This window comes from Cyclospora cayetanensis, unplaced genomic scaffold (genome assembly GCF_002999335.1).
Source record: "Cyclospora cayetanensis isolate NF1_C8 unplaced genomic scaffold, CcayRef3 CcayRef3_contig_128, whole genome shotgun sequence".
Lineage (NCBI taxonomy): Eukaryota > Apicomplexa > Conoidasida > Eucoccidiorida > Eimeriidae > Cyclospora > Cyclospora cayetanensis.
In genome coordinates this window covers 1-67,616 of record NW_020312068.1, presented here as the reverse complement: position 1 = coordinate 67,616, position 67,616 = coordinate 1, and the positions used below count along the sequence as shown (strand labels likewise).

The following is a 67,616-nucleotide window of genomic DNA, read 5'->3' as shown; positions in this document are numbered from 1 at the left end:
CGCCGCAGCAGCAGCAGGGGCAGAAGGGGTAGCAGCGGTTGTTCCGGCGCAACTACGTTAATGTGCTCTACTTAAGTCTTCTGTCGGTAGCCTGCTGCTGCAGGTACTGTACTAGGCCACTGCTGCAACAAACGGTTCCTTCTACCACTGCGCAGCACTGATTAAAGGGCCCTAGCCTCGAGGCGGGCTGCCGCTGCTGCTGCTGCTGCTGCTGCTGCTGCTACCGGTAGTTTTTGCCTATTATATTTGTTTTGTTTTCCATAATTAAAAGGTAATCGCTTATGTATTGTTTTTTGGCTGCACAGTTTGCGACAGCATTAGCCACAAGGTGGCAGGACAGCAGCTGCCCAAACCTTAGAGAACGGTGCTGCTGCTGGTGCATCCATGCACTCTACTCATAAATGCACCTGAACTTCTCCATGCAGCTGCAAGAACTCCACCAGAATCTGCAGTGTAAGGAGGAACACCTTTGGTACATCAGGACGAGCAGCAGTAGCAGCAGCAGCTCTAGTAGGAACAGAAGCAACGGCTAGAAAGACAGCAAAACATCGAGCATAGGGGGGCCCAGACGCAGTGGCACATAAACCACTAGAGGCGACTACAGAGAGCAGCAGTTTCAGGGGCGGGTGGCGGTGATTGGATAGTACCATCATAACCGACGCCAACAACCATAGAGCACTAGCAACAACACAATAAACTGCAGCAACGCTACTCGTGCAAATCCAGCAACGCTACCCACAGATACTGCAGCAACAATGGTGCGCCGAATGTTCTTGCCCTTTTTCTCCAAGGACCGGGGACCCCCACGGATCCGAATGCAGGTAGCTTTCTGCTGGAAGTGCTGTTGTTTTATTCGTTTTGTTGCTCCTGGTGCTGCTGCGATATCCATGACACGAATAATTTGTTCTCACCAGTGACATTCAGCGCAAACAATGCTTTGCCAGTAGAAGGCTCCAGTACGTGTGTTGCAATGAAATGCCTGCCTTCAAAAGAGCAACGTTGTTCTGATTGGTACAAAGGTGCTGCTGTGTTTGCTATTCCAGGTTATGGGTACAAAGGGCCGACGTTTCTACAAGATCGTTGCGGCGAATCAGAGAGATCCCCGAGATGGGAAACACATGGAAGTGTGTTACGGTCACCAGTTTGCTGTCTGCCGATGTGTCGGCTAGTCTTTCTCTTGGCCTTGGATTTTGTGCGGAACTGTTGTAGAATGCTTGTTGCTGGCTTCCTTCGTTTATGCTTGTGTAGAGCTTGCGAACGCCCATGTCTTAACTTTTCCCCCTACTTCGGCTTTCCTGCTTCGATAGTTCCATTGCCGCATGGGTCCGCTCCACGTTTCTCTCTGTCTGCCTGTCTCAGCGTTAGCTGCGTTTATGTATGTGATTTTTCTGCTACTACGTATCAGTTGAAGTGTTTCATAGCCATCCATCTGTTGCCCTTGCACCACAGCCAAGGTCCAAATGTAGCGTTTCTGCCCCTCGAATGGGCCCTGCTAGCCTGCTTTCTGTTGTCTGCCGCGCTGTGTGAGATGGCACTGCTGTTTGGTTTATTTGATTCCCTATGTGTCAATGCAATGACCATGCGACTGCTTAAAGCGTATGAAAGCGCACCTGAACTTCTGTGCATGCATTTGACATATCTCTGCAGACGTCGCATTGAACTTCAATAGCGGACGTGCATACTATGGGTCCGCATGTACCACCCACATTAGTACCAAGCTCTTATCTTTTGTTGAAGGGCCCGCTTTATCGTTCTTCCACTACTATGTCGTCGAAAACTAGGTGCTTGAGGGCTTTTTTTACGCTATTTCTCGCTTGTTTTCATAGGTGCTGGGGAGTTATGTACCCATTCCTGCCTCTTCCACCTCCGTGTCGGAGCTCCGGCTGCGTTTCTCAAGGGTCAAATTCTGGCTAGGTGTAGGTTCTTCCTTCTCCCTCTCTGTTGGCCGTCTCCTCGGTGCCGCTGGCCTTGTGCCTTTGCCCCCCCCTATTTTTGGATGGAGATGCCGGGGCAGGTACCAGGAGTTGCTGCAGCAGCAGCAACAGCACCAGCAACTAGTCAAGGTCAGCCTTATGACTACTTAACTTCCGCGGACAAACAAGGTTGCTGTTGCTTAAGCTGTATCGGGATCAGAGCCAATGCCATGTCGCCTGCTTGCGAAATCATCTCGATCGGTGAAGCTACACAAATCGCTAGTGCCTCCGTTGTTGCGGCTGCCCGTGCAGGAATCTGAGCTACGCAGTTTCTTCAAATTGCCTTCTCCGGTGCGCACTCGGCGCGCGGAAGAAGGCCAAAAGCCCAAGAAAGAAATTATCCGACAGATTGTTAGATAAAACGAGCGGCAACAATTGTGGGTGAAAGCGTTGCTGTTGCTGCAGTGGTTGATCAATCTTTTTGCTGCAAAAGCAACGATAGGAACTCGATACCCCACTATGCCTGTCGTTCACAGCTGCAGACCTGCCTTTTCACTCGCGCATGCGTCAGCGTGTCGAAGGGTTACTGTTCTGCTGCTAGTTTCTTCCCGCCAAAATATCCCGCAAGTCCACAGGCTTGTGGGGGTTCCATCAGCATGTGGCTTGTGCACCCACGTGTAAGTTACAGTAAATTCAGCAAGCTATGGATCTAAGGGAGGTACACCAGCGGGCACTCCATGCAAGAGCTAGCTGCTGCTGCTTTTTGCTTCTGGCCCTGTCGCTCTTGGGAATTGCGGTACTGCTCCTGTTGCTGAATCGAGCTCTAGTCCCTGTATTATGGTACATGGTCGAGGAAAGTGCTTGGGGAGGACTGCAAACCCATGAAGTTCTCCGATGCAGTTCCTCTCTGCTACTGCTGCTGCTGCTGCTTATGGCGGGGCCATTTCCTCTCCCCCAACTAGATCAGAAACATCTATTTCAAACATTATTCTTTTAGTACTTCGGGTGACCTGCACAGAGCCCTGGCTCTGTTCCCACTCCCGCGCATCCGTGGCGGCTTGTTGCTGCCCAGAAGCCGAGACTCGTCAGTGTTGTCGCGAGCGGCCTCAGATGAGGTGTATCTCTCTGCAGCTGCCAGAGGTCGCCCGGTGGTCCCGACTTAACTCTATTATCTTCCTCTCATGTTTGTCTCCCTTCACGCTGATCATACAGCGTCTTTCCTCTCGTAATCCCTGCCGCATTTCCTCTCGTAGATCCGAATGCAGTGAGCTTGAAACATCTCATAGTCTCTTTAGCCCCTTGGCTAATCACTCTGTTGCTTCCTCGGAAAGTTCATCACCCCTTAAAAGCAATGCTGCAAGCCCAGGAGAGGAACGCACCGATGCGCTGCAGGGCGACGAGCCTTGAGTTACCTCTGCTTTAAAAAGCCATCGCTTTGCTACATTTACTGCGGCTGCGTGGCCATCCCCTTCAGCGTCATCCGTAGTGCCCCACTGGGGCTTCATGCGAGCGGCACACCTGCACAGACACCGCAGCAGCAAGCCAGCAGTACGGCCGCTGAGCAACAGCACTCTCGCAGTTGCAGGGTAAAAGCAGCATCACAAAAACGGCAAATGAGTAATATCAGCTTTCCTGGTACCATTCCACCCACCTGTACTGCAGCAACAGCAATAGTGGGAGAAGATTTAAACTGCGGGACTACTCACACGGGCTGGAAGCATGAAGAACTGAAGGGGGACAGATCACCCCTACTACTCTCCTCTACTGGTGCTGTAGCATGCTCTTGGTGGGCTGTTGCTGTGTTGCTTTCAGGCCTGCGCTTCCCGTGGTGCACACGAGTACCTTTGCGGCCGCTGCCGGCAGTATCACCGAAGAGGTGGAGCTTGCCAGGTTGCTCTGCTAACTCTTGTGGCTTCAAGTCCCCGATCTGCAGAGTAGAGGGCAGTTTAGAGAATCGATTAACAGGGTTTCCGCCCAATCAGGATTTAGCGTTGCAGCATATTTTGTTCTTGTGTTTGCTTACGTGCCTTTTCCTTAACTTTCGACTACTGAGAAAGGACTCCAGAACTCGTAGCAGATGCTCAGTTGAGCTTCTCTTATTGTTCCCGCTGTTGCTGTTGCTATGTTGATGGCCGCTATCGCGGAATTGCTGACTCGTGTTGCTTAAAAGATCATCTTCAAAACTGATGGACTTTTCAGCGTTCGCGGAGGGCCTCTTGGGTTTTGGGTGCACCTTCAGCTTCTCAGCGGTAGCTCCCTTAAACCCCTCGAAGACTTTAGGTGGCCTCTGACGACCTTCTAGAGGGGGCCGCTCTGATGCCGCATGCAGTGGTTCCCCACCAAACCCACAAACAACACCCCTCATGGATAGAGAACAAGAATCAGCTGAGGAGGTTCGAGGAGCACAGGAGATTTCCTGAGAGGTACTGAAACATTTGTTCACTGGGGCGGCGGCGACAGAAGCCCTCACAGGGTCTAAGGCTATATAGGGAGTCTCACTAAGGGGACGTTTACCTGTGCAGGCCTCATACACCCAATCTAGAGCCCGGCATACTCCAGAAACAGGTCCCTACGCGCAATGGAAACAGCAAGGAAGGGCAGAGTGCAAACAGCGAAATGAACACAGCAGCAGCACCATCCATGGATCTCAACAACAGTGGCAGTACTATTACTCACAACAGATGCACTCTGCTGTCGGTAAGAGCAACGTTAGCACTAACAGTGCTTACACAACGCGGTGACAGCGTTGAAGGGAGCTAATTTGTATAGCATCAGCAGTCCTCGACCTACGGTGATGTCGTTAGTGCCACTGAATGTTCCTTTCAGGAGCGAATCATCTTCTGGCATGTCGGCCTGCGCACCGCGCTTGCCACCTGTTGGCTGCGGCTGCTGAGATGGATGTGTCTCAATGGCGAGCCACCGCATTTCTGTGCTACAGTCTTCTTTGAGCAGCGGCCCAAAGATGTTCTGGATGTAAATATCAAAGAGCTGCTCGATGGAGGCGGTGAGCAGGAGCGTGAAGTGAAATCTGCATGCAACAGTGTAAAAATGCAGAATAGTAGTATTAGTTGTAGTAGTAGTAGTAATGGTATTAGTGGATACATTAGACTCCGAACATCAAGAAGCCACAGTAGCTCTTACGGCAACAGCATTAGTTGTAAAGTTTTGGAGCTAAGGAAACACACTGGAAGGCTTCGGGGCTACTGTAGTTCTTCCATCGAGGGTTGAGGCAGCCTGTGAGGAGCAGCAGCCGCAGGCATTGCAGCTGCTTATGCATAACTCTGTCCAAAGTGTTCAGTTGCTCATGTTGCAGCGTCTTCTGATGGTGTAGTTGCGACAGCGATTTTGCTACACGAAAAGGTATGCTGAAGCCGCTGTGAGAGAAGGCCTTTGCTGCAGCAAGCGCGGCAGCAGCAGTTGTCGCAGTAGCAGCAGCTGGGTGATTGCCACTGTTGCCACGCTCAGATTTGATGTCCTGTGGGGCCTTGTCTCTGTAGGTTTGTGCGACGAACTCTGCCACTGCTGCCGTTCCTGCTTCAGCAGTGAGAACCTTGATCTCCCCGTCAAGGGTTCGTTTTTCTTCTGCGGGCGCTAGTGCTTCTGGAGTTTCGATTTCACTTGGAGGCCGCTCAAGCTCCAGAGCCAAGTCCACAGCAGCCGCAACAGCCTCCATGATGGCTGGGTTCAGGTTCTTGATGCTGCGATTACCGCCCTTGTTGCTTACAATACACTTACGTCTCAGGGTACTGTGAGCAAAGGTAAAACCAGCTGCCCACTAAAAATGCGGGTAGGGGGCCCTGCTGCAATGGGCACATGTATCAATATCTCTAACGGTTCTTTTAGCGAGGCTGTAATTGGAAGAAGCTCAGATCGGACCTACTGCTGTGTCGCTGCAAATAGTTTTGTCGCCGGTATCTTTTGAGAGATCCACATAAGATTGCTGGCGTTGTTCGTTCTCCAGTATTCTAGTGAAAACATCAGCTGATGCTGGGCAGCAGCATCCACAACAGATCCAACAGCTTTAAAAGGAGCATCAGAACCGATATCGTCTCCTGGCTTCGCCTTCACACACTCTCTGTCGGATATGCCTGGAACGTTCTTTACAGTTTGTTGTTGACGGGCCATGCTCGTGAGCGACTCACTGAAGCCGCATCCAATATTGCAGCTGCTGCAGCATACGATACTAGTTTAGTTGTTCAAGCTATGCCTGCTGCGAAAACTCCAGTATTTGTTCAAGCATCAGGCGCCTCTGAATGCAGCGATAACTACCGGTATTGCAATACCAGCTCCCTGCCTCCACCGCAGCCGGATACCATATGGAGAACCGTCAACTGAATCTCGTGCTACTTGCCTCATGCTTGGGTCTCTCCAACGGTTGCACAGGCGAAATCCAGTGGCCCCCGTGGAGCCCCCTTTAACCGAAGGGTCAGAGCCGACAGTGTGCAGATTGCAGGCCACAGCGATGAAAGTGTACTTGGAGCCAGACATAAATGACTTGGAGGCAAGCAAACGCCAGCAGGAATAAGTGAGAAAATGACGGGATGGGATGTAAAAATGTGCAGCAAGGAGACGGATGCTGCGGTTGTAGAGTGGGAGAGTATCTAGGGCAACAAGGGGATACCTAGGCTATACGGAAGGGGTAATCAACGCATTGTACGTCCTCGCTCATCTGCCAGAGGTAAAAGACCATGATGCGAGTTTCGAAAGGTGTTTGGAATCAGAGAGAATGGGAAACGGGGGAGGGAGGAAAGGAAGACAAAGAAAGGAAAGGAGAAGGGCGAAGCACCGGAGTCTAGGGGGCGTAAGCAGTCAAAAAGGTAAATATTCGAACTAGCCCTTATGGCTTGCTGGATTTTGGCCTTTCACATTGAGTATTACCATAGCTTTTTAGTTCCCCTGACTGCGGCTTGCAACAGTCCCAGAAATTTCATACGTCAGCGGGCCGATGAATGCGAGACGGAGGGCATGCCTTCGGTGCAGTTCAGGGCAGCTTTCATAGTTTTCTCAGCATATTTATACGGTCTTTGGAGCATACACAGGATTTTGCGAATGAAATAATTGAAAAATGGAAGAGTGAAAGCACAGGTTTCTTGCTTGGTCATGGGGGAGGGAAAGGGGGCCTGTCGGTGACACAGTGCGGTTAGGGGACTGGTGGCAGAATTGGAGAGTGGGGAGGCACTCCTATGCATGCTATGGAAAAGAAAAATATAGGAAGAGGAATGGAATGCAGCATCTTTGAGAAAATGAATTGCCTATGGGCATATTCATGAGAAGACTCGAGTTGCTATGAACGTGCGAACGCGTATGCCTTTAAAATATCTCTATCACTTGCTAATATATCTCATTCCTTGCAAATGTATAAAGAAACTGATTCCGTAAAATGAAGTAGTCAATAATAGCAAAATTAAACTAGTTTCCCTTTATTAGGCGTGGGCGCAATATAGGCTTCAGTGTGATCGGTGTCTCGTTTGTCTGGGTGACCCTCCAACATCGGAAGGTCATTCCCATTATATAGCTCTTCTAAACTCCTTCTGGTATGCTAAATTAAGCGAATGCGCAAAGATGAATGGTTCGACTTAATGATATTGAATATCTATGACATGTATCGAGAAGAGGAAGGGCGAAAATAACAGTACTTATCTATTTCACCTGCGAAGGCAGTGTACACGGCAGAAAAGCATGAACTTGTACCAATACCTATCCTTCTGGATAGGGGAACAATAAGTATCCTTCCATATACTTAAGACGTGCTGAGAGTGCTTGCGCCCAGCCTTTTGGATTAACTAAGATTATTGAGACCGTTTCATGCATGCTCCTTTAAGAGCAGGAGCCCTTCACAGGAGGGTAACACTACGCGCATTATGCAGTCAACGCGGTTTAACCAGTGGCTGAGCCGTAAGCGATTCCCATAAAATACAAAAGCATATGAAGGCACTATTATACGCTCTGCGTGCCCGGGACTTAGTTCAACCGTAGCGTCATACACTAGCGCAAGAACTGTGCTTGCTGTGGCTTGGCAAGTACCCTCCTGATTGTTTATTTGGGGACCCCTAGCCTCCAGTCAAAAACGATCTTCAGTGGATGTTGTAGCCTTTCATTAAGAAGTGGCTCTCCATCTTAGTGCCGCCCGTGCCACCCCCCACTGTGGGGTACACGCTGGTGCACCGGCACACCACACCATGCATTCGCACACATCTGCACACAGTAACGCGCACACCAGCACAAAACAATTGTTCGTTATGGTATAGATCTCAGTTTCTAGGCTCGCGTAAGAACAAAGGAGCAGCCACATTCTTCACTCGAGTCCCAAGCACTTTATACTACGCCAGGTACATTTAAGAAGTTAGATGTAGCTTGACTCTCTACGCCCCTTCTCACCCAAAGTAAGAGGCCAATGACGTTGTGCTCAATGCCTGGGGTTCAAGAACAATCACTATAGTGGACCAAGCTATGCGTAGGCTGTAGCTTGTCATATTTTGTAGGGCACCAACCATGGTTTCCCACGAAAGACTCTCAGCCCATCATCCAAAATAAAAGCGTCGTAGAAGGTTGTTAAGTATTTAGTCAAGAGAAATCCCAGCTCTCCTTTTTCGGCACTTGGGGTTCCGGCATATGGAGAGGGACAGGTGATATCTCTTTACCGCAGGCCCTGAACAGTTCATGCATTCGCCGGGATTGTCTGCGTGGGGAAACATTTAACTTGACTTTTAAGACAGATATGAGGAGAAATTTATCAAGTGCTCCCCGCAACAGCTACCCTCAATTCCTGCGCTCTATGGCGGGCTAAGCTCACAATAACGCTCTCTACTACGCTGGTCATTTTCAAGAACGAATCGATTGAAATTTGTCCATTTGCATTTTCGCTTCGTAAGCCTGATTTGTCGCAGAAAGCTGCTAGATGGAAACAAAGAGACGCGCTGTTGTGCGCATGTAGACTACATGCTATGTGCACTTCCTTATGAACGCTCAAAGCACTGGAGAGCGTGCAGCTACGCGCATCCGAGCTGTCCCTCCTCCCCGCGTTGGGTTATTTGAGGGGCACGGACAAAGCAAGGCACGAATTCCTGGAAACCATACAACAGCTGTTTATTAGGTTTATATTGAGTGTGGACTAAAGTATCTCTTAGCCAAGAGCTTAGATGCAGGTTCACAGTTGGTAGAGATGCATGGTTCGATAAAATTGTTTTACCGTCATCCACTGGTTGTGCACGCCTTTCAACGTCAGGTTTCCCTGAAACATTTGTCTGGCTTTGATCAATCTACATAATAATCTACTATTGTTCTTCGCAACAGGCTGGGAGCGAAATCCCATCTAGCGGTGAAAGTTGAGGGTTGTGCAACGCCCATAGGTTCGGGTGAGGCCGTCCTGGTACCTGACGTAAACTCATAGTTCCATACCTGGTAAAGTGGCATGCTTTTCAGCCGATAGAGTGCTCATAAGTGCGTCAAAGAGTTGGGCAAATCAGAAACGCCATGCAGCAATACGGACCTGCAGGTTCACGACGAGTGCATCAACCCACTGGAGATGTAGCTCACAGTGCGCCGCTCAGATGAAGACACATAAGTGTTCCTCACCACATCCTCATTTGAGTGGAAACAACGCCAGCAATACCTCTATTCTGGCAGAGGAATGTGTGTGCATAAAGGGATTACTACAAATCAAGCCTTTATACAAGCTCTTACTCGTCTGTTTGTGCGGAGATTCGCTCAATAGCAAACTTTGGAGGGAATTAGAATGTAGAAGCACAAGAGCTTTTAGTAGATCAGTGTATCAAGGCAAATGAAGCTAGTTTGCGAAAGCTACAACGTACGCGAGCAGCTGTTTTATCAGTAACTCATCTCAGGCCACGTAAAGTGTCACGTCAGATGATCGCAGAATGGGCAGCAATTCAACGGTTCAACAACAACCAGCGAGACTTTTGCAAGCGATAGACTCGGTGAGCTATCAGAAGCAAATGAGCACAACGCCTGCGCTTTGGTACAAATGTGAGTGCCATGTCGGGATTTAGATACCATAGATTTAGCGGCTGTCTTAGCCGGCTCGAATTTACAGTCGAAGGTGTACGAGAATAAATACTGAAGGGAGATTTCTCACTCCTGAACAGCCCCAAACAGCTTCATAGAAACGTCCTGCCTCTATTGTGGGAAATCGGGTCATATAATCTGGAACTGTAGGCGCAAGCCAAACGGCGGTGAAATAATCCATCGGTACTGGGTGCAGCGTAAACAGGGTGCTTGGCAAGCAAAGAAAGATTATTAGGGAAACGGCAGGCCCCCAGCAGGCTGCAATGGCTTGACTGTGGGTAGAAAGGCTAGAGCCACAGTTGAGGACCCACCACGGCTCTATCCTGCGCTGATACAAGCTCCTATTGAGAGTCAAGAATGCTACCTTTAGCTGGCACTTGATGTGAATTGAGCCTACTCTTCGAGGAGACGACACCGACGTGCAACCTGCCTGTTTACTCCTTGGCACAGCCCCCACTCTGAAGTTTTGTAACGGGAAAAAGAGTGCGACGATTAGCAAGGCTACAGCAGATAAGCGCCTCTTCAAGTTGGAATTGACTTGTATCAGCTTGGTTTGCGGCTTCAATGTTGAACCGGAGCACGCTGATCTACTAGCAGGGACGCCATAAGGGACCTGGTCTACGGTTCACTTCCGGCCACAGGCGCGCGTTGTGGAGGTTATTGTACCAGGCAACGTTAGAATGGAGCAACTTCTGATCACACCAATGCGCATTTAATTAGGATAAGCGGGTATTGACGGTCCTGAACAAGGTGAGGCATACTCTTCACGGAAGTGGGTCAGCAGCGCAGCTAGAAAAGACGGTTCCGATCATGCATTTCTTCATCGTGGCTCGGCAACTGGGTACGGTCAAGACTTCGATAGAACATTTAGGTTGGAGAGAGCAGGCATGGGTAAAAGTCAACAGGTAAGAGGTCACAGTTGTGGTAATAATGACGAGCTAGCCGCAGGCTGGCCGATCGCCGTTCTTCCTTACCTAATTCATAGAATATTTCTGTCGGCATCAAGCCATGGTTTACACTTCCAGAGATCCAACAGGACGAAGCGAAGATTGAGTGGCAGGCTGATGAAGCGTTGTAAAAGGGCAAGTGCACGAATTGACCCGCGCCTTTGGGCATATCCCGGTGTTGGTGCTGAAAAAGTATGGAACCTGTTGCATGTGACCTAATGTGGAGCCCCTTATCAAGGTTACCGCCAAAGAAATTCTTGGAGCTTTATACAGGCAGAGTGCTTGACACATTGCGCGTTTCACCGGTCTATCTGGTATTTGTCTCTACAGGGGCCTTCGCGCATACCCCCAATTAATTCCCTGACGGGCACGAAACCGCATTCCACACTCGCATTCAATGGACTCGATTATACATGTACGCTGTTTTAAAATGTAATTGCTTTTGCTGAATGACAACTTCAAGTCAGTAAAGATTATAAAGAGCCGTTCAAGGAAGCGTTACGTGGGCAGCGCCTTCCCTTTCAGCTAGTGTTTTGAAAAACCTGCAGTTCCTACGGCATGAGCTTCAGCTGTCGTGTGACAAGCAGTGGCATGTGAACGCTCCGAGAATTTTCTTCTCCACGCAAAATCGCCTTCCTTCGGCTCCTTGTTTTGGCTAAGGTTCTTACAAAGTGGAAACTTTGTCGTTTGTACATTATTGTTTCTATCCAATTTGCTTTGTTAAGAGCAGCCGATAAGCATGTTCGTTCGGACATGTGTACGATTCACCATGAGTCGGCTTGGCAGTCAAAGCGGACCTACCGCACTCCTCTGTAGTATATGCAAGTCCATGCTCACAGCAATCGAAACGCTTGGCTGTACTTTTTTCATGTGATGAGTGAGCTATAGTACAACAGTACACTCGTCTAGCCGTTGCTCTTCCGCATTCCTGGTCTAGTCAAAAGAAGTGGAGACCGCCAGTCTAGGTGGTTAGCCGGGAAGTAAGAGCGACTTTCTTGCCTGATGAAGCATTGTTTGGCGCATAGCGCAAGTCACCGTGAATGCACTCCTCTCAGCCTTTAGAAATTCTCATTCCTCTGCTAACGACCTGCCGGAAGTAGTCACCCTTTTCTATCAGTACTATTTTAAGCGTTGTTGGTCATTACGGTCAGGTTTCTGCACACACATTTGTGCACAAGCACGCTCAGCTATGTGCATCTTTCGAGGCTTGGAAAGGTACTGTGCAGTATTCATCCTATTTGCACTCATACATTGCTCTATGAGGCGTGATGACAATACAGGAGTAATGTGGATAGTCTTACACATTACTTGTCCCCTGTTTCCCGCAGTGGGAAGCCCCCCGACAATAGACAGCAATCGCGACACCCCAGTCGTGTTGGTTACGTTTCTCGTTAGGTGTTCGCTAATGCTTGTTAATTCCAGCTTACTTCATTCAATCTGCTAATAAATTTGTTTTCTTTCCTCGCCTTCACTGTATTTGCGTTATGCCGCCTGGGGAGTGGCGAAAGGATAAGGACTTTTCAACTTTTCTGCAAGCACAGGTGGTCGACGGCCAGGCACAGAACACGAGGGCGAGTGTTCTAGAAAGAAGGGAGCAGAGCAGCGGTGGCATGCTAGCCTACACTTAGTACTTCCTATCGTTATATTTACATCCTTCCGAGGTAGCAGAGCCCCGCTAGCTACAGCCAGGAAGACACCGTGTTGTGTGCGTGCGGAGTGCTAGACGCTTTGCGCAGCTAGCTCTAAATGCTTGAAGTGCTTAGATATTGCGGCCACGCCTACCCTAGGTGTCCCACGTCCGTCATGTCTGGGGCTCTGGGAGGCGCGGGTAGCGAAAGGCGACATTTCTTCTGAAACACTCAATAGCCTGTCATCAAGATTGTATCAAGTCTAAAGTTGAGTGTCTCCCCGCGGAGACATTGAAAAACGACCTCCAGTGTGCGGCAAAAGAACCGCAGAGCAACCAAGGTGAGGGGGAGACCTTTCAAATGTCAGTAATACTCTAGATCTGTGTGGCTCAGTATGATGACAACGGTCCAAATATCTATAGAGGATGATTACCTTATCCCATGAAGGTGAGAATAGAATAAAGTCTAGTCTAAGAAGTCAGCCCTCTAAAATTTTAAAGAGCAAATGAGTCTACTAGTAATCGGTTTTTGATTCGCAGCATTGGGCTGAGCTGCTGTAAAGGGACAGTCTTTTGCGTTGCACATCTTCTGCATACGAGCATTTGACAGCAGATCGACAGATGTGCTTTCGGCATCTTACCTTTGAAAAGCCAGAAACTAGAAGTCTGTGCAACGGGGAAGGCTAGTAGAATCAGTCATCTCCTTTGAAAAAAGGGGAGTATGTCGAGGTGGCTGCCTTCAGCAAGAGGCACAGGAAAAATTGAGCCGGCACTATTGGGAAAGCGACAGAAATAGCGGCCCTTTTGACAACGGAGCAGAGGCATACAGACTTTCTCCCATGCAGTGGTGTGCAATGTCATTTCATCCCCGTCCCAATCACACTCTGCATCCATATGAATTCGCGTGCGTTTGAAGAGATCGCAGAACCACGATAGCAATAGCAAGCTACCATCCGATTGTGGTAAACCAGACTTGGGAGTTCTGCCCTCAGGCTTATTTTTGATCGAGGTAAGCCTTCTTAAACTTTGATCTCTAGAGTAGTTTGAATGTAACTAGAAGCCTTTTGAATATAGCCTCTATGTTGAGGACGTTAACCATATACAATATTCAATGCGGTTCAGGCCAAGCTCCATTTGAATTTTTCGCGACGGGGTTATCGACAATTGTGTATACACTTAATGAAAGACTGCGGGCTCATCGACAATGAAGCCGACGACTTTGTATTAGAGTACAATTAAGCGAATGCGCACGAACAGAGATATTCCAATGTAGACGGTCGTTGAATTTGTTCACCGTCTAGGTAAGCTGATATCACAGGCATAGGCACCGCCAAAGGAGGGCTAGTGTACTTTTTCTATAGTTGCTATTGCAATTACTAATGGATGCACACCTGTTTATAGCTTATGCTTTATTTTGGCTCTCAGATCCTATGGTGATAGGCTCGCCCCTATTCACATAGTTACCCTGACTGCCAACTGCCTGTTCTTTTGCGAGCTCACTGGTTTCAGGTTTGCTCAAAGTATCTTCTTTAGAGCGTGTTTGAACGCACACATTTGAGTCTTCCATGCCCTGCAAAAATAATTCTAGCGCATAAGGTTTCTTGGTTTACTTCTTGGATGGCGCTAGAGTAAGTGAGCTTGGTTCTTGGACTCGCCAAGTACGGGCGCTTGTGGCACGTTTGAGAGCAAACTTACTCTCCACCAAGCCTTGAATTATTATCGCGTGTATTTATGCATTGTTAGGTAGTAGTTCGTAGTAATTCCGCGCGGATATATTTGGAAATTTAGCTTGTAACGCTCCACCGAGGGGCTCCTTATGGATTCTCAACCCCGAAGAAGCACTAAAACACTTCAGAAAAGCCTATTAAGTGCATTCAGAAGAGATCCCATCTCATCCTGCTTAAGCCTCTCGGACTTCCAGACGCGGGACGAGACGGACAGCTACAGTCAGCGTAGCTGCCCAAGCACTTCAAGCGTTCACAGGTAGGTTGCACACAGAATCAAACGCAAACACACACACCATCCATTGCATGATATTTAGCCAACGGAACTTGAACTAAAAAGCTCATACGGGCAGACGAACGACGTGTCAATTCTGCTCTAGGTCAAAAGTGGTAGAGGTAATTTGGTAGTCTAGCCCGCTGCACCTTCGCCACCCACTTACACACTCGCCCGAATGTTCCGTTCGTGTCCATCTACACCCACTGCACGTGGAGAATTTCGCGCCGCAAATTTGCACCCAGCCGGCAAAGAGGCGGACACAGTGCAAATAACAAGCTCAGATGCGTTCCTTAACCGCTAAAGTGAAATCAGTGGGAAAAAGGAACAAGCATTGGCTAATAAGAACGAAGGGACGCACTTACCCAATGTGATTGCTCGCTGTCTTTGGAAGGCTGAAAAGTGCCCTAGCGACAAGCGCAAACAAGTAAAAGGTATACAGGGAAACAAAGTGCACACTGTTTGGGTAGTGCCTCATCGAGTTAGCTATGAGTGGAAATGTAGCTGGTGCATGTTGCAATGTCGCTTTCAAAGCTTCAGAGGAGGCAAAAGGAGCGAATTAGAGACAAAATGTTTGACACACCCGCGTATAAATCTGAGTGTAGACACCCCCTTATCCCATAAAAGCTCGCAACTTTCAAGCAGTATTGATCGAAGAAGGTACGTCTTTCGGGCAGAGAGCATGCACGAGGGAGGAAAAGTTTTTGAAAAGCCTGAGGAACACCGTTCAGCGCGACTGGTGCTGATGGCCAGACAGAGCCGCAAATGCTCCCGTAGACAAACAAAACCCGCTGCTGCTTCTCGAGCGACCACTTACGCTGGTGTTCCTCACCCCATTTTACCAGCATCTCCCATCTTGTGTTTTCCCGGTGCTCGATAGTACTAGAATAAAGCAGCCCTAAGGAGCTATGTTGATCCACAGACTTCACCTGGCTCTTTGGTATGCGTAGCATGGTGAAACCAATACAAGGAGTTCTGAGCCTTCAGGAGCCAATATTGGTAGTCCAGTGGCATCAACTTCTGAACAGCCGAAAGAGCAAGAAAGAGCATCGGTTTGTGGGAGAGCTAGAAAAGGCCCTAGCCATTTGGATGCAAGCATTGTCGTCTGAACACTTTTTGATGCACCTCGCAAAGGTGGCCGATCCACTAAACCAACTCTCCAGCCCCGGAGCATTCAGTTAAATATCGCGTGTTATGCTTCCACGCTCGTGTCGCTTTAAGGTTGCGCATCCATTCGCGTGCACTAGCCAGCTTTTCTTTGAATCTCTCCGCTGCTAAGGCTGGCTGGTGGCTTCGAACCGCCAGGTCCATACCCGGATCAGACAGGGGCTCCTGGATATAGACCGGGTAAGCGGAACAGTAGTGGATAGACGTCTGTACCGTTGTATTATAAACCCATCTAGTACAAGGAAGGAAGTCAAAAGAAGCAATAGGCTTGTGGGAACATCGAGTTAAATACTCTAGAAGGGTGCGGTAGATGCGCTTTGTATGTCCTTTACCTCATGGTTGCTTGCAGTGGCCACAGTATGGTCTGCATGTAAGTGAGTCATAAAGACAAACCAGAATAAACCAGCGATCCTTGAATTGCACAATGATACTTTTAAAAGATCCATGAGGCTCCCAAGCATCAATTCAGTGGTGGGAAGCGACTGCCTAAGCCCCTATACAGCTACAGCAAGCGCAAAATGGGTATAGTGACCGAGTCTGTCAACAACATAGATGCTGTCCTAACCCTTGAACTCCGGCGCTCCAAAAAAAATGTCCACAATATGATTAGGCAGAATTTTATCAAGAAGCAGAAGACCCTGCAAAACTCGTGCGTGTAGGAGAAGTTAGTGGCTTTAACTGGTGACAGTGTGGGTAGAACTATGCATACTCTTCCTCCACGTAACATATTCGAGGCTACCAACGGAACCATAAGACCTTTTCCATTGTAGTGTGAATCACGCAGAAGTCCGAATAAACATGATCATCTGCTGTGCACAAGACGGCGAATTGAATAGAAATACCAAGGAACAAACAACGAACTCTCCACTGTGTTTGAGCCACTGCAGGTCATCTTAGACATGGTAGTGGTTCACTCTTTTGCCCCTCCGGATTTTGGGGCAACAGTCGTGGATGCATGAGTGCCAAAGCATACGACTCTCGCAGTATCAAAAGAACCCGTGAACATCGAAATTAAGAACGGTAGCACTGTTCAATAGTGAATATCTGGGGCGTCGCGAGAGCGCGTGGCGACCGCATCGGTGATGTCCTCAACAAGTTTCACTCTATAGTCACACTGCAGGGCAAGCCCAAGCCAGCGAAGAAATCCACCGTGATCAAAGTCCTGATAACGCTCTGTAAGGTGCATTAAAGATTGGTGTTCGTTTTGGACAGTAGAATGGGGCCCATGTATATCGACGGCTTTTAGCCCGCGCTACCGCTGCTGCTCGGAGTCGGTGACGCGATGAGAAAATCAGGCAACAATTTGATGCTTGAAGCTCCCATAGTTTGTTGGGAGAGTAGAAAACTCACAGGTGCTTTAGTATCATCGGTTGTAAGGCAGCATTAAGCTCATAATCGGGCAGCGCAAGTATTGCAGGACTTTAAGAATGGCCGATAAGTGTCATTGGCTGCGTCATGAGCCTCCTCTATCCAGGTAACAAGCTGCATGCGGCTCGTAGATCGTTTTATGAAGCAACGATTTCAGCAAGTCAAGCAATCAAATGATGACAGAAAGACTCAAGGTCATGGGACTTTCCAACTTCCTTGCCCGAAGACGAAGGCGACACATGGATTGCTCCAGTCTTTGCCGTGTTCGGCCCACTACCTGCATCCGAAACATGGTATATCAGGAACACAATTGTCGCAAAGAGCCCAAAGTTTGCGTACCGTTGCATACTGCTACTTTTCCTGCAACAGCTGGGCGCTCGGTGTAGGTGCTGCACGTGCCCTTCAATTTTTTGGCTGAGTATGAAGGCATCATCTACGTAGATAGCCGTCTACACTCCCTTGATAGCTAGCAACAATTTACATTAGCCTGATTTTGCAGCCGAGCTAGGTAGTTCGCAAGTTCAAACGGCATTCAGGTGTACCCAAATTTCACGAGGGCGAACGTTAAACGTCCTTTACTGCCCGTTAATGGCACCATCAGGAATGTGTATGAAGTCCTCTGCACAGTGCTATATTGAGTACGCTGTTGATCGATGTACGTCGTGAAATAATTCGCCAATGTTAGGCATCGGAAAATTTCGTGCTACAGGAATTTCGTTCAGGGGCTTGAAGCCTATCGCTATCTTACCAGCATTGACTACCCAAAGGCGCTGCCTCATTTCTGCACCATTCCTTTTTGCCATAAGCTCCCCGCCTGTTGCTCATATTCCTTAATTTGTGGGGGGATTTTTGTACCGCGGAACATAGCCTGGGGTTGACCTGAACGTTAGCCTAGAACGATGCGCTGCATCACAAGCAGTTGGCCAGCCTGCTGGCAGCTCGTCATTATTCAGAACACCCGTGAACATGTTGGTATTTGCCCATTCATGCTGTTCCTAGACTAAATGTTTGGACATTATCCTAGTCAGGGACTAGCTGTAGAGGCACTAAGACGGGATGCATGCTCAGAACCGTCTTCTCCTGCTGCACTGCCAAACCGGTCACATGAAGACTTTTGCTCATCTGAAGGAATCAACTGCATCCCACTCACTGGAAATGAAACGCGCAATGTTGAAGTGATCAGAATCTGGTTTTTCCTAGCGCCTTCTGCCACCCTAGCTTCTACAATGCGCAGCTCGTGCAGCATGTGCGCCCTCCATTGACTTAGCCGTCGCATACCTAGGAAAAACTTCCTAGTGCGCAGGTTCAACAGAGAAGTCACAGACCATGCTACTAAAGTCTGACTTCATCTGAAGTGCTGTATAGCTACTGCAGCACTGCCTACCCCTGAGACACATCCCCCATCAGCAAGCTCTAGTCTTAAAAACTATGTCAAGTAGTAAGCATGCAGATGGCACTTGTATGTCGTCTCCTCAGAGCAGAGATTCACTTCATATCCAAGGCCAACTTTTGCTATCAGTTCCTGACCACTGAAATGAACTTGTATTATTGAGCTGTAGTGGGATCCCGACTGTAGCTCTAGCCTATGTAGCTCCCTTCGCTTCGCCGAAGCCTGCATGAAGCCTTGCCGTTTCTCTGGTGCGCCTTGTTCGTTCGCCAAGCACTTTGCTTCCACCGTCACAGTCAGGCATTTTGCGCAAGTATCCGGATACTTGCATACACGTGCACCTTCAAGTACCTGACCCAATTCTCTACAGTAGTAGCAGGTGCTTCGCTGGGGGGCTGTCTGGGGCTTCTCTGAATGGAAGATTCTTTGAGGAGTTCTGTGCCGGATCATATTAGACTGTAGGCTACAGTCGATTGAGCCAGCTTCGACATCCACAGACTCTAAATAAAGGTTGACCTCTTCCTTCCCAGTCAAAGACGCAAGCGCTGCCCTTATCTGATCCTCAAACTTCCTATGGCCAATAACTTTTGTAAGGTTCAAACGGTTGGTTGCTTAGTCGCCGAGTTGCTGCCCAACCTGCCACTACCTGGTGAACCTGAAGGCCCGAGATGCACCACTGGCAGACCAGCTATTCGTGTACGCTGTGGCATCAGCAAGCAAAATTTTCTTACTCCTCTATATTCCGATCTGTTATTAGATTCATATGCTTTGGGTTTTTACTCGGGCGAAGCTTGCTTTGAGCTGATATACTCATAAATCGACGAGTTTAGGCATATACCAAGACTTGAACTGAAATAATTCCTAGAGATGGACGCTTTATTCTATAAATGAAGCCATTATTGCGGTGCCTTTCCTTCCAAGAAACATAATACAAGGGCGTTCGTTCCTCTTAGATTCCAGGGCGCAAAAAAAAATACATCTCTAGCGTGTTGATGAAATCTGCGAGTACTTGCTCATCCTTATGGCGATCATGCTATTCCGGCTTGCATAGCCTCATTGAAGCGACATAACATTCAGCCGGTTGAATATCATGCATTTTAACCAGCTGCACAGCGGCTGCGCCTTGGCCAGCTCCTTTCTCCCCAGCAAGCGATATGCCTCCCCTTCGCCACCGTGTGCTTTCCTGCACACCGTTGCAAAGCAAGAGCAGACTGCTGAAATCCCAGATTAGTTGACCAAAGCCAGTCAGCTATTGTGGGGAAAGCTACTGTCCCACCGCTTCTACAAGTAGTGCACGAGTGGGGAACAGCTGCATCGAACCGAGATGTGCTACCGTCAGTGACGTTCCATCTACGGCATATGTATGGGATCACTTCATTCCAGGCTGCACAGTAACATAATATGAAAGCTATTGAATGTTCTCAAAAAATATGCCATCTTTTCCTTCCAGCGCCCCTCAGAGCTACTGACAAAAGGGGATGCAAACCTAGAGTGCGCATGATTGCTCATTCATAGCGCATTTAGTATTCGCAGCTAGTTGCCTGTGGCATCAAAAGGGCATGCACACATCATTGCTCCTTCACTAATCGAGCTTAGATGACTCTGCAATTAATAAGACACACGAGAAGACAAACCAATAGGTAAAAACCAATTCGAAGTTAAAATATGTGAGTAAAGGGTGACTAAGTGTAACACAGCCCGCTACAAACTCCCTGTTGCCTGACCAGAGGAGGGGACTTAAACTGTCTTAGGGCTTTAGGTTAGCGTCTCTTTGGCCACTATGGCACGCCACTTGTCATGAAGACAGCCTGTGTAATCTTCCAGACATTGGATGCCTACATATGCCCACTTCTTCTCACAGATTCCCCATTACTTCTCACTATTTGTCATAGGATACTGGATAATTGAGCTAAGAAGGACTTTGAGAGTAAACCAATGGAGGACATACAGCAGAACCGGGCCTGGAGGTCTGCAGAGGTCTCCAACACATTGCTGGTTACATGTGGTTGGTAGTAACACCATGAGGTATTGCCAGAGCTCTACCTCATTTGCAGAACAAGGAAGAAATGAAGGATATGCGAGCCAGGATTATTTATCTTAGGTTAAAGGGCAAAGGCAGATTAAAGACCAGGGAACTTCTTTAATATCGTTTTTTTGTCCAGTGTTCCTGCCAGTGCTTCTTAGGACCCCTCTAGGACCATGCTGCTAGGCAGAACCAGCAGCAGTCATGTAGACCCTTCCACTCTGATGGAAAGCCATAATGGTACTCTTCTGTTTGTAACAAATAATACCTAAGCAGGTTCATACAACATTGGAAGAGTGAGAGCGCTATGCAATTCCATCACCTCCGTCATTGTTACCTCTACTGTCCCCCCTTTACAGCAAACCGCATCTAGCGTACCTACCCCTGTTCTTCCAAAACTGCGGGGCTCTTCTTTCTGTATAAGCTTTACTCCTTGCACGTAGGCTCCGCTGCTGACTTTTCCCTGATCTTGGCCCCCCATGGTGGACAACTTCCCCTTCCCCTTGCAACTCCAAGAGACAAGCCACACCAGCATCGAGAGCCCACGTAAGAAGCCGCTGTGGCAGCATTGAACAGATGAGCTAGTCAGGAACGTATTAGTGTCAGTTTGAGGGCCACTTGGCTGGAGCAGTCCTGCTGCCCGCCTCCGCATAATAGATCCCTTTTAGGGTCCAAAACAGTTTGTCTCACAAGAAGTTAGCTTTAGCTCACAGGTAACGAAAGACTTTAGGTCTTCTACGAAGCAACAACAATTTCAAAAGCCTGAACTACTTTGCACTGCAATCCCTCTTATCGCCAACATGTAAAAGGGTCTGATTAGTGACAGGACTCACTGTGCGTTCCTTTACACTCCGCACAATAAATCAGCTAACACAAAAGGACCATCATCTTGCGTTGCTTGTACTCGTTATTTTTTGCATTTTTCCATTTGTAGTTCACTTGTTTTTCCAGCTTCCACCTTCGGTTGCTGCAGGGAAAATGGAGGCAAAACGAAGATGCAGCTCTCCAGACCCAAGGGGAAATCCCTCCTTAGAAGCAGCAATGATGGATAGGCAGCCTGCTGCGCAGGAGCAGGTTCAAGTGTTCAGAGTCGGATACCCCAAGAGAGGTCCCGTAGCACACCACACGGCATGCGCTTATGGCGTTCAGCAGTTTAGTGGTTTCTTCGAGCATCTTGGGAGATAGGGAAGCTGCTTGTGCTTGGACAGCAAGCCCCATTCAACGGTCTCCAACTACCGACTCTGGATATTGTGGAACAAAGTATGCCCCACGATGCTAAGAGAGCGATGGAATTTCTGGTGAAGTCTCTTTAGATGATAGAATAAACTCTAGCAGCGCTACGAATAGCCTCCCCTAAAGCACAAGAGGGACTCTTAATGCTGGCCTCGCACATCTCTAGGGGCTGGAACAAAGAGCCTGTTAAGCGAAATCTCGTGGTGAGTAGCATACACCCGTGGATGGCTCGTGCAGCTCTGGGGCTTCCCCTACACTGCATGCTATCAAGATCCCAGAGGAGGGGGCCACAAACGTGATCCTAGAGGGCAAGATGAACAGATAAAACAGGAACTCTCACTCCGCGTACCCTTCTTGGTAAAAATAATCTAGAGGATAATGTCATTGACTTGGACGAGGATGCTACAGCTGAACCACTTGCAAATACCGTACAGGACATACAAGAGTCAGAGGAACGGGGCATCCGGGGTGCTCTCAGCGGGCTCTCCGCCCAACTAGCGGCGACCCACAGAGGCGTAACACTGCCTTTTGGTGTTGCGGAAATAAAGTATATGCCTGAGGGCTCGTTCTCGGGTGGCATGTTCATCGCTGTAAAGGTGCAGCTCTCTGAGCTCATGGTTGGGGACTTGAAGCAGCTGCTGAAAGGCACCTCATCTCTTTCTGATGAGGCAAAACAGCACATTGCACAACGCTCTTTGCTACAAATGCTGCACATGCAAGACACAGCGGTTTGCCATGACAATTTTAAACCGGACAACCTTTTAATGAGGCCTGATGGATCTTTTCTTTTGGGGGACTTGGGTGCGAGTTCTTTCACCGGGGCAGAGGTTGAAACTCTCGTACGTACTATTCCAGCCTATGCGGAGCCAGACTTGATCTTGTTCAGTTCTCAATCTCTGCAGACTGGCAATCTCGTCACGCCTGACATCAATGGCGACTTATGGTCTCTGGGGGTTATCACATATGAGATTTTCACTGGAAAGTTGCGATATGAGCTCGCACAGGCGTCGAGTGATTTAAGCACCATGAAAGGAAAAATTCGTAATTTACTGAGCAATGTGAACGCGCCAAAGGAATTGATGGCTGAAACGCAAGCGCCGAAGATCCCAGCTAGGTGGCAGGAACTGCTCAGCAGGCTGCTAGAACCCAGAAGAAAACAGAGAATCTCTGCACTGGATGCCGTTGAACAATTTAGTGATCTGATTCCCCAATAACCGAGAATAATAAGAAGGAAAAAGCCGCACCGGAGGTACCAAACTAAAAACGAGCAAAGGAGAAGATGCAGAGGAGACAATGAAGGAGAATAAAGGTTACCGCTGCGACAGGTGGGGGAAATGAATCAGGTAGAGGAGAGCAAGGGTGAGAAGGTGAGAAAGAAGTGACAGATGGAGACATCCCTAGACGGAGGGAAACAGAGCAGTGCGGTTGCAGTTTACTAGCCATTGCAACAATCGACAAACTTGCAGGTTAAGGAAAATGTAAGATAGGAAAATTGCACCAGTATGACTTTCGCTTGTTCATGCAAAATGTGGTCTTAGTTTCTCAAGGCTGAAGGTGCCCGACCAAAATCAACGTTTATTACAAGCATAGAGTTCTGTGGGTATTCTCTGCATGCTCACCCATTGCCACATATTGTGCTGGGATGGGACTGATGATACCTTAAGTGTGCCTAGTAATATCCTCTGCTGGTCTACCGCGGCGTATGTAGCAAATTGACGGCTTCGTATATACATATCTATTGCTGCCCCTAACTGCTCCTCTCGCCACTCATCAGCTCATGTAAATACGGGGGTTGTCGTAACGAGATCATCCTCCCCGATGCTTGCCCTTCTGTCTATTTGCTTGCTGTTCACCACTAAATGGATCAGGAGCGGAATAACAAAGGAGTGGACACCTACAGTGCTGTTGCTCCTTTGCATCTTTTACATATGTGTTGACTTACTACATTATATTTGATGCCAAACAGAAATTCCCTGGGAAGCAGTACGATGGCCAGATTGGCCCCCTATGGATGACTCTTTTCATGTGGTCATCAGTTGAATCATTAGAGAAATGATTTAGTGCTCCACCTAAAATCTCCACAGAACGGTACTTAGCTCTAGCCAATAAAAGCTTGATTAAACGAGATTTTATGTTTCCAACGGCTCCTAACTTCTTCCAGCCGTGCCGCTCAGCGTCCTAGTACGAAGGGCAAAGACCAGCTAGGGCGCACAGTGCTGCATTCTCAAAATACCTCTAATTGTTCACAACTGGGTGCACGCAGCACCTAGAGCACAGGCACACAGGACTGAGTCTGATTGTATCGATCACACACTTCACTGCAGGGACAAGGCGTCAGAACAGGCAAGCCATCAAGTCAATTCTTTCTAATTTGTCAATTAAGTGCAAGTGGTCCAATGAAGAGTTGCTGAGCTTAGCTTTGCGAACGACGAGGCATCTTCAGGCTCACGTGCACGTTATTGGAATTTGTCCACCACCGTGTAACGAGCTCGGAATTCCAACTTCTTTAAATGCTCCTCAGAAGCTTAATTAGAAAAAGGCGCAGTATCTTGCAGATAAGTGAGAACGAAGTCCTTTTCGGCTTCACACGGACCCCGAAAGAACAATGAATAAAGCTGTGTGCAGTGCCGTACAGCGGAAGAGGGTACATGCCCAGTGGGAAGCTGGCTCTTCAAGGACGCCCAAAATGGTAAAAAGACGCTGGCTGGGATGCGCTTGTGAAGATCTGCATACTTCAGTCCGCACAACCATGTGGGCAAATACAGTTGTCTGCTTCCATGGTAAAGGCGCACAGCATTTCAAAGGCATTAAAAGCACACGCAAACTGTCAAATCCGCGCTTTGAGACATTTCAGGTAAGGGCGGAGTTATTGAAATGTGTTATTAAAAAATTGGACGAGGTCAAGGAGTAAGCGCTAAACACCGCAGCAAAATGATCCTGCCTTTTGTTCTTTTACTGAAAGAGATCAGAAAATTCCAAAGAGATATCCTTCCCAGATATCCTTGATATCCTCGTGGGTTCTAACAGCTTCGAAATAAGTCGAATCCATCTCCTGGGTACTTCCTTGGATTGCAACCTTTGCTCCAATGCTTCAATTGAGGTTTTGCGGGACATTAGGATGTAGTGCGTAATGTACACTTGTCTGAGGGAGTCGCGCTCTCTTTGTAGATGGAAAGGAAGTTCCCCATCAGTGAAAAGGGAGTACAAGAGCATGCCTAGCGACCACAAATCGCTCTTGGGATTGGGCTTTGCAAGATCTGATGACGGAAAGATAGCAAAACTGTAAAATTCCTTCAATAGGAGAGGATCAGTGTATAGTGGAGTTACGCTCGCCAGAGGGTGCAAGCGTTGTCCAAAGATAGAACTCGAGCCGAAGTCACCCAAGAGAAATGACCCATCAGGCTGCATGAAACAGTTCGTCCATTTTAAATTATTGTGGCTAACCTGTGCCTCCTGCAGACGCAGCACTTGCAATAACAAACGCTGAGCTATGTATTCTTTTGCTCCGAATGAAATCGGCGTCCTAGAATTTACCAAGTGACCGAGATCTCCATAGAGCCGCTCCATGATGTGCACCCGATTATAAAGGCATGATGTCCCAACAGATGAGAATTTTGGCATTCCCTCTATTTCTGCAGTAAACAGAGGAACTGCTATGCCTCTCTGCTGTGCGGTGTGCTCCGCGGGTGCTTGGGCGCAGGCTTGCGTGATGACCTCTAGCTCAAGTTCAAAAGCTTTTTGAACGTCTACCGCGACTTGGGTGGGATCACTCGACGTAGAATCGACTGTTAGGAAACTAAGGGCAAAATATCGACCTCGATCATCGCAAATCTCTACAACACTGCGAAACCCCCCCTCTTCCAAAACTCGGGTCACTGTAAACTTCATTCGGTCCTCCAACCCATCGGGCAAAGTGCTGAACGGTAAGATATTGATTAGATTAATGCTCACTCCTTTTATATTCTGCGTAGCTCCCTGCGTCAGGTACATGGCCACTGCTGGAAGGATGGCAGAGGTCTGCTGAGCCTGCTCAGAGATGCTACTATTGGCTTCCTTAAGCATTTTCGAAAGCAATTCTTTCCCTTCAGCATGGGTCCGTGACAATGCGCTTTCTATCGTAGAAGTTGCAGGCAAGTTCCAATCTTCGACTGAACTGGGTATGAAGGCCTTTACCGGAAGCTGCTGAACAATAGCTGCATTGTCTGGGCTCGATGGCTCTACAACTTCTCTAGATCCTGCGTCTGTCTCAAGTGGCACATTCAGTGCATACGTCTCGAAATTTGGGCCTATGGAACTAAATGAACTGTCTCTGATTATCACGCTGCTTTGGGTGTCTCCGGTGATAGTACTTGCACTACCGATGCTACCGCTGATCGTGCCGCCGCTTGCTTTCTCCACAGGAAGGAAAGTTGAAGTTGGCATCCGTTTGCTCCTTGCCAAATATGTAAAACCAAAAGCAATTCCAAGGAAAAGGCACGCTACAATAAAGGTGATCCGTAACTTGTCGCAGACATCTGTAGAAGCATCCACAGAGTTATTAGTAGCCGCGTGAGGGTGTTCGTCATCTACTTCCCAACGAAAAGGGGCGTTTTCTTCCCCTTGAGAAGAGAGAGCTTCAGGGACGGTGGACGTTGTTGTGTCAAATGATGTTGACGTAGGTGAAGACTCCATTGTTGAAAAACCGGTGCTAGCAGAAAAGCAGGAGATTAAGGCATAACAAAAATAACGAACCCCTGAGGGAAGGGGAGACACCCAAAAGCCGTGGAGTATCACTCATACGGCAAATGCACCTACACGCCAAATATCAGAAAGACGTTAGCAGAAAAGGGACATGCACAAACAAAGGTGATCTTTTTTCTGCCAGCCGTCCGAAGTCCTGTCCCTGGCCGAGTGCAGCCTGGGAAAAACCAGTAACGAAATTCATACAGGTTACAGTTTAGGTTTCTTTCACCAGCACTAAGCGTTGTGCGGCATACGCTTTAATTTTGGTTTACTGATAAGCAGTGTGACATGCCTACCCCGCAGCTGCTACCAAGCACTCCGGAAGTTCATCCATGCAGTCATCCTCCTGAGGCTTGTCCAAATACCCAGTCCATGAACAAACACAGCGATCAAGCTAGATACCTTGGAGAGCAACATTTAAAACCTCTGCTTTACGTACTTTAATCGTGGAAGGAGGAAACTGAAAAATGCACCCGGGGAGCGGTAAACGGCAGCGATGCTTGAAAGCAGTGATGCGTCTGCAGCCCCCCTAATAGCGACTTGGTGATTACCCAAATAGATTCTTTGTTCTCCTCCAGAGCTTCCCTCTACATACCTAACACTACCAGGCACGACGGAGCATCCAGTATTCCTGTTTGGTAATGATAAATGTGTTGTAATGCCGGCTAACTAGTAGAATATATATGGTACCTCGAGCAGGACGCTCGAAGCCCAGCCAAGTGGGAAAACTGCTTGTGCTGAGGTCTCAAGATGGAAGGCAAGTACGCAATAATTCAGATGCACTATTTGACTATATTTACTGCACCGAACGCAAGTGAGCTCACTTTAGCCTTTTTTCAAGTGTCAACCTTTTCCTTCAGCGTCCGGGGGGAGTGGAGCACATTCCTGTCGCACGGCCCCTCTACTGGGGTATCAGACTTGATGACCACCAGTTGTTTGAATTTTCTTAGAAAAAGGTCAAACAAGAGCGATCTGGTGATTGTGTGATGAAGCGGGAGGGGTGGCGCTTCATCACCCAGTCGCTTACAAAGCGCTCCAGCTCCCACCGTGGTTAGCGATGGATGGACCAACAAGGTGAGCAAGTAAAGAACATTATCTGATTACTACTTTATTTTAATTAAGCCTTAGCTTGATGCAATGAGTCGTTTAGGTGCTTATTTTTCTTAGTCCTTGCACGAGTTCCTTGTTGCTCTGGGCTGGTGCAGTGGTCCTCGTTCGTTGTCCGTTAAGACAGTAAGCTCTCAAATTTTGTGTGAAATATTTGGGAACCTATATTATGTCCTTTAAAATAAGATCCTCTCCCCATCGGCATTTTTCTTGTGGGCTTCCGAACTGAAAGGTGGAAGAATACCTAGCATGCAACCGGCTAAAACTTCTGAGTAAACTGGGCACTTTCAAAAGGTCGACAGAGTAGCGTGGTGGACTGACACAATTCACATGCTGCTGGCATAAAACAGCCTTGCTCTGCGGCAAGTTGTACGTACAAGAGGAAAGCAATACAGTTGGCGCATACTCAGAGCCCGATTCACGCATCACTTGATACGCTCCATCCAGCCTTCGTGAGGGGACGCATAACTTCAGGCTCGACACAAAACTGGATTTAAATTATCAAGGTTTCCTTGAAGGAACTCTCTCCTTCCCCTGCCCATGCCTTTCAAAATTCTTGCATGAAGGCAAGGGAACAGCGCAAAAGTGCACAGCACTGCGCCTTCTTTAGTGCAGGCAATAGCTCGGCAGACACGGTATACGACAGACAAACCAATTAATCAATTCCTCACATTCGTAAAAATAAAGCGAGTGTAGTACAATGTGTTCAAGCTTAGCTAAGCCCACTACACTTGCCGCCTCGTTTCGGACACACGCTCTCATGTTCTTTCCCTGTCCGTTGAGACCATCTGCTTGCAGGACAGCGGAAGACGTACCATCGTACCGTCATTCCCCAGGCAGGCAGAAACGCAAGACCATTGCAAGAACCAGTAAAGGGAATTTAGGGAAAGGAGAGACTCAGGCATTGGCCATCAATCGATTGAGGACGATACCAACACAGCCGCGGTGGCGTGATAGCTCGCTCTCGTCGGGGCGCTACAATGCATAAACCTCATTCTACGAGGCAGAAAAGACAGGTCAAATGTAAAAAGAATTAAAATACACACTCGTTCAAAACTAACCAAAGCCGCAAATGGTCCTGCGCTCAGTGAAACACGCAATCGCCTTCCCGTCAGCCACCTAGGCTGGCGGTCCCCAGTTGCTTTCACTAGACTTTCCCGTCTAGTGTGTCCTCGGTGCTCGATAGCCCTAGGATAGAGCACCTGCACGGATGCATGTGGAACTGCACACTTTATGCGGGTCGCTACCCTGCGCAACAAAGCATGGGAATCATACACAGAGTTTTCAGCCTTGAGAGTCTTAGGGCACCTCAAACCCTAAGAGCAATCCATAGGGTAGGAGAAAGAAACTATTCGTAAGAAACTGGCAATTGGACGCAACGCTTACGGCTGACCATCTTTTGTTGCACATCGTAAAGGCTGCCGATCCACAAGGGTCAGCTATCCGGCCTCCAGAGACACGGCCGAATACCGATTCTCATAGTTCTGTCCTTGGCCCTCTTTGGCATATGCATTCGCGTGCACCAGCCAGATATTCTTTAAATCTATCTGGCGCTATGGGTGCATTCTGACGCCGGACCACATAGTCCAGACCCAGATCAGAGAGGGGCTTCTCAACGAGACCCAGGATGGGGGAGGGCAACGGGTAGACAAGTGCACTTATGCATTATAAGCCCACTCAGAGCGCACGGAAAAAGGCCAAGCAATTCGACTGTTGTGAGTACGGACTTGCACAAACTGCAGAGGATCGCGGAAGGCACGCTGCGTCTGCCAAACTAGCTCATGGTGGTTCGTACTAGTCATTTTATGGTCAATGTGCAGGCGAGTCACGAATGTATTTCGGAAGAGCACTTACGACCTTGAATGTATGCACGTAACACTGCCGCAGAGAAATCCATCAGCCTTCCGTGTATGCGTTAAGCGCATGGAGGCTACCTCCTGACGCAACCCACGGTTGCAGCAAGGGATAAAGTTGGCACATTGGCAAAAGTATGTCAATTACAAAGTGTATGCTGTCCTAACTGGTGACCCCCGGCAGTCCAACAATAAAGTCCATAGGCAGATTAGTCCAATGATTTCGGGAGCTTACACACTTGCAAGTGTCTGGGGGCAAAAAGCAGGACTACTCCAACTGGTGACAGCTTGGGCATAACTGAGCATCCTCCTCTGTCATGGGGCGCACCCCACACAGCCAAAAAAACCGTGAGAGCTTTTCAATTGTAATGTGAATAATACAGAAGCCCGCATAAAAATGAGCATCTGCTGTGCGCTTAACGGCTTTGCGAACCGAAATACCAATATACAAGCGACGAATTATCTCTTTGATACAAGTCATAGCACATCATCCTCAGTGTGGTAGTGTTTCACCCTTGTGCCATTTTGTATTTAAACAATAGTACCGGCAGCAGGGGATCAAAGCATACCCCACAATGCCGATAGAAACCGTAAAACATCACAGAAAGGACGGTAGTGCTGCACAATAGAGAATTCTTGGGGCCAGAGCCGTCGGCGACCGCATCGGTTGTGGTGCCCTCCAAATCAGTCGCTGTATGCCGTACTGCAAGTGGCGTCCAAGCCCCCAAACAACTCCACCATTATTAAAGTCCTTCAAACTTTCGACAATTGTTTCCGAAGACTGGTTGTCTGCATAGTATAATGGCGCCAATATACATAGCGGCGGCTTTTATCACGCGCCACCACACCGCGTACAGCTTTCTCCGGGCTAAATGCCGCTGCTCGGTTTCGGGGAGAATATGAGAGAGGCGAGCAAAATGTCGATGCTCTCGAAAACCAACAGCCTATTGGAAGATAAGAGCACCCACCATTATGTCCGTGGCACCCGTTGTTAGGAAGTACCTACGCTCGCAACGGGCATCATAAGTACAGAGTAAGTACAGAAACAGTAACGCTGATCATCAAAGTCATTGCTGCGGGATCACCATCCTTTGTAGGGGCCATAGATTGCGTGCTACTCGTAGATCAATCAAAGGAGCAGCGATTCACGCGTTGGTGCAAGCCCATAGACCTCTGCAACTTCATCGCGGGTTCATTGGGTAAAGGCACACATTAATTGATTTAATTTCGGCCGGACCTAGCTCGTTTTCTGCATCCAAAGCACGGAAACTCAGATGCTCCGAGAATCTAGTGAGAAACGAGTACATGAGTGTTAGTCTCGTAATAGCTGAAGCGCTCACTGGACAGGGTGTAAGTGCTCTTGAACGTTTTGGCTTACGCTCCAAACGTTGTCTATGTAGGCAAACATCAGTCCCTCCTTGTGACGCTCAATACATTTTGATTCTAGCCGTTGCAGTTTAGTTGGGCAGTTAAGGAGTGCAAGTGGCATACATGTAGGCTCGAGCTAACGAATACAAATATGAAAGGGCGCTTTGTGTAATTCATCTAGGTGAGTGGGGATTCGTAAGAAAACCTCTGTGAAATTCGGTTCCGAGTAGACTATTGTTTCGTGTAAGCTGTCAAGTAGCTCGCCAATTAGGAGTTTTGGGAACCCCCTTTGCTCGATAGTGATCTTGTTTGGGGGCTTCAAGCTAAAGCACATGCACACCGGGCTATGCCCAATGCCGCTCTCTGATTCCTGCACTCTGCCCTTAAGCAGTCCATCCACATACGCCTCAAATTTCCCTTAACCCTTGCAGGAGCTCTAAGTCTGTGGCACATATCTTGAGGCTGACCCGAACATAATCTCTATGAGGTGCAGTGGGCGACCAGCAGGTGGTCAGCCTGCTTGCAGCTCATCAGTATTTAGCCCATTCACGAGCATCTTGATATGCGCGTATTCCTGCTCTTCCTCGGCTAGAAGTACAGCTAAGTTTTGTAATAAACAGCCATTTGTAGAGACAGTAAGAAGGGACACATGCTCAGAACGGTCTTCTCTTGTTGCTTCACTAAGCCGCCCGCATGAAGACTTTTCTCCAACTTTTTGAGCTATATACTATACATCACCCAACAATATAAAAATAAGCGGTGTTATGGAGTGCAAATTTGGCTTCTCCTTAGTGCCCTTGTGCACACTAGCTTCTACGGCGCGCAGCTGGTGCCGCGTGCTTGACTTCCATTGGGTTACTCATGGAATACCTAAAACTACGTCCTGCTGGACGAGTCCGGCATTAAAGTCACAGACGAGGCTGAAAATCCTCATTTCAGTCTCACATGGCATATATACCTTGCCCGTACTTATGTTCTGACGCCCGTCAGCAGACCTGAGTTTCAGGAATTACCTTAACGAGTAAACATGCAGGTTGCAGTAGTGTGTCGTCTCCTCGGTTTGCAGATCCACTCCACATCCAGTTTCAACTGACGATGGGAGTTCTTTCCTATCAATGCGCTGTTGCATTTCTGAATAATCGACCCCTGATAATTCTCCAACAGCGGCTCTATCCTCTGTATACCTCTACTGTTTCACAACCTGCTTGGGGACCTTTCGTTTCCCTGATGGACCTCCTTTCATCGCCAAGCAGCCTGCTTCCACTGGGTCCAGTCCCACTTTTCAAGTTTTGTAGCTTTTGCATGCGCTTGGACTCTCGGAGTATCTGATCGGATTTCTCACAATAGGAGCATGTGCGTTGTTGCGGAGTTCTCTGGGGCTGCTTTAGAGTGCCTCTCCCCTCTGGCTTCTTTTCTGGCACACCGTAGACTGTAAGCCATGACCAGTTGACATACCAACGCCACTTTAAAGCAATGAACTCCGATTCGCCTCTTCCTTTCCCGGCAAATACGCAGGGGCTGCGTTAAATGGTTCCTAATGCCTCAGCTCACCGTTCGCGAAGCCTGAACATTCGGCTGCTTAGTCGCTGATCATGCTTTGACTACCTGACGCAACACTTAAGGTAGGCCGAAAATGCACTACTGACACAGTAGCTGCTCGTCGGTGTTGTGGGCCTTGCGAAGCAACGGTTCAGATTTGCGAATCTCAAATCAGTAGATAGAATTCCATGCTCTGCCTTCCTCAACTTGCCCAAAGCTTGATAATCAGCTAAAGCTAGAATCAATCGATTGGTCTGAAATGACAAAGTACCAAGGCTTGAACTCTAGTAATCCTGCACGAAGAGGACTTCCTCTGCATGGGTAGAGCCACTGTTGAAGTGTTTCTCAATCCAATAAAAATGGCGCGACAAGCAATAGCTTCTCTTCACTCTCGGGCTACAAAGTGGCCTACATCTTTAGCTAGCTAATAAATTTCTTGGTAACTTTTAATCCTTACGGTCGTCACACGTTTTTGGTCTGCATAGTCTGTTCAATGCATCCGGGCACTTGAACGGCTGGCGAGTCATGTCTTTCTTCCGGCCATGAAGCAACTGCGTTCAAATAAGCTTGTAGGGCGGCTTTTGCCGCCCCAATAGGCTTTGTACCACCGCCTAATTCCATCTCCAAAGGGTGTTCTAGAGTGCTGCCAAAGAAAATATGGTGACTGAACTATCGGAAAAGCTGGCAGAAGCAGCCTAGTGTTACGGGGAAACCTGATATATAAATGATTCCATATAAAGTGGATGAGAGGGACTAGCTGCGTTGAACCATGCAGTCTTATCAACTGTCACATTCCATCTCGGGCCTCCGTGGAAGACATCTAAATCCAGGCTCAGTACAAGCTTAGTGGAAAGTTGTTGAAAGCTTCCTAAAATGGTGCCCTCCTCCTCTACCAAAGTCCTCCAAAGTTCTCGGCATGAGGGTAGAGGAACACGGAGGGTGCACGTAGCTACATCCTTCAAGCACGGCGAGACTACGCACATAGCATCTAGCGCATACCCACACAGTGTGATGTCTTCTTGTATCCAGCGATCGGTAATCTGAAGTAAATAAGAGGTGTAAGCAGACAAACCGATTGTTCATCCCTTTACAAATGCTTAGTTGATTAGACTCACGTACCATGGTATGTTTAAGCGTAGTGTAGCCTGCGATGCCAGAGGGCTCAAAGGACACTGAATGCAACATCCAAATCCTAGATCCATGAGCTTAGAGCTAAGACAAAAGCCGAGACATTTGTCTTTTATGTATTAAGTGCTTTTTAGCTATTTACATATGGGTTCCAGAAGTGGTGCAAAAATATACTCTCGTGCAAGTACCCCATGGTGAACCGCCTCAGTCCTTCGGGTCGTTCGCTCCAACCCCTCCAGCAAACACATCGCCGCTCAGTTCAGGGTTTGAAAGTGGACTTTACACATACATTTTCTGTGCCATATTCTGTTATATACGGATTCTTTTGTCTTCTGTGCGTCTAGTCCTTCATAAGTGCAGTAAATTCCTCTAAGAACGACTTCATATCCCTTGCTGTGTGGGGTAACGCGTCCCCCTAGTTTATTCCTTTGTCCCTCTTTCCCTCGTCTCGTGGGTCCCCAACCTAAAACCTAACAGGCCTTTATTCCGAAGAGACGAAAGCTTCTTGGTTTCTCGTATCCCTCCCACCCGTTCCCCCCGTTCGCCCACTTTGGCCCCTGTAGGAGCACCAGGGGAAATGGCGGCAGCGGCTAGTGCCTCTGAGGGGCCCAGGGGCCCCTTCGCAACGCCTGATGCCCCTGCGGGCTTCCAGCAGTCCGTACTTGGACCCTCTGGCTTTGCTTCCACCGTGAATCCAAATGCGTCAGGCCGAGACGACCCTGCAACAGTGCAGGTAACTCGAAATATGTAGCCATTTGGCACAGCAACCCGGGCAAAACTCGTTCCAGCGTGTCTCTTGTTGAAAGCCAACAACCCAAGACAGAGGCATGTGCCTATGGGCTTGCTTTCAGGGCCAGGTTGGGGCCCATGGGCTTTATGAACGACGACGCTCACATGCCGGATTTCCACTATTCAAAACCTTTTGTTTTGGGGCTTGTGTGCCCTCAGGACACGAACTTTGCGGTTTTCTTCGCACATTTTTTGAGGGTCTTCAAGGGCCCCCCCGTAGGCTCGGACGATTCAGACAACACAGAAGGCACAGAAGGCCTTCCTCCTGACATTGCAGGTGCGGAATGTTGAGAAAGCTTCAAGGTGTAGCACCTTCAAGTTGCCTTGATTCATGATCCCCTGAATGTGTCAGAACGCAGTAAGGGCTTTCGAATAAGCCTTACAGCTCGCCATCTAAAAATCTGTGACTTTTGTGTGCGCAGATTTCTGTTACTTGCGACGCTTAGCTGCCTTGCTGCGCACCCCGCAGTCAAACAAAACACTCACTGTCCGCCTCGCAGATGTAGAAGGTTGGGCACCCCAAGGGGCTCCCGTGGAGGACGCGGGACTGAAGCTTGCACACCACATCCGTAGGAATTATATAAGGTAAATCCTAGATTGCAGTTCCTAGAGTGCTGGCGGCATCTAACGAACAGTCTGGCACACAGCAATGCGCAAGCTACAAACGTGCTGCATTTCCTAAGATGCAGCTCACAGCCCTAGCACCCGAGAACACAAGCCTTATGCAGCATCCCCAAAATATCTGTCGAATGGCACTCGAGGTGAAACACTGCATTCCTAAATCAATCCTCCCGCGAGCTCCCGCAGTGACTTAGGAGTTGTGCTTGCTGGTTTACGCATGTAGGATCCAGCCACTGCTGCAGGAGCGCCTGCAGCATCTGGCAACGGAAGTATCCCAGAGGATCTCCGCAAACGGTTCCGCAGTGTATCTCCAGATACACGACGTCCCCAGATACACACACAGGTCAGACTACAACACGCAGATTCTTTTCCTCGAGTCTCTCACGCCACGAAATTTACCAAGGAGTCAGATTTGATGGCTTCTCGCTTGGGTATAAGCATAAGGGCTATTTATTGGGGAACTCTGCGCAAGTCACCATTTGATCCGGGTAAAAGGGGTCTAAAAGTTAGGTACTACGTAGTCGACTGATATGTAGGGTAGGCTTCCTTGTGTCTTCATTGCAGCATTAGCTCCATCCGCTGCAGCATGCTTGGAAGCATCAGCTGCATTAGGGGACTAGTGACGCGCACCACAGACGTGCGCCCCGAGTTGCTACAGGGAGCTTTCCTCTGCGGGGACTGCGGCCACATTGAGCAGGGAATTGCTCAGGCATTCAAATACACACAGGCAAGTACTAGCTTTGCCAATTTAGTTACCGTGATTCGAGCTTAAACCTAAACTGTTGACCAAAGAGACGGCTACTAAGGCGCTCAAAACGGAGGCTGTGGCTGCTAAGCCCTCCAGCCATTTGAGAAGCATCCTTTTCTGCGAGCCGTGTTACCTTTCAGTGCCGTTTCGTTCGCTGGGGATTGAACTTGTGTTTAAGGGCTGTGCTTTTTGCGTCCTAGCCTGTGAAGTGTTCGAGCGCGAACTGCCACAACACTTTAAATTGGGAATTGTTGGTGGAGGCGTCACAGTACGCAGATTGGCAAAAGCTCAGGCTGCAGGAACCTTCGGGCGAAATGCATGCAGCGGCAGTGCCCCGCTCTATCGACGTCATCGCGAGGTACTGGCAAAAGTAGCACACACAAAAGAAGACTGACTGTCTATGCTTGTGCCTTCTTTCTTCCTTCAAGCATGTATTTTTTCCTCTCTCCTCTCTTTAGACTTTTTCAGCCCCTGGCTTGTCCCGTTTTTCCTGTGCCGCTATCCCCATGCCTGAACTAAAGATCTACACGCAGCACATCATGCAGCGCGTCGCTTCTGCATCGCGACGCTGTTGTGGGTGCCGGTGCTGATTCAGGCATTCGCTAGTGGACTCAGTTTACGCTGGGGATGTAGTACTAGTCACGGGAGCCCTCATTGCGGTGCCCGACATTCCTGCTCTCCTTAAACCGGGAGAAATGCCTAAGTAAGCCTCAAACTCCAAACTCTAGCTGGAGCCTGCCTGCAATGGCCTTCCCTGTATCCCCGACAAGCGCCTACGGATCTACTCCGTATGCCCGCCACTATTCTTGTGCCTGTACATGAGCAGGCGAGGTAGGTTTCCCTGTCCTCGCTGCTGCTTGGTAATCCTGCAGATCTGTGTTTCGCTCCCAGCGCCGCTCAGAAGCCCTCTCTGCAGGGGAAGCCCTGCGGGGCCTCAAGGGCTTGGGAGTCAGGGAGCTCAACTTTAGGATCTGTTTACTGGCCTTGAATATCGAATCTGTCTCCTCCACACAGCGGGAACAAGGCATGGAGGACCACGGAGAGGTTAGCGTTAACCCTACACCCCCTGACACTTCGCGTACCCCACTCGGGCACCCTATTAAGTCAGGAAAGCACCTTTCGAATGACTGCTCTCTATACGCTGTGAAGCTCCTTGCCTCCTAGACACAGTGCCAAATTGAGGTCTTCAAGGCTTGTAGAGTGTTCTCACAACAGGCCTCCTCAAACACACCCAACGGCACGACCAGAAAGATAGACATGATATATGGGATCTAGGCATCCGCACAGCTCCTTGGGTGTTTTTGTTGGCTCAGCTCTTCCAAGCCAGCGACTTTTTAGGGTGTGGGGCCTTTGACTGGATTCGCACGGTTGCCTCTCGTCCGGATTGCCTCTCTTACCTCGTGAGAAGCGTCGCTCCCAGAGTAAGGTTTCGCACTGCTACTGCTGTCTTTGATACTGAAGGGCGCGCAGTGCGGGTATGCCTGCATGCGGAGGTGCTTGCGTTTTCTGCTTGCTAATGAATTGCGTCAGTCTGGGCTGTCACGCAGGTGTGGGGACACGAAGATATCAAGAAAGGTCTTTTGCTCACTATCACGGGGGGCGTCACGAAAGAAACTGGCAGCTCACGACTCAGGCAAGCAGGCAGGCACCCTTCGACGCCCACGAACTTGAACAGAGAACGCAAGGCTTCGAAGACTTCACAGACTGCATTGCTAGGATATGTTGGGTCGCAAAAGCCTCCAACCCATGCCTATGACGTGTTGCCGTTTTCCCAAATACCTTGCATGCGCATTGTGAACTTTTCAGGGCCTTTCCTGTCTGTCTGCCTCTCAGTGCCCCTGTACATATACATTTGCCTCTATGTCCTTCGAGTTTATGTCTCCCTCTTTTTCAGTCTCTCCCTGTCTCTCAATTGCTCCTTCTGTACGAGAATTAGCCTTCCTTCCGAGCCCGTGTCTCATTCCCCCGTATTCTGTCTTGTTCTGTGTACAGGGGCGACCTAAACATGTGCATAGTGGGGGACCCCTCTACGAGCAAAAGCCAGCTGCTAACTTGGACGGAATCGTTTGCACCACGTGCTGTCTTTACTTCGGGCAAGGGATCTACTGCAGCAGGTCTTACTGCTGCAGTCGTAAGGTGAATTCAATACATATTAGCCAGCACACCGCAGCCCAATCGAGGCAGCCCCCAACCCGTAAATGCAGGCTTGATCGGCGCTCTCTGCCGCACAACAGACGATTCACAGAGGCAGAGGTGTAGTGTTTAGGGTATGCGCTGCTGCAGAGATCAAGACCAGGGCGACTACGTGCTAGAGGCGGGGGCACTGATGTACGCCGACCAAGGTATGGCTGAAAACCCCCAGCTCTACTTATCATTTGAAAAGACGCTATCTCCTGTTTCTCTAAGGCGTCGATGTCACAGTTTGCGTTCCAACGCTTGGTGGTTTGCGCCTAAGGGATCTGCTGTATCGACGAATTCGACAAAATGGATGAAAAGGACCGTGTGGCGATCCATGAGGCGATGGAGCAGCAGACTATTTCGATTGCCAAAGCCGGCATCCAGGTATGTGGGCGTTTGAGCTTAACAAGTTCTAGCTTGGCTCTAACGCCATGCAAACTTTACACAGCAGCAACAGGAGGCATAGCGACTACTACTTGCCTTTTGTTCATGCTCGTCTTTTGCACATGTAGCATCTTGATCTCGCCTCTGCCTCTTTCGCTCGCTGGAGTGCGCCTCCGCAATCTATTATATGGTCATGCTCCCATTGTTTCCCCCTCGCGGTGATGCATGCTACTTTCAGGCTACCTTGAACGCTCGTGCCAGTGTGTTGGCAGCGTGTAACCCCCGGTTCGGGCGATATGATAGGAGCAAAAGTTTTGCTGCAAATGTTCAAATCCCTGCACCGTTGCTCTCACGCTTTGACCTACTCTTTACCGTCATCGATGAAGTAGACGAAGCCCGAGATAAAGCTATCTTCGACCACCTCGTCAGACTTCACAGCATACAAACCTCAATTTCTGCACCTCATGCTCCGAATGAATCAGCGCTGCAACGAACTCTAGACACAGTGTACATACAGCTTCTGCGCACCATGGAATGCGTATGCTCAGGCTTCATATCACATGCGCCCAGAAGATGTGGCGGCAACTGCAACAGCACAAGTAGAAACAGACAGACTCACCCAGGACGAGCTTAGGCTCTATGTCGAGTGTGCACAAAAAATCAAGCCCCTGATGACAGGTACATTGTAGAACTCGCGGTTCAATAAGCTCTAAGCGCGCTAATAGCTCACAATGCAGCGAGCTCTTTCCTGTCTTCTATGCACTGCCTTACCTAGATTGAAAGTTTGAAGGAAACAAGGTTGCTGCTTGCTTTCAGACGAGGGGAAGAGGCGGCTAGTGGAAGCCTACGTGGCTCTACGTCTAATGGATGCGCAACCAGGGCTACAGCATAACATGAGAATAACTGTCAGGCAGCTCGAATCCTTGGTTCGCTTATCCGGTGAGCAGCACCTACGTACACCTCTCCTTGACCATCTGAAGAAGCTACGGAAAGCCATGAACAGGATCTGATATACGCATCGACGAGGGAATGTGTGTCAGGTTGCCTTGACACCCTTTCACGCTGGTTGCCTGGTCCTGTTTTCCTCACGCAGAGGCGGTAGCAAGACTGCACTTCAGCGACTTTGTTAGAGAAGAACATGTCAAGGAGGCTGTGGATATCTTTCGGTAAGTTTTCTACATTCCTAGGGCTCATGAAACCTTACCTGCACGCAGTTCCCGTAGAAAATCTTGCGGCAATGCACAGCCAAAGGAAAAATCGGTTTTGCAGCTCTTTAGAGCTGTCCGCACATTTGACCATGTGGCTTTTCGTGTGCTTCAGCGCTTCTCTGCATCGCATAACACACACTGAGGGTATCCGTTTAAGTTTCCCAGCTGCGCCGAGCGAGAAGAAACAAGATGGGGAAGAAGAGGCCGATCCCCAGGAGGCTTCCGAGTCGCCTGCAGTGATGGTTTCACATGCAGACTACAAGCGCATTGCTTCTCAGCTTGTGGATTACATTTCACAGCAAGAAGCAGCAGCTGCTGGAACGCCCCAGCCGTTCCAGGGTGTCTCTTCAAACACTCTTATCGAATGGTTAGATATCCATAAACCTCATTAGCAACCTGAGGCAGTTCCACCCGCAAAATGGCTCAGTGTGCACCTCAGGTTGGCAGGCATGCGAACAAGTGCAGAATATTTGCAATCTGACACGGCCACGAAAGATATTTGGTTTTTGTTACCCGCAGGTGGTTGGAAGAAGTGCTGCAGCCAGACAATCCTGAAGAGCTAGACGCGTGGCATCGCAAGTTGCGTCTTATCATTCAACGGCTCATTGAACACGATGGGTACCTCCTTGTGAGTATAAGGAGACTGCTGCTACCTCCGCTACTTTCAATATGCTTGCAGTCGGGTGCGATGCGCCCCGTGTTAGCAATCTACGGTAGTTTCTGCAGACTGCTTTTTCAGGTTCTGCTTAGCTTCATGCATTTTTTCCCTACTCTCCGCATTGGAGCAACGGTTAAACTATGCTTCTGCGTTTTCAGGGCCAGCCCGTTCCTGGCGGTAGTGATGGCGAGTTGCTGCTGCGAGTGCATCCGAACGTGTGCGACCTGTCGGGTATTAGCAGCGGTGGGGTCAATACATTTGGGTATAAGTCATTCGGTTTAGAGGCCGAGGCAGCAGACGCAGAGGCGGTGGAAGCAGATGGTGGCGACCTTACTACAGAAGAGTTCGAACGCATACAGCAGATGCTGGAATCAGAAGCGCATCAACCAAATATGGAATGAAGTTTTGGGCTCTTGCGCGCGGTGGCGCATGGCCTCGTGCTTTCCTTGCAGGACTATAAATCAGCCGAAACCACCGTAACGAGGCCCCAAGGCTAAACTTCATGCGGTTTTGTAGCCAAACTTATAACAGAGAGAGCCTAGGCATTGGATTTATTGGATTTAATTTAAAGGCAAATGTCCGTAGTACCGGGGATTAGGAGCTAACAGGATAGTATCTGGGCCTGATAGCGTACGGCCACACATCTTGTGTGCTGGGGGATGTTTTAGGGTACACAATTAAGTGTAAATTCAAAAGGTGTCAATATTCCGTAAGTAATAAGTAATGCAGCCATCCCTAAAAAGCGTTGCGCGAGTGCACGAAGCGCCTAGTAAACGTTGCTTCAACCATCCGAATGACCGGAGCCTTGGTCCATCTAACTAAAAATCACAAAAGGACACGTCTCAGTGTTCCTGCGATCACCAAAGAGCAGTTCCCACCAGCTTTATAAAAACTCATGCAGGCATCATTCATTAGCTGTAGGGAAGGATTTTTACCACACCAGGAGAACGGAAGCTCTGGGCATGCTCGCTAGTTAATTTGCGGGACCGAACGCGGATGTCCAAATCGTTTGGACGGTGGGGTTACCTTCACCTATTGTAATTCATGCCAGACTTCTGTGGCATGGAATACAGTACGGGTGTATGGAGTTCTATTGTAGGAATTGAGGTCTAGAAGCCCTCCGATGGACGCTGCACGGGGTGGTACATGGTAGGCAGTGATCTCATAAGACAAAAGATAATGTAGAACGAGCAGAAGTAGAGATGGTTCTGCAAAGAGCACAGCAAATAGGCTTCAAACACGCAGCCTTTTCAAAGGAAGTGATTTCCTTCTGTTCAGTGGAACGAGGTGTATATACATAGTGGGCCTACTTACAATCCGACTTAGTTGCACTAATCGTATCCCAACGAAAAGTTAGTAAAGAATTGACTACTTGGTTTGCCCGTTTGTATTTCGTCATTATTGCAAAGTGTTGTTTGCTTGATATGGGAAGGATACAATGTTGTGTGCACATGCTCTAGGTAGCATGTGCAACTAGCTGTGAACGCCCAGAATGCTTGGAAGGTGCAGCTCCGCGCTAGCTGCCCTAATCCCCTTATGTCGGAAACTCTGAGGTGCGAGTGGAGGGGAGAAATGGAAGCTCTCTCGGAAAAAGCTTAAGAATTCTCTGGTAGGCTTGTTTTGAGTCTGGAATTATGTGTTCTACAGAGACCCTAGCTGGAGCAGAACAGTTGGTGGCATCGCATGGTTTGAAGTAGCTAGTACCCTCTCATCCACCTTCTATGAATGCAGATGGATATCAGGTCTACATACCACAAACAGCTAGATTTGGTCAAGCTGTCATGTTAGTCAGTAATCTGATTCTCTTTGGCAACAATCTGGAACACCCTCTGACGATCCTAGTAAGCAGTGGTACAACGCCTGTTGGGGTGGAAAATGAAATCTCAAAAGCTAATATGAGCGCAGCATACCCATGGCTCTAAGAAAGACATGATTTGCCAGTCCCTTAAGGCTTTGGTTGCATTGATGTAGGTGAGCCGACCGGAAAGTGTGATGGCGATAAGGGCTGGCAAATACTCGCGGTTTTTATCAGCTAGCCGGAAATGTATTTCACTTTATACCCCTGCAAAAAGAAGGAACAATAATGCCTTGTACTGCGTTTATTGAGGTGAGAAGCACTCCGAGTGAGGCTCTATTTATGCAAAGGAATTCGTCCGCCTGAGGTGTACACTAGACTTTAAACCTGAACATAAGCCCAGACTCCAGGTTTATGCCAGGATCGGCTCAAGAGCAAGCTTTGGCGGACTTTGGGAGGTTGCAGCATTCCTTTCCATAAGCAGCTTGTTATATCGAAAACTCTGAAGCTTTGGTTCGCAAAAACCAAACATGGGCCATCCAGTTGCTTTGAATTTGTGGTTCATCGCACGTCCACCCGAACTATCTCGAGAGCTAGCCGCAGGATAAGCAGCGCCCCAGCGACTAAACAACCTACCGGTGGGGCCTCCACAAATGATTAACTACTCCATACCCCAAGAGCGATCCAGGGCAGGATCTGCGAATTTGACGGGGAGAACGAAGTGCGACGTTGCAAAGTAGAGCCTATGGTTTTCGGGGCTGTGTCAACAGGCCACAATCGCCAGTCTGAGGTGGGCCAAGAAGAACTCAGAGGAACGGTCCACAGCAGCCCAAAACGGATCTCTAACAGCCTGCCAATTCCCGTTCTGGGCCATCGATTCATATAATCTGAAGTTGTATGCCCACGTAAAGAGCTGGAAAACCTGGTTACAGGACTGGGCTCAGGGAAACAGGCTGCTTGGGGAGCAAACAAGGCGCATCAAGAAAACAAAGGGACATCAAGAGGGCTCTGTAGCAGCGAAGGGGGCTACAGAGGATAGAGCCACACTGCGGGGATCCACCAGAAGCACTACCGCGGTATAACTGCTGCATTTTTGCAGCAGTTATACGCAGCGTGAAATGGCAATCGAGCTCTGTAAGTGTCGTCCGCAGCATGTATGCTGGCTCAAACGCACCAGGATATAATGTAAGGTACGCCATGGGTAACCCGATGGAGGGTGCGCAGGCAACCACAGCTGCGCGTTTTAGAGAGCAGTGTCCCAGAAACGGCTAGTAGGAACCTCCTGACATTTTCAACAACAATTATCTGATCTATGTTGAGTGATACACAGTCCAAATCTCACCAAGGTGCCGCGAAGTCTTCATGGGGGCGGCTCAGCAGAGCACCAAAAGAAGACGGTCCAGAGCATACATCCCGTCTTACTGCCTGTGCAGCTGGATCTTTATTACGCTAGTAGATCGGCATATAAGCCAAAGAAGGGCAGGAATGGGCAAGCATGAAGGGAAAGTTCGGTGGTGTGCTAAACACAGACGAGCTGCACGCAGGCTGGCCAACTGCTGGTCGTCCAGGAAACCGTACTGCGCTCGCACCCCGGTCATTCCCAAAATATATTTTGCCCAGTACTATGAGTCTTCACATGCTGAAGAGAAGGTTGAGCAGCAGGTAGAGGGCTTCTTGAAAAGACAAGGTGTAAAATTTGGCCAGCGCCTCGAGGCATAACCTGCTGCTGTTACCCAGAAAAGACGGACACTGGCCTTTTTGCGTCAGTCTTATATTTCTGAGCAAGATTACTGCCAAGCTAAAATTTACTAAGTCTCCTATTGGCGAATTTCTTGACAGGTTGCATGGATTGACAGTACTCTTAATATTTGACAGCACAAATCCGCTCTTTCAAACCCCATTCACCCAGTTGGCAGGCACTTTACGCTTATACTCTCTAGCTCGGGTATACTCGCTGACTTGTTGATGCCCCAGCTGAACTAAAAAAGCAGGTCATTCAGAAATTTTGTAAGGCTACCCACACAGGAAGCATCTTGGCCTTCAGCCGAAGCGTTCATGAGCCCCTACAGCACCAACAGCATGCGCTTCAGCTGTCACAGGACAAGCAGTGGTATGCGAAGGCATACAGTTGCTTCTTGAATGTCGTGCTTCTACTGCAGGATTTGAGCCACGCCCGACGAAAATTGAGGCAATCAAGGTTTGGCCTTGATTTGTGCCCACCCCTGTTTGGAATTGGAATGTACTAACCTGCATCTTATCACCAATACTTCTTTTCCAGATTTTCTCGAACCATTGCCCCTGTGCCAATTTTATTGAAGACTCGCAGTCTCTATAGCCTGAATGGAGGAGGCTCATGCCCCTATGAGGGCGCTTATCGACCGCCTTATAACTCCTCCGGTAGTAGTTCTGTCCTACTTAGAGCGTCTTTCTCTCACGGCAACCAATGCCATTGACTTAGATGTGGGTACCAGACGTTACTTATAGGCCATGAACTTTCGAGACCATCATAGTATTGCTTGTTAGTCTGGCTGGTCTATCGGAATTGATAAGCGGTATCCAATGCGGAAAACGAAATTCTTTGCGGTGGGGTGAGGCATGGAAATACTGGCATTATTTATATGCACGTCACTTTAGTGTCCAGACGAAGCCTCAGTCTTCAATGTACCTCCCCGAGAGCTTTCAGCGTTTCGAAAACGGTAGGGTCTTCACGGGCCTTGTGGGTGGCACCTGCAGTAAAACTGCAAAGTAGAACAAATGTAGGTCATAACCAGTATGGTCGCCGACACTCTGTTGCGACGGCCCAGCAATTCGCTATTGTGCGGCGCAGCCGCGCTTTCCTGTGATGCTCTGGTTTATGTCGAAATCTCGTGAGTATGGTGCTCCTGTCGGCGTTGCGTTCGTTACCACTGCCAAAATGTAGAATAGCAGTAGGATGAAGCGCTGCCTTGTCAAGGGTGGTGGCCTGCTGCGGCTCTTAGCAAGGTGGGGATCTCGTGGCCTGTACATTACTACTTTACGCCGCAGTGTCATTTTGCGGAAGAACACTTGGACTACATAGAGACTTGCAGCTAGGAAACCAACCACCACGTAATGGACACGTCTCAGCCTCCTGCCTGCAAGGGGTGTCTTTCCGTTTACCCTCAGCGCACATCACCCCAGACGTATGCCGAAGTGACACATGGCAGAAGGGGGAAGGGAGGCGACTAGCTGAAGCCAAGTGCAATCCAGTCGGTTGCGCAAAATAACCTTCCGATGTGCAGCAAATATTGCTGCCGCATCGTGTACACCCTAATCCATGGAGCAAGATAAAAAGCCTAAACGCCCTAAAGGCTATTCATGAGATACCCTAGGCAATAACCGTTAGATTTTTCACATCTCACGTTGTGCAGTGGACCCACGAGAACTCCAGACACTCTCGTGCAGGCATCGAGCCTTGTAGATTCCAATCAGATTCCTCTTATGTCTACAGCCTGGGACACATGCACAGCTTTACTACATTCGAAAGAGGCGCCTACACAGTGCCTAAGTGGAAACAGGGATGCAGCTGCATGTGTACTGGGTTGGGGCCCCTTAGGGCCCCAACGGAGCAGGTCCCTAAAGTAGCAGCTCGATCCTCCACTGTCGTCTTCCGCATTCCATTTTCCTCGGGTTTACGGTAAGGGATAAAGGAATACGACTTTAACGGGAGATGTGATTTCTAAAGGAGAACCGGCCCTGCCTTGTTTTGCTCGGTGACTCCTGCTACCAACCGTGCTGCATTGTTCCCAGCTACCCGTACTGCAGCAGGCATAGTCTCCCGTAATAAGGCTGCGGCTTGCTGAAACCCGTATTGGGGCCTTGAAGCTTAAATTCATGAACTTAATATAAAGCCTCGGGCGAAAGGTAACCCTGTGAAGGACACACCGCTTCAGCACCAGCTGCTGTGAGCCCACACAATTGTTGGTTTCAAAGCATCAATGGTGGCATTACCTGCTGCCTTCTCTGTCAGCCGGCGGGAGCCTATCTGGCATCAATTGCTCTGCATTAAAGTGCCAACTTCCCTCAAGGGGGGCCTTAGCAGAACATCCCCAGCAGTAGCGTATATCAGCGCATCAGCGGTACAGGACACATGAGAGAAGGATTAGCCACTAAGTGTACAATGGGCAACATTCCAGCAGCGGCAGCAGCGAGGCGAGCAAGAAGCAGCATCATCAGCAGCTACAGAAGCACTTCAAGTTACAGGAACTTCAACATGCCGTTGCTGTTGCTCTTCTTTGGCCTTGCCACCTCGACAGGCACAGCCGCTGCCAATGGCAAGTCTGAATGACGGGTCAAACGTGTTTTGCAGTTTTCCTGCCTAGCTGCGGCGCTTCATTCGTAGGGTTGCATGGTGATGTGGTCTCCATTAGCTCTTGGGTGTATAGTTGCTATGTGCTCTAAGCTTTCTGGGCCGATCGCTTGCAGAGGGATGTGAAATTCCGTTTGTGGCGGGTGTGTTCTGATTCAGTCGTTTGTCTCCGACGCTTGAGCTTCGACGGGCACCCACCGCAGGACCAGCGGGAGTACGCTTTTGACAGTTGCAAGAATCATGCAGCCAATAGTAAGTCATTTATGCATGCCTAAACGTCTAGTGTTATTGATGTTGGTCATGTGGGAGGGGTTGGGGTGCTGCTGTTGCTGCAGCCAGGCTGTCTGCCAAGGAACCTGCTGCTGCAATCCCGCCCATCCATTCGTCTCCTCTGTGTGCTGCAGCTTGCTGCTATCCCCAGCACGCAGCGCTTGTGCACCGGCGCCTGAATGCTCTGGAAGATGCTCAGGATTGCAGGGTGAGGCTGTTGTTTGGTGGTATAGCGTGCTGCGCAAGAAGCACCCGCGAGTGCAGCAACTCTCCTTCCTCCTGCTACATGTATAGTTGCTCTTGAGTCTTCTCACGGACACCGGTTTCTTCTATGCTACGCACGATGGCGATTCACCAAGCTCATCTGCCACTGCTGGCTTTGTCTCTTAAGTCCGCTTGCCAATGCTGCTTAGCTGCCTTTTGTTGCGGATGCTGCTCTTACAGAGAGTATCTGAAAAGGTTTTGTGCTCCCTGTGCGAACCAAGATTCGGCACTGGAGAGCTGGAGCACAAAGGCAAACCTCTTCTATGCCCGGATCTATGTGAAGAATGGTGAAGGATTGGAGATAGGGCGAATTCTGTAGTGTCCTCTGCACCTTAGCAGTGTGGGTATGCGCTAAAGGCTTTTGCCCGTGGTAACGCTGTGGCGTACAGATCTCGGCGTGGCTTTGGATTTTGCCGTGGACGCGAAAGGCGTTTGATGTATTGCTCAGGTTTACGGCTTGCCAAGATGTCTACGTTTCGGCTTCTCCGTCTGGGAGTGCCAACGACTTAGCCTTCTGCGACGGCCGCTCTCTCATATGCTCCCGCCTCTCTGCTAGTGAGTGTTTGTAGTGTTCTGCTAGTACCCGTCCTGCGTTGTTATTTCTTTGATACTGCTAATCCTGGCGCTCCAGCATCCGCAGTCGTATCTGCCTCCGCTGGTCGGAGCCAAAAAAGAGCAGCAGACGCTTTCGGAAGGCAGTCACGGGGGAGCGCCGGTGTGAGGCGCTCATGCCGCGTTTGTGTAAATTTTCTGCCTCGTCTCACAGCGATTGAAGACAGCTTCACATTCTGCCGGAAGATGGGGTATGATGTTGTAATCGACGAAGCTTACGAGCTAACGGCAAGTCCCAGAGAAGGAAAGAGCGCTTGCTTCGACGGTCAGTTGTTGCTGAGTGCATTTTGCCTCCAAGTGCTCAAGCAAGGCTTGGTGTGTGGTGTTCAGGGCACATGGTTCACTCAGCCATTTTTTCAGGGTGAAAGCTTCTGCGTTCTGTTCATAATCGTGGTTTCCAGCCGAAAGTCTGTATGTTCTTCAGGCGTGCCGAGTGCCTCATCGAGCACCGCACCGAAGCGGTCGCAGCGTACTGGCGGCTACGAGGGACAAGGGGAGAGTGTAGGTGGGTTACACGGCTGGCTCCGTTACATAAGGGAATTCGCTGACGGGGTGCTGAGCCGCCCTGAAGTCTGGTTGTTAGTATTCTTTCTGGGATATATGCTGCACCAGCTGATCCATCAAGCAACAAGCATCATCGCCACTCATTTAGATCAAATGCGAGACGAGCAGAGACAACAAATACTTGAAAGATACGGTATGGCAGAGGAGGATGACTGCTTGTCTTCGGAAGAAGAGGACTGCTTGCTGAGCGACGAATCTGAAGAAAGCTCAGAGGGCTCTGCATCGGACAGTGATTCTCCTCAACAGTGATGCCCTAGGGATGAAAGCTCTATTGGGCCTTTAACTCCTGAAGGAACAGTAGCGCATGTGGGATGCACTAAATCGGACGGCCCCATGTGCCTCCTCAACGCAGAATTACCTGGTCGCTGCAGGTCGTGCTCTGCAATTTCGGCTCTCTTTTACCAGGAGAGTTCCTCCTTCGGTGCTTTCTACAGTCTGCCTTTACTCTGTTTGAGTATGTATCTTGTACGTGCCCAGATAAGCTTAGTGTAGTGTAGGTAGGGCATGTAAGCGCAACGAGGGCTTGCAGCTCTAACATATGCCACTGTTAAAGTACGTTCCGTTCAGTCCTCTTGCTAGCAGCTGCCACCCTCCCTGCTGTTTTCTACATCTGGTCAGTAATCACATAACGGACGAATCAGGTGGTGTAGCTCTGCTGTGACACTAAGCTGCGGTTTTCTCAACACCCTTGGACCGGTTGTCTACTAGGCAGCGGTCTGCAAAGAGTTCTTTTTAGGCTATCTACCTTTAGAGATGTTGGCTGCAGCCCCTAAATAATGTGGGTGGCAATAGTCACGGTACTCCTTGCCCCAGACTGACCTGGAGGGATGGACAAGGCGACCCCGTAACGACACTCCATCGCCACTTTTGTGGATACCAAATGCGAGTCTAGGAGCGTCAGCAAAGTGAAGGATAATCGCGCTTTAATATGGCTTACGTGGACCAAACTTAGCTGGAACAGTCCGTGCACCTATTGGTCCGCTACTAGTCCTCTAGTTCTGCCCTCTAGGACTTGTTCCTGGACACCAACATTCTTCGGTAAAGTTGGAAAGTCAAACAAATACGGTGAAGTTGGTAGCCCCAGGTACTAACAACCTGATAAGCAAGTCTAAGCTGCAGCTACAGAATGATACCAATGTGACACGCTCTGGCCCCCCGCAATTCTGCAAAGTCCATCAAAGGTCTCCTCTGGGAGGCATTGTACTTTAGAATGAATAACAGCTTAGTAGAAAGGTCTTGAGCGTGCTCCCAGAGGTATTCCTTTTTCCCTGTTCGTCGCTCTCAGAGTTCTCAACAGGAGAGGAGGTCAGCTACAGTGTGTTTAGCTGCATTCTGTAAGACCCTGAGTGATCACAGCTAGTTTGCACATATCATACAGCGCATGCGCACTTCACACTGCGTATTCTGGTGTCAAGATGACATTACTCTTCACAAAGTAGGCTTTACTTACGAACAAGCTAATTAGTCAGGTGCTTACTAAGTCCTAGCTAGTTATATCCAGTGTTGTAACAAGTGTAGCTTAGGCCGCTACGATTCGGCTACCGTTGATGCACTGGGTCACGCCACTTGCTGAAACGGCAGGTGTAACACGTGCAGTATAAGCTTAAACGGAGTGTACGCGTTTAAGCTGCTTGTATACTGGTGGGCGCAATTCGGATGAGTCTTAGAACGACAGATGCCAGCCGCAGCTGATGCCCTTATTCCAGTTTGCGCAGAGACTTTTTTCGTGCGGTGGTTGCAGGCAGTCAATAAGAACTTAGGAGAAGGGGTAAGCCTGTTCGCACAAGTGCGAGACATAATTCCCATTTTCATGGGTTGTACAAAGGTACTTGGCGCAGCAGCATCTCAATACGTGTCCTTAATGTTTGGAGCGCCGACTGGTGCTGCACCTTTGATGGCTCCGCGGCAAACCGAAACCGCAGTGGAGCCCCTCCTTGCAGACCAACATCTGAACATCCGTAGGCGCTCAAGCGAGAGATTTAAAGAGCAGGAATGTGTGAGCAACTCACTTGAGGTGATTACTTTTGCGCCTCTGAACTCCATTGGGGTTCCATGTTGAGTAAACGGAAAATGCCCATTGTCGAGCTCAAGTGACTGATGAGCGATAGAAGCTCATACGCAACAAATGTAAAGAAGCATGGTAGTGGAGGAAAAGGTTGATGGCAGAGAATGCGGGGTACAAACTGGTGCTTTGAACGCGTCAGCGCATGCAGTCGGCAGCGGACCCTCGAGCCTGATCCCCAAAGCGCATATCCGCTTTGTGCATGGCATCATGTTAGCTCCATTAAGGGCATCAATTTTGTATGAGCCACAGAGTGAGGCACGCTTTAACTCATCTGATGCGTGTATCCCCCAACTAATTTCCGTTGCATGTAGTACCTGCGCGCATAACTACGGGGAGTACAGCAGACATACCGGCATGGAGGAGGGCATTGCCTTGAAGGCCATAGGCCCGTAGGCATGTGCTTCTACTCCCAAGGTTCTCCAATGTGCATCACTATGGTTGGCTGTCCATTTTTGGATGAAGCTCAGCTGGAGCAGGAATCCATGCATGAAAGTACATGCAGCCCGTCTATGAAAAAAGGAGGCTACAAGCGCTGCAAACATTGGGGGAATGGAGACTGGGGTGTATGCCTCCCCGAGGGCATGCTCTGCAGACCCTAAGCAGAATGGAGCAACTGCGCTCACAGAAGATTCGTCTCGCCAGGGAAACCGTGGAGGCATCCACAGGTATTCCTTAGAGAGTCCCCATGTGGAATCAGTGAAACGCATTAATCAGCAGTCTGGGGGAGCTGGAAGAGATGTGGATGTATCTCCGCAGGATGAAGCTACAGGGATGCGGGTCGACTGCCTCGTTGATGAGCGAGAAGCACCTCTGGGAGCGCCACCACAGGGTGTGGAGTGTTCTACAGCATCCAGTATTGAGATTGCCTGCCGTCAGACGTTTATATTTGGAAATTATAAGGCGGGGATGGACATGACAGAGGAGGAGAAGGCAAAGATAGCAGCGCGTATCTTCGAGCTTTCCAAGAATTCGCCTTTTTTTGCGAATGAAATGAGGTATGGAACAGAGTATTTTTACACATATTGGTTCACAGAAATGCGTTCGCTCGGTGGGATGCCTCGGATTTTGTTCTTCCTCGAGCTGTTCTTTTTTGCATCAGCTTCTGATCCGATCTGAATTTCCGTGCTGCTGTCTCGCAATTGTGCAGCAACAGACTGCAATCCCGTGGCCTCTAGGCACTGTGTGTTCTACCTCCTCCAGAGGGTGGAAGCTGCATATGTTGGCTGCAACCGCTTCATTAGACCCTACATACTAGCCATCATATCTTCGCTGCCTTACCAGAGAGTTTCTGCTCCGTCTACCCTGTCGTTGCTGTGTTTACTAACTCAGAAAAAGCAAGCAAATGGAGCAACAGTTGGTCGTATTAAAACGCCGCGTGCAGCTATTTGCATCTTCTGGTGGCTGCCCCACCGCGTCTGCGGCCGCTCGCCGCGTGCTGCAGCTGCTGCATCTGCAGCAGCAGCGGGAGGCTGGTCGAATGTATGTACACCTGGATATGGACATGTTCTTCTGTGCAGTGGAGATGAGAGATAACCCTTCGCTGGCTTCTGTGCCAATGGCTGTTGGCTCAATGTCTATGCTGGCCACGGCAAATTACGCAGCTAGGCGTTTCGGTGTGAGGTCTGCAATGCCAGGCTTCATTGCCAAGCAGCTCTGCCCGTCTCTAGTTATAGTGCCCCCAAGCTTTAGCAAGTATCGGGCAGCGGGGGAGGTTGTAAGGCGCGTCTTAGAGAAGTACGACCCAACTTTCTCCTCCCATTCGCTTGATGAAGCCTCTCTGGATGTAACGGACTACTTAAGGTAAAGGCTGTATACCCACCGAGACCGTCACACCGAGTGGGCCAGGCGAAGATGTCTCCCGATGCCGTGTCTGTTTGTGTGACAGTGTTTGCCTCTCCCCGTCTATGCATATCTCTTAGTGAGCTGCGAGTGTAGCTGTTCTCCTTTGCTGCACGAAGTCTTCTCGTCTACAGTGGCTGTTGCTGCCGTTTTTCCGGTTTCTGTCCATCTCCGTCCTTTTCCCTCCCTAAGCGTGTCGCGTATGTATCCCGCCTGGTCTCTGCTTCTGTAATTTCCTTTGTTCAGCTTATTCACCTTCTCGGTATACCTCTCTTTACCTGGCACACCGTGCAAGTGCTTTTCTGTGGCTGTGCGTGACACCCGTCCCCACCTCCTATGCCAATGCGAATTTCGTGGTCTCTGTGCAATCTCGCGGCCTCTTATTCTCTGAGCATCGGTAGCATCACGATAGAATCTGCCGCCCTTGCAGCTTTCTTGTCGCACTGTAGCGGCTAACGCGTGGAAGCTTCAGTGAGCGTTCCTTTGTCTGCCTCAGCGCAAGAGTCCAAGACAACACCGAATCAGGGGCACACTCTCCAGTGTGCATCTCGCAAACGGAAGAAGGGACCCAAGACTCATCAACCGCGGCAGATCCGGTAACGGCGCTTGTGACGGAGATTCGAGCCGCTGTTTCTGCTGCCACAGGACTCAGCTGCAGCGCTGGTGCCGCCTCGAGTCGCTTGGTAGCTAAGGTCGCATCAGATATGAACAAGCCTAATGGGCAGAAGATCGTGCCACTCGCTACAGCAGCAGCACCATCACTACCACCAGAAGCAGCGGCAACAGCAGCATTCCTGGAGCCTTTAAGCATACGGAAACTGCCCGGTGTTGGGAAACACAGAGAAAAGATGCTCAATGCCCTGGAGATTCACACGTGCGGAGAGCTGCTGCAGCAGGCCCCTCTTCTGCTGCATCTACTGCCCCGCATTACAGCGGTCCATCTCCTACGTCTTGCTTTGGGGGTGGACGGGATGCCGCCCGAGCTCCAGCAGCAGCAGCAACAGCAGCAGCAGCAGCAGAGCATTAGCTCGGAGGAGACGTTTGCTGCAACAAACGAGCCTCCAGCCATGCGGCGAGTGGTGCACCAGCTGGCAGTAGCGGTTGCCGAACAGCTGAGAGAGCAGGGACAGGAAAGCGACCATATAACCCTTAAAATAAAACTCGCGGACTTCTCGCTTCGAACAATTTCCCACAGGCTACTGCAACACACTGACGATAGCACAGCAATCGCGACTGCAGCACAGGGCTTGCTACAGTCCTTCCTCCGGGGGCAGCAACTCAAACAGCAAGCAAACGGAACCAGCAGCAACACCGGACAGACGAGAAGATCAGGAGCATGGGTGAGATTATTAGGCGTGCGGTGCGCCGGTCTTCGACAGGCTAAGGCACGGAGCAGTGGGCTGCGAAGGCTAGAAGAGTTCTTCTTGCAGCAGCGACAGCCACTGCAGAAATATGCTGAAAGTGCGGCAACAAGTGATACAGACGCCGCAGGGGAGGGGGGTTGGCGCAACGAGGACGAGGAACTTGACGATCTTCTCGCTGTCATTTCGCAGTATGAAAACGAGGGGCAGCCCTCACACGCGGCAGTAGCACCAATACCAGCACAGTCAGAGACAGATGAGGCACCACGAAGGCCTGCGGTGCTCGAGTGCCAAAAGGCGGATGGCGCGCATGTCAATAAGGCAGAGGCATTAGGAGTGGCTGCACCCGTAGCAAAAACATTGGGCCCGATCGATATGGCTGCTGCACGAGAGGAGGCACGACAGCGGAGCTCTCCCAGCAGCAGGAAGCCTTCAGTAGAGGTAGCGGGGAAGAGCAACATCAGCACCTCCACCACTCCCACCCAACAGCCGGACTCTAAACAGCTGCATCTGAGTGCTACTCGACACCAGCACCACCAAGACAACCACCCGCGCCAGCGCCGTCGTTGTCCTTCCCCTCCAATCCACCAGCGGCTTAAGCAGCAAAAACGCCAAAAAATGGCGCAGCAGCATCACCAACAATTGCTTGCCCTCTTCAAGGGCCCCCGGAAGCAACGGCAGCAGCCTCAAGTAAGTCAACGGCCATCTCCGCAACAGCACTGCCCGAAGGACGCTCCCGAGAGTAGGCCAAAGGTGATCGAGATAGTCAGTGACTAGTGCCTACAGCTATATGGCAGCAGGGCAAAAACATTAAGAGCACCGTCAAGAGGGCCGTGCCATACCCTAACGGAAGGAGCTTAACACTTCGGCCAAGTCTTATTTGTGTAACAGTTCAAAAAGTTTAAGATAGCCGTTCCAAAGATAAGGAGTCCTACAGCTGCATCAAATTTTCTGCAGGGGGAGCAGCATGCGTTATCTAGTTTGCAAACGGGGCCGTCTGAGAGACAAAACAATGAATTGAGGCTACTAAGCGCCGGCTACAGAGTTGTGATGGCAGCACTGCTGGAATGAGCGCAGTTGCTTCTGACATTTCCGCCAATCCCTGAACAAACAAAATACCGCATTCATGGGCTTTAAACGGCTTCGAGTTTTCTCTCACTTTGGCTGTGCCTTAATTTGTTGCTGGCTCCTCCGTGGGTACGTGTCGTTTTCCCTTCCCTACAATTGGGATATTTCGCAAGTCTGTAGAAGTGCCACCTCGATCAAAGGACAGGCGTAACTGGCGGCGGCTGTACCTCCCTCCATTTACGGCATGAAAGCATGCGAATAGCGGCATAGAAAGGGCTTTTGCTGATTGGCGGCCACACCGAGTGCTCACGCCTCTAATACGCCCTTTATGCTGGAAAACACACTGCCTAAACGGAACATACTTGTCTGTATCATCTAGACAATCCTGCAGAATTCCATATTCTTTTGAACAGCCAGTACCCTCGATCTTATCATCAACATCCTCCCCAAAGTAAGGACTCGCACGGGCTGCCAATACCGCTTGGGCCGGGCCGCTCGGCGCATTGGGAGGCTTAGGGGTGTCTTTGCTGGACTGCTCCTGCACCTGCTGAGGTGATTCGGAGGGAGTTTGTCGATTTTTCCGGAAAAAGAGGTCCATTTGGCCTCACAAGAAAGACAGTTGCGGCACCGTTGAAGGCCAGCCTGGCAAAAGGGAATGAACAGCGACTTCGAATTTGCCAGGCAGCGTGCCCGAAAAGCAGAATGAATCACCACAGAGGGAAAGCCGTAGTCTCATAAGTACCAGGGTGAAGGGTCAGCTAGACAGTGCTGTTCTGGTATGGGCATTAAAAGGCACAGCCGTGCCTGTTGACATTTCGTCCTTCTGCAATCAAGCCCCAAAAAATTATCGTCGAAATTCATGTTTGGAAGAGGAGCCAGGGTGCAGGAACAAGGCTAAATAGAGCAAGCATGTCCGGCGGTCCACCGAATCTCCGTCTGAGGGGCCCCCTAGAGGGGCCCCCCTGGAGACAGCAGAAGGTCGTGTAGCGGAGACCCCCTGCAGAAACGGTGCCTGCAGGATATCTGACTATAAGTATTTGTGTTTGTGGAACCCTTAAGGATAGTTGTCGCCGGAGAAAGACACAAGGGACAGTCAGTCGGACAGGCAGCAACAGAAGCCGTTGCGAGCCTTCGCGAGCAACGAGACCGCTCCTCTGACTATGACCGATGCGTCTAAAAATTTGGGCGTTGTCTTTGCGAATTAGGATGGGAAATGAGGCATGGATCCCTCCGAAGGGGCCCTCTGCGGCTCTTGCGGCTGCTGCTGCCGCTGCTGCTCCTTTTGTTGACGCCTTCGACGAGCACCGCCAAACACACCAGCCGCGAACGCTTCTCCCAGCGCGCGTCGATCTGTAGGCGCTTGAAGCGGAACATCCCATGCAAGCCTATGGCGGGCCCAGCCGTATCGCCGCGATGGCATCCCTCTTGGATGTGCCATCCAAACAGGCGTGCGCAACGCTTCCGTAGCAGTGCCCCCTGCAGCAGCCCCTCTAAGCGGATCGGCGGTGGCATGGAGCTTGCCAGTTGCGATGGCAGGTCGGAAGCGCTTCCTTCGAACCAGATCGCAGCAGAAGCCTCTGTGCCAGGCAATCCGCAAGTGTCCCCTTACCGCCTACTTGGTGGTGGCCTCTCCCTAAGCCCCTCCCTCGTCTTTGCGCTTGGCTCGCGGCGCTTACTGGAGCAGCAGCGGAAATTAGCGCAGGAAGCGCATGCGGGGACGGCAGAAGCGTCGGCTGCTTTTACCGCAGAAGGCACATGTACGCCAGTAACGGTAGAAGGGGGCAGCGGCGGAGACGGCTCTGTTGCATTTCTTCGCCTCAGAGCGGCCCCTCGCAGCGGTGCCGCGGGGGGAAGCGGGGGTCGGGGGGGTTGTGTGTTGCTGACTGCAGTAAGCGGGCCTGGAGAGGCTCTGGCAGACTCCAAGACTTCCTCGTCTCTGCGAGAAAGCGGCTACTGGAAGGCAGCTCCCGGGGTGACTGGTGGAGGTCGTGGCAGGACGGGGGTATGAAAGGCTCCCTCGCAGTTGCGTCACGTCTAGTGTCGCCGGAAAAATGTCTTCTCTGGATGCTCCTGCAAAGGGGGATGCTAGTGGCGTTTGACGATGTAGGCTGTCGCTCCTTGTGGTGTCTCTCCTGCAGTGCAACGGACCTGATCTGGTACTAGGGCTTTCGCCGAATGCGCTGGTCTTCGATGTATCGCCGCTGCAAGCGCGAGCCGCCAGCATTGTAAGGCGGCTGCTGCAGCGGCAGCAGCAGGAAGAGGAAGAAGTAACGCAAGAACAGGAAGAAGAGGAACACGACCCCCGAGAAGACCAGCAGCAGCCACTTTGCTGCGTGTACTTCTCGACCCCTGGAGAAACTCTGGTAGCCGCACGCGGAGGTGTGGGAGGCAGAGGAAATGCTGCCTTCGTCTCGAACCAGTAATCCCTTCATGCCTTGTTTTCACCCGACGCCCTACACACCGTCCTAAATCTTAACCGTAGCTCACTGGGGAACCTCCAGCCAGAACCACTAAAGAAATTCGGTGACACTCGTCCACCTGCCAGTGCCCGAATACTCGCCTCCACCCCTGCCCTCGCTGATTGCTGCTTTTCTTGCAGTAACCGCCATCCCCTAGTTGGGGAGATTGGCTCCCCAGGAGAACGGAGGAAGCTGCTGGTGCTCGAAAATTTCGCCGACTTCGTTGCTGTCGGTCTCACCCAGAGCGGCAAGTCCACGCTGCTGCAAAGGCTCGGCACGGCAGCTTCTGACTGCGCCTTAGGGTCTGCAGCCTCCGTCGCCGCTGATGTGCATGCAAGCTTCGGAAGTGCTGCGAGCTTCACGCAGCCGGATGACAGTGCCTTCAGACAGGCAGCAGAAATGCAAGTCGATGAACTCAAGAAGCAGCCGCAACAATGGGTGTCTGCTGCTGTGCCAGCGGATGTGTGGCTCCCCACCACCGAGCCAACTGTCTGCGTCATTCCCTGTACAGCAGCAGAGGTGCCAGAGGCACAGCAGCAAGCAGCACAAAAAGGCTCTGTGCCTCAGCAAGAGGGGGGGCTGTTGGCAACGCTGCAAGAGGGTGTCAAATTGGCTGCAGCAGCGCCGATTGTGGCTCTCGATACTCCAGGGCTTTCTCCTGCTCCTTTTGCCGCACCAGATGCAGCCGACGGAACAGAAGCGCAAACCGACAGTCTCCTCCCCCCAGAAACAGCTCCGCACGAAACGTCGCTGCAGGGTTTAAGTGCTGCTACGGCGGTTCTAGTCGTCGTTGACGGATCTCTTCCGGTCAGCCTTTGCATTTCTTGAACATCTAAGAGATTATCCATGACAAGAACAGCTGCAGGAGCAACGTAAACCCCGATGTTCATCCCTGCTGCCTCTTTATGAGTCTATCCAATCTCTAAGAACCTTAGTGAGTGCCAGTATGGAGACTTGCTTTATTCGCCTTGACCGCACAGGAACCAGCGAAGGCATACCTGACGGTGCGGCAGCAACTGGCTCACGCAAATCCTCATCTGGCGCAGCTTCCGGCTATCCTTGTCCTCACCAAGGTCGACCTTCTGGAGCAACAAGAACAGGAACAAGGGCAAGGAAAACTGAAAGCAACGGAGTTGGTGGAAATGATGAAACGGGAAACGGGGATTGCTGAAGTTCATGCCGTTTCGGGTAAGGGCTGCTGCTACTGTTGCACCTGTAGCACAGCTGCGAATATCTCTGGCGCTTTCAACGCTTCACATCCGTTGTGCTGCCCATGAGCGATGGAGGTTGTCTCCCCATTGCTTCAACTCCTCCGAGTGCAGGGTTGTAACACGTGCTTCCTTTCACTGGAAAGTTTTGGGGTGGCTTGCTTCTTGCTGCAGCCCTCACTGGCGCTGGTTGTCAGGAACTTCTCAGATCCCTTCGAGTCGCTGCAGGAGCAGCACCTCTCAGTGCGAAACAGCAGCAGCAACTGCTATTTCACTACGGCGACCAAAAACAACAACGACACCAGCAGCAGCAGCAACAACTGGATTCATGGGCATACCGCCAAGCGTTCTTGTCTGCGTATTCGGCTGTCGCAGCAGCGCTGCCCCGCAGTCTGCTGCTTTTTACTGTGCGCGAGCTCCAGCAGCAGCAGCAGCATCCTGGCACTCACTTGATGCGGCGTCCTGCTGCAGCTCCACCCTTACGGGTAGCCAGTACCAGCAAACGGCATTCACATCCCTCCTTTCCTTCTTTAGACGATCCGTACAAGTGGAGTCTCGTGGAGCTTCCCGGACAGAGAACGTTGGAGCAGCTTCTGAATAGTCGAGATCTGTTGCAGACCGCTCCAGACTTTGAGAGTGAAGACAGCACTAGTATGTCTTTGGTCGCAAGAGCAACACCTAAAAGGGTAGTGTGAACAGATCTAAAGCCTATGCAGACATGAACAGCTTGGGATGCGGCATCAAGGGGAATTCTTTTAGCCGCATGAAAAGCAGCAGCCTTAGCAAAGCCCCAGAACACAGCTAAGCCTACACTAGAAGGAACACAGTTAACCATACTTCGAGTCGTGCTTGGTGCAGTGTCTTTTTTGCAGAGAACCAGCGCTGTTTTGAGCTTAGAGGACCCCTTGTTTCTCTCCTTACTTCTCCAGTACGGTTTAGCAGCGAAGCAGCAAAGCTCCGTCTCTACAGACAGCTCGGTGCCCTCGGCATAATCGAGGTAAATTTCGCGAAAAGCACGGTCTACAGGCGCGCAGATATGCGGCACTGCTTTGTAGAGCTCTTTCAACCTTTTTTCAGGGAGTGAGTGCTGCATTTGCAGAGAGTATACAGCGATTTCTCCGCCAAAGTAGGCGACTATCTTTTGGTAGGCCCCGTAATGCTGCAGTTGCTTCCGTTGCTGCGCAATCCCAAAAGGAGAAAGAAGCGCAGCCAGCAGCAGGAGCTGTGGAGCGATGATACTTGGAGCTTTCTGCACGCAGACGGTCTCCCAACTAAAGTGTGTTTTTCACACGTATGGCTAAGATAGGCATAGAGCACTGCGATTTCACTTTCCTTTGCTGCCTCAAATGTGCTGTAGGGTCTGAACATGCTGACAGCACGCCGTCATCTGTTTTGCCCCTGCATGCTGTGCTCGCAGATGCAACCTGGCACTACAACTAGTAATGTCAATACTTTAGCTGCTGTTGAGAACGGGGAAGCGAGGCGGCCGCTGGCGTTTGATGCAGTGGGGAACCTAAGCCCCAGCGTGCGGCCGTAAGCCTTCACTTCACACTTAGCTCTCTTACAGAGAACACAGGCTCTTTGGGCCCGCCTCAAGGCTTGAAAGCAGGCAGCAAAGCGACATGTCTAAAGGTGTTTACGTGAAAAACAAGATAGGAATGAGGCAGCTACACTTCACAACAGGCTAGAACTGAGAAACGAACCCAGGCATGATGATGTATGGTTTGCTTTTGGGTGCTCTGCAGCTTCAGTGCAACAGATCACCGCGCCCCCCAGGAGAGGCGCCGTGTACGTCGAAAGATCCCAAAAGCGATTCAACTTTAAGGGTTCAAAGCTCTTAGATTTGATGGAACGTTTTTGGTCATACATGTATGCTAGTTATTTGGCTACATTATGCCTGGCAGCCTCTTCCACTGCACGGTTCAGCTGTGCACTCGTGCGCGTGCTCTAAAGCACCTGCCACGGAGAGCCGCTATAGCCAACACCCACGCAGCGCCTTGACAAGTTTTAGGAGTTTGAGAGGTTCTAGAGAGCAGGAGCACCAATAACCCTATCCATGTGGCGGCTCGATGAAACAGCAGCAGAGCAGTAGCGCGGGCTGGGTATTGCTACAGGCCAGACCTGAGTGCGTCAAACCGCAACAGCAGAAAGTGGTCTACCAAACATTGGGCCTACTCGCCGATGGTTGTGTGTGCTTCGGGAACATCAGCGAAGTTCTCGGGCAGGCCAGGCCTTGCGATGTTCCTTTGATTGCTGCTGCTACAAAGCCCTTGATATGCGTGTTTTCATCGGCAAGCCCCAGACAAGGAACCTCTGGCTGCAAGGAAAACTGCGCCACTAACGACAGCACCCAGGGCCAGGTTGCCTTGCTCTAGACCGGAGGTGTTGTTTAGGTGTATTACTGTCGCCAATTTCACTAAGGCCTTCCCAGCAGTAACAGCAAAAGCATACAAGGGGTATTCTGCCGCTACTTCCACGATTATGCAATGCTCTATTTCGAGTCCAACGAGCTGCAACGTTGCTGGGAAGGTTCCTCATTACCGAGGCCTGCGTTAGTGTGGAGGTGGCATCTTTGGCTAAGCGGCACCCAAAGACAAGGGAGGGTGTCTGGAGTGTCATTGAACTTAGAAGATGGCGCAGCCAATTGTGATTCATAATCCCTCAGTCACTGTACTCAGTGTCGTGTGGCTATCCCAAATCGTGGCTGGGAAGCGACTTTGTGAGATACAATGCATTAAGTATTATTTGTGTTTTGTAGAACATGGTATGACGGCATTAGCTTGCCATTTAGAGATACTTTTAAAACTTTGCGTATACAATTGCTTTCCTGCAATTGGAAAGCAAGGCCATTTTAGTTCAATTGACCTGAGCAACTACAGTTGCACTGGCTGTGGAGCTGCCGTTGCCCAATGCCCAGTGGGGCTGCCTCAGGGAGAAATGCGCGACTCGGTAGTGCATCATCATCTATTTCCGACAAGAGGCCGAAATTTGTGGTTATTATTCTTCCGCATTGCCATGAGTGCCGTGAAATCAGGGTTCGCCTCGCTACTGGCTTGTCTGCCACTGCCGACGGCCCGCCGCCTCCCTTCAGCAGGCGGTGTCACTGAAAACGCCCCTAACTTTTTTGATTCTGTTTAGCTTCCACGGCGTTTAATTGGTATATCTATGCCGATTTATGCCTTGTCTCACGCAGTTCCTACCAATTAAATTCCCCTGCTCATTGATTGGTTGAGAACCAGCCATTGAAAGGCCTAAAGCCGCAGGTGGTCCAACGAATCAACAGGGGAGCGGCCACAACTGTGATGACTTTTCAAAGCCTTGTTCATCTTCCCTTTGCATGTTTAGCCGTATGATCAGACCATTGGGCCTCGTTTCACTTGCAGAACTGTCACACGCTTCCACTACGTGACAACGGTGTCTACGAGTCCCCCAAGACTAGCTCACTGCTCAATATCAAGTTCCCATCAAGCTTCGCAGCAGGGAATTTTTTGAGCTCTCTGCTCTGCCCCAGCGTCCAGCTGTGCGACGGGTAACCTGGGCTTGTTGGTGACTCTGGACAGCGGCCATCCTCCCGTACACATTGCGTCTTTCACCCTCCTTCCCTTCATTGACCTCCCACTGACGCAGCACTTTTCTTTCAAATCAGAACAAGCTGCGAACTGTCCTTTGAACAGCGTGGTGGTGATTTTTGAGGAGGAGGCATCTCCGTCTTTATCTGTTTCAGGAACAAAGCCCCGTCTTCATCAGCTGAACCTTCTGCGGGGGCAAACCCACACGCAAAGAGTCTGTTAGTGCTTGGGATGTCTTCTGAGCAGCTCCTTTCATCGGAGGAGCTCGTTACAGACCAGGTCGTTCCCCAGAGGCGATGCCTTCGAAGCGCTGCAATGGCTCCAGCCGCTCAACCTGGGGGAATGCCAGCTGCCGTGTCAAAGCAGGTAGGGATGGAAAGGGGACGATCTGAATGGGCTTTAGAGGCAGCGAGGGCTGCGTACAATGGTGCTCCGTTGCAGCCGCACGACGCGAACAGCGCGTTTGGTGCTAACATCTCCGCAGCCAGTCCACGGAAGGCGGAGTGCAGAGACAGAGGCAGGGTGATTACTGAAGCCACTGCCTCCGTAAGTGCCGGCCTGCACTTTTCAGAAGGGGGGTCGACACAGAAAAACACCAGCACTGCCCTCTTCTCCAAGCTTGCGGAGACGCTCCCGGTGGATCAAGGCCCTCTCACATTTTTAACGTGGGAGGACGGCAGTCTGTACTGCGGCAACGTGAATGGAGGAGCTCTACATGGAATTGGCGTCTACAGATACACCGACTCTTCAGTGTACTGTGGCCAGTGGTCTCATGGTCGCCTGAACGGCTATGGCCTCTTTATCTCCCCCAACGGGTTTCTGTATAGGGGACACTTCGAAGCAGACGAACAGAATGGACCTGGTATATCTCTCCCCCTTTATTTCGGCTGCTTTTTTCATACTTTTACCATCATGCAGAGCCGCCTCTCTCTGCGTGTAATACGCGCAACCTTTCTCAGTGGCTCTGCTGCACAAGAAAGACCTTTTCGAAAGTGCAGTGAGCAACTCGCTTTGTTGTGCCTCGTTCTTGCCTTTGTCTCTGCTGCAGGCATTTTTGTGGTTCCTCAAGGTACAGCCTTCTTCGGTCACTTCCGCAGTGGGCGACTGCATGGCCTCTCGTGTTGTGTGCCGCGCTCTGAGTCCTCACAGCCGCTGCTAGGTGTGTGGCAGGACGGTGAATTCCACAAGGCATTTCCCTTGCATTGTCGAGTTGCTGACTTCTACCGCCGAGCTGCCGAATCCCTCGACCTTCTTAGCTCTGCCTGGACTCCTCTACCCATCCCCATGCCAAGCGCAGCCACTATAGAGGCTTCAAACGACGACAGGCAGGGCCAGGCATTAGGCGGCAGAGATTCACAGCTCTCCGAAACTGCAGTGCTGGAGGCTCTGTGCACGGAGCTCCCGAGCAGCTTACTGCAGCTCACAGCAGCTGCTGCAGCGGAGGATGCTTTGCAACCTCTGATTCGTCAAACAAAGAGGCATGCCTCCGCTTCCAAGCCAGCCATGAGAACGCGGAAGGCCACTGTGTTGAAACTCCACCGCAAAGGCAACGTAGAATCCGCCGCTTCCTCTACTTCCATGGCAACGACTGCAGAAGTTGGCGGCTCCAGCGGAGGTGGCCCCCCCCCCCAACGGGCAACAACCACAAAGGCTCAGCTCCTGCGGTGGGAAAGCGAAGCGCGAAAGCTTCCGCGCATTCCACATCTGAATTATAATAGAGTCCTTGGCCGCTGGTATGCACGAGTTAGGGACCCGGCAAGCGGGCGCCGCATCTGGAAGGGATACACTTGCGCAGTTCACGGCTTCTTCCAGGCAAGAGATATGGCGATTGACCGCTTAAGGCAATTCAGCCAGCTTGTTTCGCCGCTAGCCAACGGCGACGCTAAGGTTGGTGAATCTGCGGAAGACGTGCCTCCCCAGGCGACTGGCGCCGCCGAGGTCCTGAAGCTCCAGCCTGAACCAGCTGAAAGTGCACCCTGTGTGGAGCCTCCAGATCCAGCGTTAGCGGAAGAAGTATGCAGTGTCTCGAACGCCACCTCTCTAGAGGAAAGAGAGGCCTCAGATGAAGCTCCTTGCAAAACCACTGCTGGCGCTGGCCCGTGTTGCTCTCTCAACGCATCCGGGTGTGCAGCGTCCGAGGCAGGCTCTGCAGTTCCTGTTGATGTCTTGGGAGAATTCAAGCCAAAATGCGCAGCGAACAACGAACGCCTAGCCGAAGGATTGCGCACTGGAAAGGAAGTGCTGGCTGTTCAACGCAGCGCTCATTGGGATGTCAACACCATGCGCCCATTGGTCCCCCTGGCCTCAACTTCAGTGTCCTGTGAAGAAACCACGAAGGATCGTTCTTCTGCTGGTCCTTCCTCTGAGCTTTCCTTTGGTACAACTAGCTCCGGAGGCACATGCTTCAAGACGAGTAAGGGATTTGTGCACGACGGGGAGAGCACTGCATGTAGCCGCTTGACTACTGCGGATTGCATTGAAGGCTCCGTGAATCGCTGCACCCCTCTGCAGTATGAAGCTCCGTGATTGAGGCTGGGGCCATGATTGCCCCAGCACCCTGAAAATCATCCTGCTTTGCCGCCCAGAAGGCGGGGAAATCAGTTGCCCCCTAGCCACAACATGGTGGCTTCTTTCTTGGTAAAATTTGTTTGGAAGGCTTCGGGATTTTAAGACAGGCATAGATGCACTCAGTCTTTTGCGTTTATAATTTGATCACACTGGCTGTAAGTCGTGTTGGCTAGCTACACCTTTCTAGCAGAGCACAGTCTCCTCGACGCAGTTCAACTTACTTTTAGTGACCACCAGCTACGTGTTTGAACTGAAGTAATATCACCTGCAACCAAGGTTAATTGTCCTCTTGTTAGTAGGCACGTTCGCATCAAAGCGACGCAATTTTATGGGGTCATCTTCAGAAACTCATTATGCTTCTCGGGAGGTTGTAACCGATTAAGGCTAGCTTTTTTCTGCCAAGGGCACTACCTTGTACAAGTATTGACCTATTAGGGCATGCTGTGTCATCATTCTGTTCTCAACTGGCATTTCGATTTACGACCGCCCCTCTGTAGCCGTTGCTGTGCTGCCGAGATTTCAGTCTACTACAGGATGAGCTAGGTTGATGTTTGGGCGAGAGGCGCTTCAAGCTCATTTAAATGCAGCAGTATTCGTAATATACAATCTAAATGCAAGAAAAGGCACTTGGGGACTCTAAACTTGCTATGGATAAGAAAGAATGTACAATGAGGGGATATTAACCACAAGCAGTTCTTTCAAGAATCTTGGGGTGACGTGAAATGCGGCTTGCCGCTAAATTTATCCTAGAGATTTGTTTCACTAAGATATATGCGGCCTAGAAGGCAACCGAAGTCCAGCTGGTGGATATCCGGTTCCTTACGCTAAATCCACCAACGACGTGCTGACCCCAAAAGAATTCAAACAAGAAGCGTTTATAGCAACGTTGAACATAAAGGCAGAACAGCATCAAGGGCCCACGCAAAAACACATGCGTCTAAGAACGCATGTGTGTCTGCGAATTTGAGGTAAAGAAGTTTGCTGCGGAACGCTTGAGATCTGAAGAGCCAGTTGCGGCGGGGAGGATGAGCAAGTCATGTGGTAAAGGGTCAATAAGAATGAAGAGCGTGTGTAGGGCGCAATTCTGACAAGTTACTTCGAAGTGGATAATGAGCTGTTTTGAAATCTACACATGCTTCCCGGAGATGATGCCACAGACTCTCACCCCCAACTCGGTCTTCATGGCTCTAATATTAATTTTAGATGCAACAAACGTTAATTAATGAAAAGAAAAAAATTGGCGCTGTGCTAAGCCTGGAGGAAGGTGACCTGCAGTAAGTGGAATACCTGGCTCCCAGAGCATCAACTTTGCTACAAAGGAGGCGCATTATGTCTTACTGTCATACTGTCCGGCGAAGACCCTTAGAATAAATAAAGGGAAGTATCGCCAAAACACAATCAAAAATGCGCCCTTTTTGTACATAGGGCCTCTCCAATAGTTGAGTAGGCGGAGCCTCTCCCGATTCACAGGAATCCATGAATCCAAGGTAGATTGTTGTTAACGCAACGCTCTCCTCAAGTGTGATGTGGGGCAACCTTCACAATCTTCCCCCATGTTTTTGCATCTCTTTGCCCAGGTATAGTGTGTCGTCAATGCTAAATAACGTTGTTGGTCTTAAGCCTTTCCGTAGGGCTTTGCTTGGGAAGCTATAAATAGCAGTATTACACCTCTGATGGTTATTAAGCTAGAACTGGCCAATCACTCAATCAACATGACAGGGACTCAGATTGACTTGTGCCACACATACGGGAAGCAGAGACTTTCGAGTACTGCATCCTGAGTGCAACACCTGAATTCCAGTTAATTAGTAGGACACTTAGGCGGTACAGAGGAAGCGTGTACATACGCATTTAAAATAGATTCGCAGAAGTACATCCACAGACATTAGTTTTGACCAGTAGAACTACATGAAATCTTAATATCAAGGGGTGTATACAGAGCCGGCATCCTTACCACAGATTCAGAGATGATTTTATAATCCAGGGAAAGCTATGGCTTTAACTGTTTAAAATATAGTGGTGTGGCCTCTTTGGACATCAGGGAATGAAACACAAGAACTGGCGGCGCAAATAAGAGAATGTGGGTTTTTAGTAGTGGCAACTATCCGCGGCCACGAGTAGATGGTACCTGAGCTGGCCGTAGCTCCTTGAAAATAAAATAGACAGTGTAAATCGTCTGTAAGGGACTTCATAGGCAGACGGATAGCCTCAAATTCTAACAAAACACAGGACGTTATCGAGTATCAAATTCAAATAAAGATTCCCTCGCCCCATGCCCTCACCTGAGAGGGGAACGAAAACTGATAGCGCTTCTGCAAGTAAGTGAGCGAACTGAGGAATCGGGGCGTTTACGCACAATCCATACATTAACCTACCGGACATGCACACGGCAAACACCTTTACAGTAGAAGTATGAAGCTAGCCCTTCTCTGCAACATAAAACGCGTGCGAAAAGGCCACTTCTATTGCATATGCTCAGGGTCTTCAGTAAATATGTCTAGTGGAGCAGAAATCGCCTAGCTGTAGCTCAGCCCGTTCCAAGCTGATGCTCAACAGAGACGGCCTGATGCTAAACAGGGCTGAAAGCTGGAGAATTTACTCGCTGAATTTTTTCTTCGGCTCTACATGCCTGCGGACAGTGAATCGACTCCGTTGCTGTTGGCAGCTTTGGCTTCACACAAAGAGATTTGTCCATTTGCAGCCTAACTGCAGTATCACAGTTTTCGTCATGCGCACAACGAGCGGATGCACTAGAAATGGTAAACAATCCCCACAAACGAAAACCTAGGCTCTAGAGTCGCATTGTAGAGGGAATAGAATGAAACCCATGTTGTTGCTTGATACACGGAAAATTTTGATATTTCGGATGGGGAATCCTAGTGCACCGCAGTCGACTTGTGCAGGCTCCGAAGACAAGCTTTAAGCGTTCGTACCTGCTATAGCACATCCCTCAACGAAAAACCGCTCATGAAGTAGGCATCGAACTCGATAATACGAAGGCGAAAGCAAATGAATTTTGAGTACTGGCAGTCCCATATTAAGCAGCATAGCGGGGTGACCGGTCGAACAGCCGGTGTGGGGCTGTGACCCGTGTACACGACACTCCCAAATTGGTTATTTCTGCTTGCTGCGCAGGATTGGCAGTGTTTTGAACATGCATTGAAACTAACTTTTCCTTGTTTCTGCAGCATCTCCGACTGCCGGCGCGGTGCCCACCGGTGAACCGTCGAACGAACCACAAAAGGATAAGGTATTTGTCTTGGAACGCATTCAATTGCTTTGGCACATTCATCGCTCATACATATTTAGACCGTTTATATTGGCTAGCTTCTCCTTTCTTCCCGTCCCGTATGTTACACCACTCGCCTAGTGCCTTCTGTCCTTGTCAGGTCTGAAAGCGACTTTTCCTCCGTTCATACCGGGTCATGGCGAGGATGCCCTGCTCTGAGCAGAAAGCCCATTAGAGCATACTCTTGCCTTGGTGGGCCAGCAGATTACGAGGCAGGCTTCTCTCTTTCTGAGGCACGACTAGCCACGCCATTCGGTCAAGACCATTATGGATTCACCGACAAGCTGCTGGAATCTGCAGGCTGCTACCACTGTAACAAGCTCATCTCCTGAACTAACGAGGGAGTGCGAAGACAAAGGTCTAGCCG

General features: G+C 50.0%; 8 protein-coding genes across 8 annotated transcripts; 7 read left to right on the top strand and 1 right to left on the bottom strand.

Annotated features, from left to right (window-relative positions):
* Positions 1-755: 755 nt before the first annotated feature.
* LOC113147099 (30S ribosomal protein S16-2, chloroplastic/mitochondrial-like) lies at positions 756-2,333 on the top strand. The gene is made up of 4 exons (XM_026336439.1): positions 756-821; positions 1,044-1,124; positions 1,827-2,063; positions 2,226-2,333. Exons 1-4 carry the CDS (start codon positions 756-758, stop codon positions 2,331-2,333), a joined length of 492 nt encoding a protein of 163 aa, XP_026192224.1.
* Positions 2,334-21,433: 19,100 nt separating this feature from the next.
* LOC34621914 (ribosomal protein S6 kinase alpha-5) lies at positions 21,434-22,902 on the top strand. Its single transcript, XM_026336432.1, has 3 exons — positions 21,434-21,529; positions 21,664-21,753; positions 22,063-22,902. Exons 1-3 carry the CDS (start codon positions 21,434-21,436, stop codon positions 22,900-22,902), a joined length of 1,026 nt encoding a protein of 341 aa, XP_026192217.1.
* Positions 22,903-24,640: 1,738 nt separating this feature from the next.
* LOC34621915 lies at positions 24,641-26,359 on the bottom strand. Its single transcript, XM_022735100.2, has one exon. The coding sequence runs from the start codon at positions 26,357-26,359 to the stop codon at positions 24,641-24,643; it is 1,719 nt and encodes a 572-aa protein (XP_022590010.2).
* A 7,623-nt stretch (positions 26,360-33,982) lies between these two features.
* Positions 33,983-40,392, top strand: LOC34621916 (DNA replication licensing factor MCM6). Its single transcript, XM_026336431.1, has 20 exons — positions 33,983-34,138; positions 34,354-34,480; positions 34,617-34,779; positions 35,039-35,158; positions 35,380-35,542; positions 35,764-35,921; positions 36,159-36,266; positions 36,436-36,607; positions 36,877-36,984; positions 37,111-37,145; positions 37,556-37,699; positions 37,847-37,905; positions 38,019-38,203; positions 38,358-38,549; positions 38,674-38,803; positions 38,942-39,064; positions 39,219-39,291; positions 39,446-39,700; positions 39,853-39,961; positions 40,150-40,392. Exons 1-20 carry the CDS (start codon positions 33,983-33,985, stop codon positions 40,390-40,392), a joined length of 2,823 nt encoding a protein of 940 aa, XP_026192216.1.
* Positions 40,393-46,812: 6,420 nt separating this feature from the next.
* Positions 46,813-48,072, top strand: LOC34621917. The gene is made up of 3 exons (XM_026336430.1): positions 46,813-46,934; positions 47,096-47,202; positions 47,684-48,072. The coding sequence occupies exons 1-3, from the start codon at positions 46,813-46,815 to the stop codon at positions 48,070-48,072; spliced, it is 618 nt and encodes a 205-aa protein (XP_026192215.1).
* A 1,888-nt stretch (positions 48,073-49,960) lies between these two features.
* Positions 49,961-53,865, top strand: LOC34621918. Its single transcript, XM_026336429.1, is given in 4 exon segments — positions 49,961-50,266; positions 50,411-50,883; positions 51,218-51,697; positions 52,230-53,865. Coding segments are annotated over 4 exon segments (2,895 nt in total).
* A 1,801-nt stretch (positions 53,866-55,666) lies between these two features.
* LOC34621920 lies at positions 55,667-59,129 on the top strand. Its single transcript, XM_026336428.1, has 7 exons — positions 55,667-56,158; positions 56,295-56,575; positions 56,756-57,422; positions 57,596-57,803; positions 57,998-58,474; positions 58,696-58,820; positions 58,923-59,129. Exons 1-7 carry the CDS (start codon positions 55,667-55,669, stop codon positions 59,127-59,129), a joined length of 2,457 nt encoding a protein of 818 aa, XP_026192213.1.
* A 2,494-nt stretch (positions 59,130-61,623) lies between these two features.
* LOC34621921 lies at positions 61,624-63,918 on the top strand. The gene is made up of 2 exons (XM_022735106.2): positions 61,624-62,254; positions 62,441-63,918. Exons 1-2 carry the CDS (start codon positions 61,624-61,626, stop codon positions 63,916-63,918), a joined length of 2,109 nt encoding a protein of 702 aa, XP_022590016.2.
* Positions 63,919-67,616: the final 3,698 nt, after the last annotated feature.

Excerpts from the sequence above, each read along its gene's own strand:
- LOC113147099 (XM_026336439.1), top strand. The coding sequence starts at position 756 with ATGGTGCGCCGAATGTTCTTGCCCTTTTTCTCCAAGGACCGGGGACCC. Across the intron at positions 822-1,043 it reads CCCCACGGATCCGAATGCAG|GTTATGGGTACAAAGGGCCG; the intron begins GTAGCTTTCTGC and ends TTGCTATTCCAG. Across the intron at positions 1,125-1,826 it reads GAGATGGGAAACACATGGAA|GTGCTGGGGAGTTATGTACC; the intron begins GTGTGTTACGGT and ends TTGTTTTCATAG.
- LOC34621916 (XM_026336431.1), top strand. The coding sequence starts at position 33,983 with ATGGCGGCAGCGGCTAGTGCCTCTGAGGGGCCCAGGGGCCCCTTCGCA. Across the intron at positions 34,481-34,616 it reads TGACATTGCAGGTGCGGAAT|ATTTCTGTTACTTGCGACGC; the intron begins GTTGAGAAAGCT and ends TTGTGTGCGCAG. Across the intron at positions 34,780-35,038 it reads ATCCGTAGGAATTATATAAG|GATCCAGCCACTGCTGCAGG; the intron begins GTAAATCCTAGA and ends TTACGCATGTAG.
- LOC34621915 (XM_022735100.2), bottom strand. The coding sequence starts at position 26,359 with ATGGAGTCTTCACCTACGTCAACATCATTTGACACAACAACGTCCACC.
- LOC34621914 (XM_026336432.1), top strand. The coding sequence starts at position 21,434 with ATGGAGGCAAAACGAAGATGCAGCTCTCCAGACCCAAGGGGAAATCCC. Across the intron at positions 21,530-21,663 it reads AGCCTGCTGCGCAGGAGCAG|CAAGCCCCATTCAACGGTCT; the intron begins GTTCAAGTGTTC and ends GTGCTTGGACAG. Across the intron at positions 21,754-22,062 it reads AGAGAGCGATGGAATTTCTG|GATAATGTCATTGACTTGGA; the intron begins GTGAAGTCTCTT and ends AATAATCTAGAG.
- LOC34621920 (XM_026336428.1), top strand. The coding sequence starts at position 55,667 with ATGGAGCTTGCCAGTTGCGATGGCAGGTCGGAAGCGCTTCCTTCGAAC. Across the intron at positions 56,159-56,294 it reads GAGGTCGTGGCAGGACGGGG|TGCAACGGACCTGATCTGGT; the intron begins GTATGAAAGGCT and ends TCTCTCCTGCAG. Across the intron at positions 57,423-57,595 it reads TCGTTGACGGATCTCTTCCG|GAACCAGCGAAGGCATACCT; the intron begins GTCAGCCTTTGC and ends TTGACCGCACAG.
- LOC34621917 (XM_026336430.1), top strand. The coding sequence starts at position 46,813 with ATGCTGCTCTTACAGAGAGTATCTGAAAAGGTTTTGTGCTCCCTGTGC. Across the intron at positions 46,935-47,095 it reads CCGGATCTATGTGAAGAATG|GTTTACGGCTTGCCAAGATG; the intron begins GTGAAGGATTGG and ends TGTATTGCTCAG. Across the intron at positions 47,203-47,683 it reads ATGCTCCCGCCTCTCTGCTA|GCGTGCCGAGTGCCTCATCG; the intron begins GTGAGTGTTTGT and ends TATGTTCTTCAG.
- LOC34621921 (XM_022735106.2), top strand. The coding sequence starts at position 61,624 with ATGTCTTCTGAGCAGCTCCTTTCATCGGAGGAGCTCGTTACAGACCAG. Across the intron at positions 62,255-62,440 it reads AGACGAACAGAATGGACCTG|GCATTTTTGTGGTTCCTCAA; the intron begins GTATATCTCTCC and ends TCTCTGCTGCAG.